Below are 72089 nucleotides of genomic sequence, written 5' to 3' on the forward strand. Positions count from 1 at the left end.
GAGTCTCCTTAGGCTGCCTCTCCCAGAGAATCTGCCCGCAGTCCTGGAAACTTCGCTCCGCCCCTACGCATGTCTCTGTGCGGCTCTTCCAGCAAGAAGCCACCTAGCTCCTGGGACCCTGCTCTGCACCAATCGCCTGGCTATGCAGCCCCTCCTCTGAGCCACCACCTGGAGCCCCGTACAATAGCTCCGATACCCAGAGACCCGCCACACACCTCCTCCTCTGGACAGCCACCCAGTTTCCGACGCAGTCACTAGGAGTCCAAACAACTCACTTCGGGTATCCTCCTCCCACCAACGACCCGTAGCCCTAGGCAATCACTCCAAGTCCAAGTGACCCGCCGTGTTCCTCCTCCTCCTCCTTGGGGTAGCCCCCCGGGTGTTCAGGAGCGGTGGCTCTGAGACCAAGTGACTCACCACGCTCCTCCTCCAGGCAGGCCACCGGTGTTCAGGAGCGGTCGCTTTTAGTCCAATCAACTCACTACTCGCCTCCTCCTCTGGCAACCACCTGTGGCTCTGATGCAGTCACTCCTAGACCAAGCGTCCCACCACTCTCCTCCTTCAGGCAGGCCACCAGTGTTCTGGAGCAGTTGTTCTGAGTTCAAACAGCTCACCACGCAGCTCCTCCTCTGGCAACTGCCTCCTAATGTTCAGCGAGTTCCAGCAGTCCTTCTGCTCTTCAACCATTCCCTGAAGTGTGATCAGACCCATCTGCAAATGCTATGGAAGCCCCAGGACAGGAACATGCCTGTGACAGTGCAGCCGCCAAGCAAAGTCCCGTTGCACTCCAAGCAAAGTCCTGTTGCACTCAGATTCTTTTGAGGAGGGTTATTTCTTCACCCAGCAAATTAACAGTGCCCTGAAAAGCTAACCCTTGCATTTAAAAAGCACGGGATGTTTCCCTGCTCTGTCTTTTCTCAACTCTTCCTACTGAGTAACAAAAGGCAAAAGAGCTGGAGAATTCTGCCTTCCTCATGAGAAAGATGTTATGCTGACTTCCTTGGTCATGTTAAAATCAGTGGGGGAAAAGGACAGGCACTGCAGCTTCAGTCTCCCTGAGTCTTTTCATGAATGCAGGCCATCCACTAGGGTCTCCTATTTCTCTTTTTTTTCCATAACAACACCACAACCATGGCAGAAGCAACCAATCAAAACAATCAGCATCATTAAAGTGGCAAAGGGCCAGTGGTAAGCAACAGAAGAAGGAAGTAGCTCTAATTCCACATCTGCTCTCTTGAACGAGTTGGCACATGTTGGTGCTTTTCTGGAGGTAGGTAGAGACTAGAGTGGCTGAATATTATTACATTGTGTATATATACCACAGTTTCTTTACCCATTCATCTGTTGAAGGACACCTAGTTTGGTTCCATAGTTTAGCTATTGTGAGTTGAGCTGCTATAAACATTAATGTGGCTGTGTTGCTGTAATATGCTGACTTTAAGTCCTTTGGGCATAAACCCAGGAGTGGGATAGCTGGGTCAAATGGTGGTTCCATTCCAAGTTTCCTGAGGATTCTCCATCCTGCTTTCATAATGGTTGCACCAATTTGCATTGCCACCAGCAGTGTATGAGTGTACATTTCCCCCCTCATCCTTGGCAACATTTATTGCTGGCAACATTCTTCAGAGTATTCTTTTATTGCTTTTACAGTAATTCTTTTTTTTAAAAGCTTTTTAAAAATTTTTCAGTTGTAGATGGACAAAATGCCTTTATTTTATTTACTTATTTGTGGTGCTGAGGATCAAACCCAGTGCCTCACAGATGCTAGGCAAGTGCTCTACCACTGAGCTACAACCCCAGACCCCACAATAATCCTTTGAACTCATGTAGAGTTAATTGTGATACATTGTTTCATTTCTGAGATTGGTAATTTATGTTTTGTTTTCCTGATCCATCTAGTTAAGAGTTCATCAATTTTGTTAATCTTTTCATAGGGCAAGTTTTGGTTTCATTGGTTTTTGTATTGTTTTGTCTTATGTTTCATTGGTTCTTGCTCTAATCTTCAGTATTTCTTATCTTTGTGTTTAATTTGCTCTAGTGACTGAAGGCAAAAGCTTAGATTATTTTTCTCCCCAGTACTAGGGAGTGAACCCAGGGGTGGTCCACCACTGGCCTACATTCCCAGCCCTTTTTATTTTTTATTTTGAGGCAGGGTCTTGCTAAATTGTCTAGACTGGCCTCAAACTTTGAATCCTCCTACTTCAGCCTCCCAAATCACTGAGATTACAAGACATGTGCTACCACACCCAGTGAAAAGCTTAGGTTATCGATTTGAAAACTTTCTTCTCATCTAATTTAAAGTTGATAAAGTCTCACAGAGGGTTTCAGTCTCTCTTTTTCTTTTGTTTTACAAACTGAATAATTCTGCTGGTATAACTTTAAGTTCACTCATTCTTCTATCATCTCAAATCTGTTGTTGATCCCATCTAGTGAATTTTTCATTTCAGTTCATATAATTTTCAAGTCTAGAATTTCCATTTGGTTTTTATTTTTAAAATCTGTCTTTACTGATATTCTCAACTTGCTGAGTCACTGTCATACTTCAAACATAATTCCTTTATTTCTTTGAATATATTTACAATAGTAACTTTGAAGTTTTTGTTAACTAAATACAATTCCTGTGCCCATTAATGGACTCAATTGACTGCTTGTTTTTCCTGATTATGAGTGACACTTTTGTCTGTGTCATATTTTTTTTGAAAATCAGATCATTTGATAGTGTATTGGAGGTTCTGACTCTCCCTCCTACTCCCTATACATATGAGGGGTTGTTACTGCTATTTTCTCTTTGGTAAATTTCTTGCTGAGTACTATTCTCTGCAGTCTGTCTTCCCTACTATGCACAGCTGCTGAAATCTAGGCTCAGGTGTTTCTGGAGTTTTCTCCCTTGTTTTAATTTTAAGGCTTACTTTCGAGATAACGTTCCTAGGTCAGCATAGATTGATGATTAACCAATCATTGGTCAGAGGCTGAGCTCAAACACCCTGGGCCAATAAGGTTTCTGCTTCTTTACTAACGGATATGTCTGTCAACTGGGGAATTCCTTCAGTCTTTAGGCATTTTATAAATCCTCCAAGTCTCACAGTTTCCACTGGACCCTCTTGTGTCTCTTCTACCTATGCTAAGTCAGGAATGTATGAGTAGCCAGAAAACTTAACACCAAAAAGATAAATAAGCCAATCCTTAAATGGGCAAAGGAAATGAAAAGGCACTTCACAGATGAAGAAATATGAATGGTCAACAAATATATGAAAAAATGTTCAACATCTCTAGCAATTAGAGAAATGCAAATTAAAACTACACTGAGATTCCATCTCCAGTCAGAATGGCAATTATCAAGAATACAAGTAACAATAAATGTTGGTGAGGATGTGGGGAAAAGGTACACTCATACATTGCTGGTGGGACTGCAAATTGGCACAACCACTATGGAACGTGCTATGGAGATTCTTCCAAAAATTTGGAATGGAATCACCATTTGACTCATTTATCCCACTCCTTGGATAAAATCCACTTAAAATCAGCATACTACAATGATGCTTCCACATCAAGGCTTATATCAGCTTAATTCACAGTAACAAAGCTATGGAACTAACCTAGGTGCCCTTCAACAGATGAATGGATAAAGAAAATGTGGTATATGTACATAATGGAATATTATTCAGTCATAAAAGAATGATTTTATGACTTTTAATGGTTAACGGGTGCATCTGGAGACTATTATACCAAGTGAAATAAGCCCATCCCCCCAAACCAAAGGCTGAATGTTCTCTCTGTTATGTGTATGCTAACACATCATAAGTAGAGAGGGTGGGGAGAATAGAATTTCAGAGGATTAGACAAAAGAGAATGAAGGGAAGGGAAGGGAGGATGGGACTAGGAAAGACAGTAGAATGAATCTGATGTAATTTTTCTATGTTCACATATGAATATATCACCAAACTCCACATCACATACAACCACAAGAATAGAATCCTAATTAGAGTAAGTTGCATTCCATGTATGTATAATATGTCAAAATATACTGTTGTATCTAAAAAGAACAAATTTTTTAAAAAGATGCTAAAAATATCAGTCTGTCATTAAGGAAATACAAGTTAAAAAACAATGGAATACCCCTGAGTCCATCAGAATGAGTAAAAAACAAAAATGAATTACAGTGCCTAAATTATAAAACCTGAGGTTGCACAGCATTAAGAACATTCTCATTCATTGCTAATGGGAAAGAAAATGATAGAGCCACACTGAAAGACATTTTGCTAGTGTCTTATCAAGGGAAAGAAGTCACCATTATCACACTCCCAGGTATTTGCCCCAATAATTGAGCTTTATATCTACACAAACCAGAACATGAAAATTTTCAGTTTTATTGATATCTTAAAAAAACTGAAGATGACAGAGATTTCCTTCAATAGGTGAACAGGGAAGTCAAATTTCATCCATACAATGGCATTAAAAATGTTAATGAAGTCTCAATCAAGAGGTCCAAAGACATACATATATTATAAATGTTTTGGTGATTGAAAAAAAACTAGTCTGTAAAAAGCTACATACTGCAAGATTCTATCTATAAGACAGTTTAGAAAAAAATAAATCTATAGAGATGGTTATACAGATTAGTGTTGCCAAGGATTTACTGACTGAATAGGTGAAACATGGAATATTTTTAGGGTGATTAATCTATTCTATGTAAATTCAAAGGTGGAAACATGACACTATATATTTGTCAAGGACATCAAGCATTACATCACAAAAGGGAACCTTAATGTATATGGTTAAAATATCACATAGGGAATTGAGGAAACTTCAGAAATAATTGAGAATATGACAAAAGTCTAATTATATTAAAACATGTGAAACAATGTTATGGAAGGCAATGGGAGAAAACTTTAAGTAATGTTGGACATGAATCTTTTTTTATTAAAATCTTTTTTAGTTTCACAGACTGCATTTTGATTCATTTTACACAAATGGGGTACAACTTTTCATTTCTATGGTTGTATACAATGTAGATTCACACCATTCATGTATACATAGGGTAATACTGTCTGTTTCATTCTATCTTTCTGTTCCCCCTCCCCCACCCACCCCATTTTCCTCTACACCATCCAAAGTTCCTTCATTCTTCTCTTCCACCTGCCACCCACCCTCATTATATATTGTCATGCACTTATCAGAGAAAACATTCGGCCTTTGGCTTTTTGGGCTTGGCCTATTTCACTTAGCATATTCTCCAATTTCATCTATTTACCAAAATCTAAAGGCAAAAACAACTATTCATAAGTACTGTGCTGTAGGGGGGTGTGCGGGCTAGCCATTCTGATAACCATCATATGTATGCTACCATGGGAAAAACAAGTAAATGGATGGCAAATGATGTGAACTGTTTCTTGTTGCTCATGTGGAAAGTTATAGCCCAGTAACATAGAACAATCCATATGATAATGGACTAGATTTGGCTATGTAAGTGTTAGCATATGTTCACCTTGATATACAGATGCTTATGTTATGGAAATTTTTATGGATGGGTATACACATGGGTTAGTACAAGCACATATGTTTCCTTGATGTGTCAACACAGAGGACTGAGAAGAAACAATTCCAACAGATATGAGCACACCTAGACTTCAGTTTATAATACATTTTCCAATAAAAGGAACTATAGCTTCTTGAAATGATGGAATCTAGGACTGTGTCAGAAAACGCACCTGAGCCTGGAACATCTTGTAGTGCCAGAAAGTAAAAATAAGGATTAAAAAAATTAAAATTTAAAAACAAATGAGCGAACAAAATCTCCCACAACAACTGAGGAATTTCAAACGGATGCAGGAGCCAATTGAGTTTCCAATGGTCAAAGATGAAACTATTTGAGCGAAAAAAATTAAGTAGTACTGAATCATAACTCGAAGTATTAAAAAAATCCACAGGTTAATGCTGCTATAGATAAATGACTGGATATATAAATAAACAGGGAGAATAGACAAAGTTCCCCTGCTAAACAATTCCAAATAATTTATGTAGATACTACACTGTGGATGGAGTATAATTGCTCATTCATTAAATTTGGGCTGTGCTTAGCAACTTCTTTCCAAAGAGTACACTATGAAAGGGTGGCAGGAGGGGCAAGTCACTTTACCATGAATTTTACACCAATAGCAATAAGCATAAATGCATATTAACTAAAAGAAGGCAGTTTAAAAATGACAAGTATGACTGCATTTACACAGCATTCTGGAAAAGATAAAACAAGAGAGACGATAAATAGATCAATGATTCCCTGGCACGATGATAATGCCACTTACCTCTGTGGTAAACAAAACAAAAAGCATAAATACAGTCTAATCGTGAGAAGAAAAAATATATATCAATTCAGGAACAGTTTACAAAATATATGACCAGTATCCTGCCAAATCGACATGGCCATGAAAATAAGGGAAATCTGAGAAATTCACTCTCTAGAGGAGTTAAAGGAGCCAGGACAACTAAATGTGATGTGTTATCAGAGATGGGATCTTGGGACTGGGGATGGAGCTTAGTGGTACAGTGCTTGCCTAGGATGTGCAAGGCCCTGGGGTTCAATACCCCCCTGTACAGGGGAAGGAAAAAAGATAGAATCTTGGATCAGAAAAAAAGATGTTATGCAAAAAGGGAAATTTGAAACATATGTAGAGATCAGTTAATATTAATTAATATTAAATTCTATAATTAGTATTAACTAACTCAGTTAATATTGTATTAACCCATGTCAATGCTGGTTCATTGTGACAAAGGAATTGGGCTAATGCAAGATGTTAATAATAGGGAAAACTGGGGGTGATATTTGGGAAAACTGACAATTTTGTGATTTTGAGGTAAAGCTAAGCCTAATGTAATATTTGAAAAATTACAATAAAATATTATTTTGCTGTATAACCTGTAGTAAAGGTCTGTGCAGGACATTAAAGAAATGAATAGAATGGAGTCACAGAATGTTTTACAAAGATGGTGACCCTTTCTTGAATTTAGTCTTGAAGAATATGTGGAATCTAATAACAGAGGGGACATCAAAAAGGAGAATTTATGCAAAGGTCCTGCAGCACATACCTGGACACACCTGAAGAAATGTAGTTAATTTGGCAAGGTGAGAACCATCAGGCTAGAGAAGGAGGAAGGACTCTGTCATCAAAGTCCTCTGAGGAGGATCCTTTGAACAGGTTTACCTTGGAAACTGATAAAACTATAATAGCTACATTCATTTGTTACTAATGTGTTCCAGATACCATTAGATACTTTAGCTGCTTTAGCTTTTGATCCTTACAACAAACACAATGTTAGAGTTTGTTCTTTAAAACATCATTCTCCAAATCTGGAAATCAGATTGGAACAAAGCGAGGCTGGAGGTTCTTTGGGGAGGTAACAGACATAAATTTTCATCTCTTCTTGTCTCTTGGCTTTATTCTGTGTGCTTGAAAAATACTCTAGCTCTTTACATTATTGACTAAGGCATGCTTTGATTGTGGTGTCTGTCCATCACCCAACTCACTGCTTAATGAGGGCTTGCAGGTCAGCTTTGACTGTTCCTCCATAGAGAGGCTGCTCCTCAGGACTCACCCTGCCTTTATAACATGAACTAGTTCTTTCAAACTGGATCATTTAGTGACACAGAGCACACTGGCATTCTCTTCTGAGCCTTTACTCTAGCATTCATATATGTCCAGAAAATCTTCCTTCTTGCTTATCTTGACTGGTTGAAATTTTGTCTAATCCCCTGGGTCTGCTCCAATATAGTCCTTCCTGATGAGACCTACTGGATACTACCAGGAGTGACCTCTCCCTCCAATGACACCCCAAGATCTGGTATCTTCCACTATAACTAGTTGGATGCTGGTAATAGTATTTCCTATGATTTTATAAAGACCTTGAAATGTGAGAACTCTGTGTAAACTCTTTGTTTCCCTGACAATGTCCTTTCCACCTGACAAATGTAGAAGAGAAAATAAGGTAATTGGAAAGTGATTTATTTTTAACATTAAAAGGAAACATTTACTTTAATGTTTCTTTGATACTTATAATAAATGCCCATTTTACTTTGATACAAGATTTATCTAGTTTGCTTTACTGGAGTTGATATATTACTTTTAATGGATGAATTAAAAGAATTAATGCCTTGATTCAAGGTGCTTATGTAATAGTTGGTCTGATAATAAATGAGGAAATATGTTGTTTCAATATAAGAATTCTAAATTTGATATATTGTACTTTAAAAAATATCACCCCATTTACTCTAAGAAATCTTGAACTTATTAAATTTCAAAACCAATGCAAGATAGAAGACTTCAAATGACATTCTCTGTTTTTCCAGAATTAATTTTTATTTGTTTTAAATTGACAGATAAAATTGGGTGTATTTCTTTTTTACAATAGAGTGTTTTGAAGTGTGTATACACTATGTATACATAGTGTGTATACAGACATTGTGAAATGTGTCAACCTAGTTAATTAACATATACATTATCTCTTACAGTTATTGTTTTTATGCTGAAAATACTTTTCATTCACTCAGCATTTTTAAGGAATACAACATATCATCAATAGCAACAATCACCATGTTTTATAGCCCATCTCTTGAACTTATTCTACCTAATGGTAATTTTGTATTCTTTGACCAAACTCTCTCCAATCCACTGCCCCAACTTCCTCACTCCTGGTAATCACCATTCCATTCTCTACTTTTAGAGGTCAGCTATTTCAGATTCTTCATAGGAGTGAGGTCATTATGGTATTTGTCTTTCTGGGCCTGGATTATTTCACTTAGCACAATGTCCTCCAGGTTCATCCATGTTGTTACAAATGAAAGGATTTTATTCTTTTATTTTTAAGACTAAATAGTATTCCTCTGTGTGTGTCCTATATTTTCTTTATACATTCTTCCATAGGTAGATATAAGATGATTTCACCTCTTGGCTATTGTAAACATGGGAGTGCAGAGTTCTCTCTAATATAAACTGATTTTATTTCCGTTAGATATGTACCCAATGGTAGGATTGCTGAATTGCTGAATTTAGTTTTAATTTTTTGAGGAATTTTATGAATTCTATAATGGCTACACTAAGTTACATCATCTCTTTTTATTAGAATTTAATGTGAGCACAAACATTATTTCAAACTGCCAGTTCATATTTTAAAATGCAAACACATGCTTAAATACATTTAATATCAAAAATGACTAAAAGATTAATTTTCTTCCAGAAGTCTTTCAATCCAGCTGTAAAAATCAAGTAAAGAAATTCAGTATACTAATGAAACTTGAGGTGAAACTCATGGAATTTGAAACTTGCCCTCCCCCCACCTTAGGTATCTGACATACCTTGTATCATCTGACATACCTATGAATAAGGTTATTCTTCCACAGAAAGAAATGCTAGCTCTCCTAATAGGAGCCTGAAAACAAAGTTTTAGAAGAAGATAACTGACATAAATTCAAGTGAGACAATTTATAAAAACAAAACTGCCTGATACCTAATTATGGTGATATGCATCTTTTTTCACATAAAATGTTATTAATGATATTCAGTCTAATTTACAAAGACATCTGGCTAAAATGATACACTAAGTGCAATCATGAGTAAAGAGATTAGATCTTGAATCTATTTTAATGCTTTGGCACTTTCAGAATTTGAATTTGTGTGTTAGGAAAGGTTTCAAAGTTGAGATAAGAAGACAAAAATTATGAATAGTAAATAATCAATTCCATATATTTTATTTAAATGATCAATAAGAACTAATTACTTGAATTATTTCATTTTTGTTGGCTAAAATAGTAAAAGTAATAATATTCTACAAAGTATTAAATATTAATACAGCCAATTTAAACAAAGAGAAGTTGCTGAAAAATTCTGGCAGTTAAAATACTACCCTTTCTTTTAGTTAAAGATTATGCAATGATAGGAAAATATATTATAACACAGAAATGAGTGTTTCACACTAACACTGTACTTCTATTTTTAATCTTCTATTATTTCCTTCTCTCTGTCAAATAATGCAATGTTGATAATGTTGGTGCCAGGTTACATGTATGGATAAAGAACATCATTTTATCAGTCTTACAATGAAAATAAGCTATTATGAACTGGGAGTTCACTTAAGTTTTAAGTGAGTTCTTTAGAAAGTTGCTATTAATATGCATATGTTTATTTTCACTTACTTCAAACAAAAACTGCTATCAAACTATTGAGATGACTAAATATATCTGAAAGAGACCAAGAATTTGTTAATAGGTCACCTATTTGCATACTCAGGCCAACTACAGATTTTTAGCATTCCACATGATATCTATCATGACAATATGCAATGGGGTATACCTATGGTTTGAATAGCATTTAACACTAAATTATCATCTTTCTGAGGTTAACAGTTTACAGGGGAAAGAACATTTTCAAGTTCACTAAAAGGCAGCAAGGTGTTCCAAACTCAGAAGTCTCTGTTTTGACCCTGAGGTTTCATTTTCTATTTTTGATTGATCAATATTTTTGTCCAGAACTTTTCACTTTATTCAAGTTCAGATATCAAGTTCATTGCTCCAAATCTGTGCTTGAAAAGATATAATCCATTTGACTTGAACTCCATCAACTTTTTTCTCACCCAAATCATGCATTATCCTTGCCCTATGTGCTCCATTTTTGCAAGAAGGGACATTTGCCTTCATAACAAGGGGACTCTATATGTGCTTTTAATTCATTTTTCTTTACTAATATGAGAGTTTTGCTCACTCAAAAATCTCAGAGACAGTGTTTCACCAAGTAAAATTTTCCTTCTTGCGAATCATCAAACTATTCCTACTAACTTGCTTTTTTCCCTCAACCCTAGAACGATAGACCAAACTTCCTTAATATTAAAATAGAAAGAGAAGAAGGACTGACAGAAAGAGAGATGCAGGGGGAAGAGGAAGGAGGTAGGAGAGAGAAAGACAGGAAAAAAGGAAAAAGGGAAGGAAGGAAGATGGAGAGAATAAGAAAGGAAGGAAGGAAAGAAAGAAGAAAGGGTTGGGTGCAGTGGTGCATGTCTGTAATCCCAGTGGCTCTGCAGGCTGAGGCAGGAGGATGACGAGTTCAAAGCCAGTCTCAGCAAAAGTGAGGCGCTAAACAACTCTGTGAGACCCTGTCGAGTGCCCCTGAGTTCAATCCCGGGTATCCCCCGCTTTCTCTCTCTCACACACACATACACACACACACACAAAGAAGAAAGAAGAAAAAAGGAATGAAAGGAGGAGAGAAAGAGGAAAGGAATTCTATTCTTGATTTTTCTAACTTTCACCCCCTTTGAAGACATGGTTCATGAAAGAATATTATTATGCATGTGTGTTCTTCATTCCAATTCCCATTATCTGTCTTAACTTACTGGACACTGACTTCCATCCCCAAAATCATTGAATTGGTTCACTCAAAGGTCACCAGTGGTTTCCTTAGTAGTAAAGTCCTAGAGATCCTCCCTCATAATCCTCTCTCAAGCTACAATTGAACTCCTTTCCCTAGAAAGCTCTAACTTCTACCACACTCTCTCCTGTCTGCTGTCTATCTCTGGTCCCAACCAAGTTGTCTTCCTTATATTTCTATTTTCACTTTCCATGGTGAAGAGTTTCTACGCTGGGATGGAATGAGAGGATGGAAAAGTTCGAGGAGGCAAGCTGTGTGTACACAGAGGAAATGTCACTGAGATATGGAGTTTGAATATTAGAAAGAAGTACCTCCTTTGTCTTCCATTTAATCTGAAATGTGATATTCTTGTATCAAAGATGATAGAGAACATAGCTTGAAAGTAGAGTTAAAGGACTGTATAGATGGAGGGAAGGGTGGGAGGGGAGGGGGGGAAGGGAAAAAATGGCAGAATGAATCAAACAACATTACCCTATGTAAATTTACAAATGGTATGCCTTTACGCCATGTACAAACAGAGAAACAACATGTATCCCATTTGTTTACAATAAAAAAAAAAAAAGAAAGTAGAGTTAAGGGAAGTGGAAAAAACTTTATCCTCCCCATGAATAGAAAAAAGTTAATCAAGAAAATATGATTGCTAAGAAGTCTTGAATGCCTGATTTAGGTTGGAAGGCATGACATCTTGGTAGTAATGACCTACAACACTGAGTAGTATTTTCAGTAGCAATGTGCACAATTTCAGATAGACACAGAAACATGGTTAGATTGATCTTTATGAGATATTCCTTCACTGAATGCATTAGAAGGACAAGACTGGAGGAAATTAAGAGTATTTGTGACCTAAAGTGTTTTGTGTCCTGCAATTCCCTCAGTGCTTGACTAGGATTCTGCTGAGTAATAAAGATGTTTGCAAAGTCTCATCTCATTGGGAATTTGGGTTGTAGGCTTTCCTTCCTTGCTTGCTTAATATGTGTAGGTTAACTATTAATATTTTATGTGTTTTCCCTAAAAACAGGGGGTCTTAACAGAACCAGGGTTAAAACATAAAAACCAGACTTTTAATGGAACAGTGACTTCAGATTTAGTCATTTGTAATGAAACTCTGAGTAACCAAGAATGATATGAGAAAATACAAAAACAGATTCTAGCTGCCAATCCCTGTTGACTGCTCTTAGATGACCTGAAGCACACAGGCAAATAACTCCAACCCCATCAGGAATGATTAACAGAAACAGAAGAAATAAAGAAAATAGAGTTCCTACAGTTAAAACACCTAAGGGCAATGCTTATTTAATTAATAAAAAGTCATGACATCCTGACCCAGAGGGATGCCTCTTAAGCCCCTGGATATAGACCCTCCTTTCCCTCCCATGGGATATTTAGATATAAAATCAGGACATGTTATAGTCTGGTTTGAAGGTAAACATACAAGAGTACAAGATATTCCATTTCTTAAAAGATTAGGATTTACTAAATGCTGTAAATACTATTGGCCACCTATCCCCTGGAGAGAAGTTCCTCAACGTTAAGTTCACACAGTATAAGATGATATCATATTATTGTTAGCTTAAAATATCTAGCACTTATTAACCACAGCAGTAGCCACACAACTGACATTTACTCAACCCTGCTGAACTTGCCTTAACCTTTATGATTAGTTAAGCAACATTAATACATTGTATTGTTTAGTTAGGTTATCGCAAGTAAGCAATTACTAAGAATAATTAGAATACTTCATTGTCTAGTCTAATAATGATTATACAAGATATCTTTTTTGTGATCTTTTCCTGTTCTGGAAAAATGTGTAACTGTCAACCTTTTAATGTATAAAAAGCTGGCTGGAAAAAATAAAATTTAGAACTTAGCATCCATTCCTTGAGTCTGTGTTGCTTTGTTCTCCACCACACCTACTGTTGCCTACTTCCTCACCTAAGACCGCCACGACCCCTGGTAGGGCTGGACCCCAGCACTAAAGCAACTGAATGTTTTACTGTTGATGTAATGACTCCTCCAATGCCTGTCCTGCCCATGAGAGGAACAGATATGGGTGTAATGATCAACATTGTCCCCCAAATGCAGGCAAGGATGGGCATGTTGTGTGTGTGCATTAATTAAAAGCATTTACAAAATGCAAGACTGGTCCTTTCTGCAAGTATGATCTCTCTACTATTTTATCACCATATCACATCAAGGGGAGAGCTTTGAGACTGTTTACTTTATGACTAAAAATGTTATTTTATCCTAACATAAGACAAAACATTTTGACTGTCAGAGATAAGGAGATATATTTGTTTCTACAGAGCTCCTTAAGAGAACATCTTTTTCTCTTTCCTGAAACCCCTTTGATTTTAATAATTTTCACTTTCAAACACTTACTTTGTTGTGTTGGTTAAGACTCCCATGTGTGTTTAAATCTGAATTCTGTCCTCTGTATACAATATCTTATTGGTCACCATCAGATAAAACTCTTCTAAGTTGAAAATATTATGACATTTAATTGTGCTCTTTACTATTGCATCTTATACAAAATTGTTTTTAGTTTTATTATTCTTATATGTTTGTTTCTTAACTCTTTGGACAGGGAGGGGGTGATGCTAGGAATAGAACCCAGGGCCTTGAGTGTGCTGGGCAAGTACTATACCACTGAGCTACATCTCTAACCCATTTCTTAACTCTTTAATGATTTCAATATCTTTCAGTCAGCTCTTTCCCAGGCTTCTAACATCATTATCATAGAAAATAATATTCCACAAAAGCTCTGTTTAAGATGCTGGGAGAATCTTCACATCATTTGCATATCATCTAAGCAATAGCTACATTTCTGTTTCATTCTTTACTTTGAAACCTTGCTGCCAATTTGCTTATATCTTTTTTCTCTTGATTTCACATGTCTAAAATAGATTCATTTGGTACAACTTCAGTGTCTAGTTACATCACATAGCATTATTTAACTTTTGGTGGTAACTCCTTGAAGCCAGGATTCTTTTTAGAGTTAATGAACACGTAAAGGGAGTGAACATTTGAGAGTCAGCAGAAAGTGCAGGTTGAGGGTACACAGTGGCATTAGACGTAGCTGCCATGGGTCCCTCCTTCCTAGCCACCGGGGTGCAAAGGGAACACCACTTCCTTTTCCATTGTCTGCTCCTACTTCTCCTCTAAAGGGCTTTGTGATATTGCAGGGGAGTGATATCATGAGTTCCAATTAAGGAAATATTAGTTGGTGTGCTCTAGGCTTGACAAAGCATAGGACAGAAAAATTTCTAAGCTTTCAATAATTTGTTCCTGTTTACAGTACCATATCAGTGACCGAGATTTGATTAGGCTGTTATTGGACATCTCTTAGTAAATCAGGCATACTTATCAAATTTGGGGGCCCAGTGGGAGCTGGAACACATTAATAAAACTTATCATGAATGTTCATAAAAAACAAGGCACAGGAAAGTTACCTATTTCAAAAGGACAGGATGTTCTCCTTCCTTAAAGGCTTCATGGCCCACTAGACTGAACAGAAATCTCAATGGAGCAATTCTGGGCTCTGTGTGATCCAACCACCCAAGGTCTTCATCTTACCTCCTGCTTTAACCAGCATAAATCTTTCATTCCAGAAAGGCCAACCTACTCCTTCTCTCTGAACTGCAGGGGGGAACAATATCTAGAACTTCTATTTTTTAAGCTAGAAGTAAGTGACTTGACATGAAATCATGTTTAAGGAAACAATATCTGTAGGAAATCACAATACTTTTTAATGACTTTAACTTTAAAAAACAATTCTCAGGGTTAAAATCAAAGCATGACCCAAAGTTGTTATTTCACTTGATGTGATATAATTTTAGGCTTAAAGATAAATTTTCAACTAAAGAATTTATTACTTTTATGATTTTTATGAGATTCTCATGATTACCTTGCTATACCTGGGTTTGTTTTTTTCAGAATGTGATGACATTTCCACCAACACATCATGTTTTATTCTAACAGGAGCCACTATTTGCTCATTATTTTACATGGAATAAAAGCAACTTTCTTAGGCTATTTTAGAATATTTAGAACATTTTTCTGCATTTGGCTAACATCTCTTTCTTCTTTTACTTAAGGAAAAATGGATTATTTGGAACCTATGGGTGATAACCCTGGGAAGTTTCATTTTCTATTCTACAACTACTTTTTATATCAGGGAGATCTAAGGGAATCTAGGACTTTTCACTTTGAGGAAACTTTCAATAAGAGTTTGTACTGTAAACATGGAAATGATCTTCCTATGTTGTTAAGGGAAATAAAAAAGATAAAAACAACATTTTTGATCTTCATATACTTATTGTTAAGCATATTCAGTTCAAATTTATTTATTGTGCACCTAATATGTGCTGGACACTAATTAGGACACAGAAACAGAGTAGGAACAAAATAAAGCCCTTCTACTAACAAAGTGCATGTTCTAGTGAATGTGTTCCAGACTTTGGGAAATGCTAGAAGTCAAACCATTCTGTGCCAATGGGGGCACTACCCATGCTTTGACCAACAGTGGTGATGTTCATCATGTCAAGATGTTCTTGGAAGAGTCAATCTTAAAATGTCCTTGGAAAAGATCAGTCTGAGAATCACATATGAGAATTTAGAAACTGTGACTAAAAGTTCTCTTTTCTCTTTGACTATAATTCACTTTAGACCAGATTGTAAATCTGAATATGTCTAGAGAAATTTTTTGTGTTAGGGATGGTGGCCACCTTCCCTAGTGAAAACCAAAGTAGTTTTCTAAGACTTAAGTACAAAGTACAGCTGGGCGTGGTAGTGCATACAGGTAATCCCAGTGGTTCAGGAGGCTGAGGCAAGAGTGTTATGAGTTCAAAGCCAGCTTCAGCAAAAGCAGAGCACTAAGCAACTCAGTGCTAAGTGTCTCAGTGTCTCGAAATAAAATACAAGGCTGGAGATGTGGCTCACTGGCTGAAATGCCCCTGAATTCAATCCCCATTACCCACCATCCCCCAAATAGATAGGCTGATCTGGGCTACAAAGGAGTCATACTTGCTCTGTCCTTGCTACTGCTGTTACTAAGAATCAAGTAAATCTTGAGAAAAGCACAAGTTCAAGAGATCACAGGGGGAACTTATGAGGTGGCATAGGCTTTATAATACCTGGTAGGAGTGGTGACCTCCATTAGGTCAGAACAATGGTATTTGAAAGTCATCATGCCAAGAAGCAGTGATATTCAAAAGGGCAATGGAGGACATGGTAAGGATGTGGGCCTCACGAGCAGGTAGGGAGAAAGGGACTTTAGATACTGGTTCATGATTAGCCCATGAATACTACCAGATCCAAGGAGGTGGGAAGACACTGAACAGTTCCAATAATAAAGCAAGACGGGTCACAGGCCTTCAAAGACTAGAAAGATGTACCATCATTTTAACAATGTCTACCTCAGAGAGCTTTTTATGAGTGCCTTTTCTTTTTCTGTATTTCCCAAATTACTTAGGGAGGACTTCTAATGCTTTCTTAGAATGCAGATTATTTTAAGAAAAATGTCTGCACTACAAAGTCCTACATATGACATCTGACATCTATCCCTAAGCAAGGGCTGCTGAACCTCTTGACAAGCACTTACTAAGAGGCATTTGAAGAAATACCTAGCAAGTCATTCAGTGAAAGCCAAGGGTATACCAGTGAAGCAGGCAGAAACAGAAATGACCCATCAATTCTCACACAGAAGCCCACGGCTACTCATGTTATAGTTTAAATATTAGGTGTTCTCCAAAAAGTAGTGTGTGAGATGATGTAAGAAAGTTTAGAGGTGAAATGATTGGGTTACAAGAGCCTTAACCTAATCAGTGTTAATCCCTGAATAGGGATTAATAACTGGTTGGTAACTGTAGGCAGGTAGGGTGTGGCTGCAGGAGATGGGTAACTTGAGAGTGTGCCTTTGTGGTATATATTTTGTGAGCTGAGCTTTAGTCCCTCTCTATCTGCTTTCTGGTGGCCATGTCCTGAACCACTTTCCTCCAGCACATGCTTCTGTCATGATGTTCTGCCACACTTGGGCCCAGAGCTATGGAGCCAGTCATCTATGGACTTAGATCTCTGAAACCAAGAACCTCCAAATAAACATTTAATTCTCCAAAATTATTGTTATAGGGTCTTTCTGTCACAGTGGTGAAAAATGTTTTCATAGATGATGCTCAGCGAAGGAAGTATCATATGTCAGGTCTGTGGAAATAGGTGAGTGACCCTGGCAGTCTGAAAACCTGACACTTCCTCTACCCAGGGCCATTCAGTAGAATCAATGACACTTGGCAGATCCTCCTCCAAAAATCTGGTTTAAATCAAAAGAACAGTTATTGACAGAAAATGACACTAAATAAAGGTTTATAAGGAAGAAAAAAGCAAATAGACCAACCAGCCATTATAAGACTTAGGTGATACCATAAAATGATTTTACAAATGAGTTGTGGATTTCAAATGTATTTAAGCATGTGCTTGCATTTTAAAATATGGACTGGCAGTTAAGAATAGTTCAGCTAATTAAAAGTTCTCTGGTCTCAGTAGGAGTGTTCAAGTTCCACAAGAGAAAAGGCAGAAAGTATAATTAGGTTTCCAACTACTCTCTGTATTTTCCTTAACTGTTGGTAACTCAAATAAAAAATAATTTTAAAATAACCCCCATCAGGTAAGAATGAAAGAGGGTGCAAAATTCTGGGATTTGCTTTTATAGGTGCACTTTCTGGCCAGAACAAACCAAAAGGAGAATCAGAGTACCTGCTGCAACTCTAGTAGATATACTGTGTTGACCTCACATCAGGAACATCAGGTATGAATCTCAGATCTACTCCCCATCTCTGCTCAGAATCTTGGCCTACAATTTTCACTGTAAAGTAGATATTTGCTGGAACTGAATGTGTTTATGTTTTGAAATCAGATGTGTCTGGGTTTTAATACTGGATCTTATTAACTTTATGATCTGAGATTCAGCTTTTTTTATCTACTACTTCATGCAATTTCCTTTTTTAAGATTGAATGACATAAAAAGGGGAATGAAGATAAGGGGGAACGGGAAGAGGAAAGGCAGACTTTCCTATGTTCATATACGAACACACAAGCAGTGTAACTCCACATCATGTACAACCACAAGAATGGTAGCCTAATTAGAAAAAGGTATATTCAATGTATGTATAATATGCAAAATATACTGTACTGTCATGTATATCTAAAAAGAACAAATAAAAAAAGATTGAACATAAATATGGTGCTTGGCACATAGTTGATATTCAGTAAATGTGAGCTTTCTTGTTCCCTTTCCACATAAATAAATGAAGTAGGAGAAATACAATTCAGCATGGTACCTGGGGGCACCCCACTAATTAATGTTCATGCATGATAGTTCTTTTCACTGCAACTGTATCAACATGAGTAATGGAGGTAGGAAGAAAAGATAGTCAAGTTCAAACCAGAAAGAATCCTCTATCAACAGTAAAGAGGACCAGAAACATTGGCAGTTTGGGGGTAATATCCCCTATTTTCATAACAGAAACCTCAATGTATGAACTTCAGAAAGACCTTTCCATACATTCCGGGTTTGGAGTTTTAGGTGTATACAGCACCTGCATAATTACCCTAATCCATGAAAATAATAGTTACTTGCTCCATGATGGAAATATGGTATTTAAATGCAAATGCAAACCAATAAATAAATAAGAGAGGGAGAGAAAGAAAATAGTATGACTAGTTAATGTATTAAGACAGTTGTTCCCTATGTCTGGATGTGACTGGATAGCACTCACTGGTATCGATTACTTTGAATGTCAGACTTCACAGACCAACATTTGTAGACTTTTCACTTTGTGCCTTGCATTCCCAAGGATCAGGGACCACCAAGAGAGAGATTTCTGGTGATATTAAATGTACAAGAGATAGTAAGTAGTATCTATTATCTTAAAACTAGTTTAAATTAATTGCTCTTGTTAGAAGTGAACTTAAAGTCTCTTGTCCATGATTTATTGTATATTATCATCAGTGTTAAATGATGCTGTAAAAACTCAGAATGTTTTAATATAATGCTTTGTTAGAACTAGAACAATAATAATGAAGTCACTTTTATTTCTTTCCTATTGACATGATAGACCATAGAATAAAAAACAAATGTAAGTTTTTATAGGCCCCTAAGTTATTGGTAATATTTGCAAGAATATTTTTTCAAATTTATTTTTTCTTATATACAACACCAGGATACACCCTGACATTATCACAAAGGTGTGGAACTCAACCCACTCCAATTCAATCCCTAGCACTCCCCCACCATTCCCCTCCCTTCTCTCCACTGAGCTTTCTTCAAAACACTTACAGTTTACTCACCGGGCTACATTCATGCAGGCACGTATGAAAGTTTATTCTGATTCATTCCACCATTTTTCCCTTTCTGCAAAGGTATTTTAAATGCTTCTATATTCTTTCTGTCGAAGTAAGATTGTTGTTTGAAACAATTTGAAGAACACACAGAAAATAATTTTAAAACTTTACTATAATACATATGATGAAGTTTGCAGGAAATGACTCCAAATGCCTTTAAATGTTCCCAGAATGCAGTAGATAAATGTTACATTAATTCCAAGAAAATTAACTGCATTTTTCCAAAACATTGCAGTGGTCACATGGAGCCTTGTCTATCTCATGATAGCCAATCATCTATGAAAAAGAAGACCTGAAATAACTGTTCAAAAGGGAGCAGGTATACAGGGTAGAGACTTGCATACCAAGGTTCTACTTCAAGAATTTTGTGTGAATTTGGATGATCCCAAGTTTCTGTTGATTTTCCAATTGTAAAGTGACTAAACATTTGTCTGGCTACTGCATGATATTGATATGAATACAAAAAAAAAGTTTATTTGAAATGGTTTAGCAAAGCATAAAATGCTTAGCAAGTTCAAAACATTGTCAAGAAGAACACAAACATTCTATTCTTTCTCAGTGCTGATGCACCAATGTTCTTAGGACCATGACCTCACCAACTGTCTAACCACATCTGTAATATACAGAGACCATTTATAGTGGAGTTTTATTAAATTAACTAACAGAATTTAGGTTGTTTTCTTTAGAAGATTTGTGGCAGTTTTGAAAGGCAAATAATAGAATCTCTCTATAATGATGGAAACATGGATTGATTTAATTCTTTCAGTGACAATTAAGTTACTCAATTCAGTTGCTAATGCTCCAGTGAAACACTGAGTTGAGTTGCTTGAATCTTGAATTTCACTGCTATTTTTATGACAGATATTGCTTCTAGAGGAAGACATTTTGCAATTATTTGAAATTAAGATTTTATCCTGGATAAATCCACATTAATACTTTTTGTTACTTTTCTACTTGCACATCTTTTAACACTGGATTTAGTTAGATAATGAATGATCCACTTAAAAATTCTTTCTTCTTACTTTTTCCTTTTTACTTAGGGGAGTGCAAACAGAATGGTTGGTTATGATGACCTTGATATATCACTTCAGCAAATTCCCATTAGTAAAAAATAAAGTGATTATTAAAAATTTATTGACTTTTTCATGTCACTCAATGACTGGAGAGAATGGCTATTTTCTGTCCTTATGTTTCTTAGACCAAACTAATGTGATGAGAAATATGTGAAATAAAAAATAAAATATAATTAAATGAAGTAGTAAGCATGTTGTTAAGGATAGCACAAACATCCTATCCTATAAGAATATTCTTACAATTTATGTCAAAGAAAAGCCAATGGGAGATGAAGCTTCATGGAATAGGTGTTTGAAGGGTAGTAAAAAATTACGTGTACTTTTAAAAGAGTACAATTCAGCTACCTGTAAAAAGTTAAAAAGAATCTGGTCAATTTGAAATCAAAGCAAGATTCCAGTCTTCTTGCATGTAACCTTATAAAACATACTATTAACATTTTTTTCAGATGAAGGGGGAAAAAAGACAGAGGACCTAGGGCCCATAGTCAGGATATACCTGAATAAGGATTCAAGTTCAAGTGTGTCTGTGAAGTCCATGAGTATCTTCAATGCCAGGATGCTTCTCAAGGAAGGCTAGAAACTTAAGAAGCATGGGGTGAATGATGGAGAGAAACAAGTAGAAACACAGAAATATGTAATGTTCAATCATCACTGGGGTCCTAGTGAGACTCATTTCCAATCCTGGTACTCATATGCCTCAATTTGGTCAGCACTACTTCCAGAGCTTGGCAAAGATGGCCCGTTAAGTGAGTGGCAGTCAGGATCACAAATGAGTCAGGTGACATTAAGAAGTTACTGATTTTTGTTGATAATTTTGTGCAAGTTGTGGAAGACAAATACTGCAAACAATTTAGAAGATAGTAGGACTTATCATGAGAAGGCAAGTTTAAAAGACAAGTGAATTCAGTAAAGTACCAGGTTACAAGATCAATGCTCATAAATCCAATGCATTTTTATACATAAGTGATGAATCTTCAGAAAGAGAAATTAGGAAAACTACCCCATTCACAATAGCATCGAAAAAAATAAAATACTTGGGAATCAATCTCACAAAAGAGGTGAAAGACCTCTACAATGAGAACTACAGAACACTAAAGAAAGAAATTAAAGAAAACCTTAGAAGATGGAAAGATCTCCCATGTTCCTGGATAGGCAGAATTAATATCGTCAAAATGGCTATACTACCTAAAGTGCTATACAGATTCAATGCAATTCCAATTAAAATCCCAATGATGTACCTTGCAGAAATAGAGCAAGCAATTATGAAATTCATCTGGAAGAATAAAAAACCTAGAATAGCTAAAGCAATCCTCAGTAGCAAGAGCGAAGCAGGGGGTATTGCAATACCAGATCTTCAACTCTACTACAAAGCAATAGTAACAAAAACGGCATGGTATTGGTACCAAAATAGACAGGTAGATCAATGGTACAGAATAGAGGACATGGACACAAACCCAAATAAATACAATTTTCTCATACTAGACAAAGGTTCCAACAATATGCAATGGAGAAAAGATAGCCTCTTCAACAAATGGTGCTGGGAAAACTGGAAAACCATATGCAATAGAATGAAATTAAACCCCTATCTCTCACCCTACACAAAACTCAACTCAAAATGGATCAAGGACCTTGGAATCAGACCAGAGACCCTGCATCTTATAGAAGAAAAAGTAGGTCCAAATCTTCAACTTGTTGGCTCAGGATCAGATTTCCTTAACAGGACACCCATAGCACAAGAAATAAAAGCAAGAATCAACAACTGGGATAGATTCAAACTTAAAAGCTTTCTCTCAGCAAAGGAAACTATCAGAAATGTGAAGAGAGAGCCTACAGAGTGGGAGAATATCTTTGCCAACCATACCTCAGATAGAGCGCTAATTTCCAGAATCTATAAAGAACTCAAAAAACTCTACACGAAGAATACAAATAACCCAATCAACAAATGGGCTAAGAAAATGAACAGACACTTCACAGAAGAAGATGTACAAGTAATCAACAGATATATGAAAAAATGTTCAACATCCCTAGTAATAAGGGAAATGCAAATCAAAACTACCCTAAGATTTCATCTCACCCCAATTAGAATGGCGATTATCAAGAATACAAGCAACAATAGGTGTTGGCGAGGATGTGGTGAAAAAGGAACACTCATACATTGCTGGTGGGGTTGCAAATTAGTGCAGCCACTCTGGAAAGCAGTGTGGAGATTCCTCAGAAAGCTTGGAATGGAAACACCATTTGACCCAGCTATCCCACTCCTTGGCCTATACCCAAAGGACTTAAAATCAGCATACTACAGAGATACAGCCACATCAATGTTCATTGCTCTCAATTCACCATAGCCAGATTGTGGAACCAACCTAGATGCCCTTCAGTTGATGAATGGATAAAGAAACTGTGGCATATTTATACAATGGAATATTACTCCGCAATGAAGAATGATAAAATGATGGCATTTGTAGGCAAATGGTCGAAATTGGAGAATATCATGCTAAGTGAGATAAGCCAATCTCAAAAAACTAAAGGTCGAATGATCTCGCTGATAAGCGGATGAGGACATATAATGGGGGGTGGGAGGGGCTAGCATTAGGTTTAGGGTTAGGTTTAGAGTTAGGCTAAGGACAGCGGCAAGAATGAAGGAAAGAAGGACTGTGTAGAGGGAAAAGAGGGGTGGGAGGGGTGGGGGGAGGGGAAAAATAAACATCATTACCCCATGTAAATGTAAAAAAAAAAAAAAAAAAAGGAACTCTTAAAAAAAAAAATAAATAAATAAATAAAAAAAAAAAGACAAGGAAATACAGATACAGGAGATTTTTGCATTAATGACCCCAATTTTCTCACACATACACCTGCATCTATACCCTTATATAATACTTCCCTACATAAGCTTTGGACTTTTTCAGATATGAGACAACAGTGAAAGCAGCACAAACAAAAATTCATGAAAACATGAAATTTTGGAGTCCTGAAAATATTGTGATAACAGCTAGTGCTAGAAGACCGTAAAAAAAATGAGAAATAACTACCTGAAAGCCTACCATACAGATATGCCAAAAATATGGATCATCCACTCACAGTTGGCTATAGTATATCAGAGAGCAAAGTAGGCAACAGCCAAACAGACCCACGCCAGCAAAGAATACCCATGGATCCACAGAATAGCATGTCAAATGAATTTTTTTTTTACTTTTTAAGTTAAAATGACTATTTGAGCTTTTGGGGTAGCTTACTGTACAGCAGAATCTGTTTGATATGACAGAATAATTTTTCAGGCAATTAGTAAACTAAGCAAAAATTTTTGCACCCAAGAGAAAAAGTTATCTGTTCTTTGTTGCCCACTTAGTACTAAGGGACCCAGTAGGATCGAAATGTATAAGGGACTGTGGGGTGTCCAGGTACAAAAGGTGTGACAGTCTCACAAAATCTCATACCTCAGAAGAGCGGAGTTTCTAATGAAGAAAATTAGTGAATGCTATAATGCAAAAAATATTTATCTATACTACAGAAATTTGGGGAAAATTAAGAAAATAATGAAAAAATTATAATTGAGGTGTATTATAAAACACATAAGTAAATGTTTCCAAAAAGTAAAGCAAGACAAATAAGCAGGCAAATAATGCTACAAAACTACAAACATAAATACTGTTTTTCAGCATTGAACTTAAAGAACTGTCAATATTTTTAGTTTATTTTTTTCTTCTGTATTTACTTCTTATAAATTTTTTTGGTATCTTGTAAGTTATCTTTGGGGTATTATAAAAGAAGAACACTACCAGCATAATTTTAGAAAAAAGGTAAGATTAATTTCAAGAAAAATGTATTAATATTTTTCTCTCTGAATTTCTGTGATGCATTCTTATGACGCTTGGAAAAAGTCTCAGAGCTAGTTATCAGCTTCTGAAAGAAGCATCTTAGACTTAGAAGCATCTTAAAATTTGCTAGGCATACAGAAATAGCACACATTATTTCTTCCTTGCATTTTCAAATTGACCTAAGATAACAGGGTTAAGTCATCTAAGGCATCTTAAAAGTTGCTATTCAAAATATATGCAGCCAGGTACACTAATTCCAGTGACCTGGGGGGCTGAGGCAGGAGGATCCCAAGTTCAAGGCCAGTCTCAGCAATTCTGCAAGACCCTCAGCAACTTAGCATGACCCTGTCTCAGAATAGAAAAGGAAAAGGGGGGGCAGATGGGCTCAGTGGTAGAGTGTATTACGGTTTGGATGTACGGCATTCCCCAAGAACTCATGGGTGAGACAATGCAAGGTTTAGAGAAAAAATGATTGGGCTATGAGTGCTTTAATTCAATCAGTGAATTAATCCCCTCCACAGCAGTGGAAATAATACTTCTGAGTTTTGAATTTAGCAGACAGGGTTTAAATTCCAGTTCACTCATCCACTGAAAGACCTTATGATTGTGATAGATGGTTAATTATCTAATCGCTTCAGTCCTTAGTTGCATGATATGACAGTAAATTTAATGAAATGTCAGGGAACAAATCACCTTTAGTAAGCTATGGTTTTCACAAGCTGGTTGGGTCAGAAAACCAAGTGATCAGTAACAAAAGAGGAGGCATGACATTTTTTTTTTCCCCCAATATGAATAAACATCAAAAAATTTAGAATAACCAATGACTTTAGTTTTCTTCTAATGAAGTCTCATACTAGCAAAATCATTCCAAGTAATGGAGGTTCAACATTAATAGTATGAAAAGTCCAAAGATTTCTGAAAAAAGTTTATTTGAATTAAGTTCATATACTTTCTATGAGGACAGGGTGAAGGGAAATACTTGCAACTCAATTTTGAAAAAAAAAATATTACACATGAAAATACTGATTCCAAAGGTTACGAAAGAAATGTGAACATCTCAAACTAAGACATTATAATAACATATGTACTAATCTGACTTGAAGTAAATTATGGAAGGATACATTTTAATAAGAGGCACTTACATATTACCTATAGAAAAATTCTAAATAGCTACTTTCTATCACTTTACTGGCCCTAAAATTAGAAACAATTGTATGTATATAGTGCTACATGCTTTTAATCACTGTTACTAGGGAGGCTGAGACAGGAGGATCACAAGTTGGAGGCCAGTATCAATAATTTCTCAAGATTCTGTCTCTTAAAAAAAAGGGGGGTGGGTGGCTGTGTATGTAACTCAGTGGTAGACCACTTGTCTAGCATGTGTGAGGCCCAGTTGTAGAGCCTTCATGGTCAGAAAACATCCTCTTATCTCATGCTTACTGTGTTCCAAGAATGCTAAGGCACATGGATATTTTTCTCTGCCTGAAATGCTATCTCCTCTTCCTTTTCCTTCCCATATCCCCTCCCCGCCACACACACACTTTACCTATTTAGAGACTCCCACCCTGTCTGAAATTTCATAATCTGGACCCTAAATATCTCTATGGCTTCATGCCTTTATATTTCCCTGTACTCCTGCACTTCAGTATATGTAGAACAGTATATGTCAGTATATGTAGAACTGCATGAAATGACAAGAAGTCATTAAGTTCATTTCATTGCACTTATTGATTCATCTATTCAAATTTCTTATCCAAAATTTTTCTATCTGGTATTCATAAATCATAATTCATTCTTGTTGCTTGCTGCCGCTTTCGCTTGCCACTGACCAGCGGGACAAACGATACGTACTCTTCAGAGGTTCATGAAGCAGCTTCTCCTTTATTCAGATAACGCCCTCAATATATAAGCAGTCTCATGCATATGCAATTGTAACCAGATATGTCCATCCAAACCTATTAAAGGTCAAGCAATCACGAGTTCAAGCATACATGTAAGATATATCTGTCCATGTGCTAGGCGGCTGAATTATCATACAGCCAATGGTAAACGCTTCCTGTTTTTCTCAAGGCACATTCAACACGCCCTTTGGCTCTCTGCCAGTTGCCATCTTTGGATGCATGTGGCATAACCCTGGGCCCTGGGTCTCGCCCGCCACACATTTTTTTTTTTTTTTTTTTTTGGTGGGGGACAGAGTGGGGGACAGAAGATCAAACCAAAGGGCACTTTACCACTGAGCCACTTCCCCAGTCTTTTAAATATCTTATTTAGAGACAAGGTCTCTCTAAGTTGTGTGAGGCCTTCCTAAGTTGCTGAGGTTGGTTTTGAACTCACAATCCTCCTGCCTCATTCTCCTAAGACGCTGTTATTACAGGTATGTGCCACTGTGACTCAATTCTGATGGCATATATAACTCAAGTCTTCCCTAACCAATTAGGGAGAATCAGATTCACCTTCCACTCTGCTTTTTGTTCCTATTTTGTAAATGTTGTAACTATACTACAGTACAATTATGTTTGCATGTTTGGTTTCTCAACTATGTATGTGGTGAATGCTTTAAATACAAGCCTATTTATCATTTATCTTTTCCCTCTAGGTATCAAGGAAAATATCTTGGCAATAAATTCAATAAATATTGGTTCTGAGTTCAATTGCCTTTAAGGAGAATATATCTGGGATAAACTTTGTTGACTTAAGCAGAACCAGGCTCACTACTTTATAGGCATGCTTGATACATACTTGATAATTTCAACAAAGAATATTGCATGCAGTGAAAATACAGTTCCATTTTATTAAATAAGAATATACAAATAATGGAATTTAAATATGTATATATACATTTTTTCAACCAAAGGTGGAGTCATATAGAAATGTCATATAAAAAAGAAAGAATAAAACTCAACAACTAATGTATGATTCTGTTAGTATCCCTTCTACTCTATTATAGCCATATCTGAAAAACATGGTAACTTCAAAGATTCTGGTTCCTACCTATATTCTAGTTAAAGTGTTTCTTAAAATAGGAACTTTTTTACATTATATATTTCTTATTCTAAGGATGCTCCTGATTTTTGTAGGAAACATTCTAGACCTGAAAAAAGGACCACAGAACTCACCATAAATAGGTGAGGCATGCTTAATCAAAACATGAGTGTATGAAGGCTTGCTGAAATGCTTGTGTGAAGAAAAGTCTAAGCCTGACCCAGCTTGAAGGTTTGACCTTAATCATGTCATAAAATGATTGTGGGCTTATCACTCCTCATGCCCAATTTTTACTTCATTTTTGAAAATTTCCTCTGTTCTGAAGGACCATCTAAGCTTGTCTAAAATCAAAGCTACTGAATATTGGTTGCTTTATATCTTCACTCCTTCCTGTAAGGGTTTTAGCACACCTACAAATAGCCAAGCTAAAATGAGAGTCATCTTGTACCCATCCTTCCCCACCCTGTATATCAGTGTAATTAACAAATCCAGACTCAATGTATTTCCAAACACCCACAAATTACTTCCTGTTCTTCATTCTACCATAAGGACCTAACTTACACTCTCAACATCTCTGACTGGCTAGGTATCCTCTCCAAACCATTATTCACAGGCTCCTTAGGAAGGCCCTTCAAAAATACATGTCTCAGTATGTAGCATCATTGAGAAAATAAATATTCCTATGGATAAATATTAGAATCAAGTCTAAAGACCCTTTGTAAGGATAACTGGACATCCTCCCATTCCATTTTGCTGAGAGCCCTGTGTTCCAGTTATGTCAGACTTTAATATCCATTTGTCGTCACTTTGTTAATTCACTTACTGAGTCAAGAACACATCAGTCGGGCTGGGGAGATAGCTCAGTTGGTAGAGTGCTTGCCTTGCAAGCACAAGGCCCTGGGTTCGATCCCCAGCACCGCAAAACACACACACACACACACACACACACACACACACACACATTAGGCAGGTGCTAAGAACTAAGAACACTCAACCTTGAACCTTCCCTGAAGAGTTCCATGCCATTAAACCCAAAAGGAAGTGATGTTAGTGTTAAAGAGTGAACTCCACATCTGATTCCCTAGGTCTAAATCCAGTCCCCACTCCAAACTCCACATCTGATTCCCCATTCCAAATCTATAATATGTATCCTTTGTAGGGTATTTATTATCTTTTCACTTGGAGTTGCCTGATTACTAAAGAGATGATTAATGAAAATACCTATGTCACATGGATTAAATGAGTTAATGCATGTAAAACAGTGACACAGGGTAGGCATAGCAAGCAAATTTGAAAGACACATCAGAATTACTGGCTAGAGGGGTACTTTTCAAACCATATACATGTGGAATTCTGATCATAGTGCTGATTCTGTTGCAATGACCCAACATGCATGTATGAATATTTTATATCTCTCAGATATATGCACAATATAAATTGTGAACAGAAATAGCCACAAGATAGGTTTCTTTGTTCATGCTTTTCCCCTCTTGGAAGAATTTTACTTATCTTTCAAAGTCCAATTTTAATATAATTTTCCAAGTACCTCTGTTGTGTTTCTATCTTATTAAAATAATTTTTTTAAATACTGGCTATATTGTATGATGGTTATTTGTATCACCACTGATTCTTTTGTTACTCTATGAACTATGATCAGAAGGCTCAAATACTTTGATTTCTCATTTTCTATTAACTTAATAAACATCATAGAGTGATAGTGAAGGTATTAGACTATAAGGACTCAAATTTCTTGCTGCTCTAAATATCATAAATTTTATTAAGAAACAATCTATGTATTAAAATTAATTGTTGCCTTTCTACAATAATTTTGGTAATACTAATAACCTGAAAAAAATGTTCATTCCCTCTGATAAAAAGAGAAAATCTAAGAATCTACATTAAGGAAATAAACAGAGCTATAATTTTTAAAAGATTATGAATAAGGATATTCAACAGAACATATTTAAGACTAATGAAACCTGGGAAGAGTCTAATTTACTATAAGAATCAAAATACTCTCACTAAATTAAGGCACAATCATGAGATGGATTATTATGAAACCAACCTAAAAGTTTTTTAGAATATATTAAGTGGCATGGGAAAGGTTTCCACTACAATTTTCAGTGAAGAAAAAAAAATAAAAGATATAAAAATGAATACAGATGTCCAGTAAATGGAATGAGGAATTCATAGACTGAGTTTTCCCCATTTTGAAAACACAGAGCAATGAAAGGTAACATAAAAAGAGGAAGCTAAACAGACATGTTATGTTTTAAAAAATGTAAACATTTCCTTGGATCAAAAATAGAGAAGCCTAAGTTAATAAATAGGACTGAAGTAAGATGATTTTGGACTATGAATGTGGAAGGGAAGGTGAAGAGCTGAGTTTGCCAGGAGTCTGGGGTAGGGAGAATGCACCCAGGAGGCAATGGAACCAGCCTAACTACTGGAAACCCTGCTCTGTGCCTGGGCTCCCCAGCACATGAAAGGAAGATGAAAATAGTTACAATTCTGTGCTACAAACCATGAGCAGCTATATGCCTGAGGCACCAAGAGTAGGTTGACAATTTTCCAGATCTGAGCTCGGCCTAGTCATTCGCTAGCTTGGAGACTGGATCTGCAATACAGTGTGCCCATAGGGTAGAAACCCATATCAGGGCAGGTGCTGCTGATGAAAGCTTTGGTTCTCACCTGAGTATCAAAGGAAGTTGAAAAAAAATCAAAAGACAGTGAAGAATTTAAGACATCAAGGAAAGAGTGAAGGGCATCACAGTTCCATAATTCTACCGATGTAACACAGAAGCAGTCATACGCAATACACAAACAATTAGTTGTAGCTGTGTTGCAATTGAAATTTATCTATAAAAAAGAGGCTGAATTTAGCAAATAGGCCATAACTTTCTGATACCTTAAAAATCAACACAACATCACCACGAAAGGAACTTATGAGTGAGCACACAATTTATAAAAATGAGTAAATAAATTAATTAAGGAATTATGCAGCAGAGCAGTGGCCTGTACTCATTCATCAGTACCTGATTCTGTTGACTGAGTGTTGGTCAACTCACCTGGGACACACTGAGTGCTTTATCAAATTTGAGTGCTTTATTATAGTCTAGATACCAGCCTCTAAAAGTCGAGCACAGTATTTACCAGGAAGATAATAAATGGAAGAGGAGAGAGACCTCCCCAAGTAACCTGAACCCCTGCGGTGGGAGGTGCCTTTCAAGTCTAGCTTCTCAGACCAGACCACCCAGTGAGAGGTTTTCCACATAGAACCAGCCACAAGTCCCAGAACCAACGGAGAGCTTCGATCTGCAAGCAGCCTCTGGGATCAGGGCAGGGCAGCCAGAGACCTCTTCAGGCGGCTCTGCCCACTCCGGTTGCAGGCTCTCATCAAGGGGTGATCCAAGATGGCGGCCTAGAGGGTGACTGCACCCCCAGTCGCTCCAGAACCCAGGAGTTAAGAAGGGGAGGCATTGAGAGACTCGGACTGAAATAGAGCCACAGGTGAGTCTGCCCACTGGGTAAAGCTCGGCCCGGGTGGCAGGCCCAGATAGAGGGGGCTTATCGGAGCCGGGCAGGGCAGCTAGAGTCTTCCCAAGGTAGCCTTCCACACTCCGGCAGTGGGCTCCTCCCACATGGCCAGCTGCACGGTGCAGGCCCACAGTGAGAGCATTTCCACACAGAGCCAGTTCCAAACCGTGGAACCAGTAGGGGGCTAGGGGCAGTTTTCTTCGGATGTGCTGCTTTATCAGATTCCTCCAAGACATCAGGCTACTGAAGGCTGGGAGGTGATACACTGGAAATCTACCGGGACACTATAAGCCAATAGCGGAAAACTGCAATATCTCAGGGTCCCACTGACAGCTGACCAATATGAGAAAACAAGGGAAGAAAATGTCCCAAACAAACCTAGATACTACATCAATCAAACCCAATGACAGCACAGCAGAAGAAATGTCAGAAAGGGAGTTCAGAATGTATGTAATTAAAACGATCAGGGAAGCTAATGAGGAGATGAAAGAGCAAATGCAGGCATTGAAGGAGGAGATTAAAGAGCAAATGCAGGCATTAAATGATCACACCAATCAAAAGACCAAATACGGGAAGCAAGAGATCATTTAAATAAAGAGTTACAGATACTGAAAAAAAAAAAAAACTGAAATACTTGAAATGAAGGAAACAATAAACCAAGTTAAAAACTCCATAGAAAGCATAACCAATAGGATAGAACACCTGGAAGACAGAACCTCAGACATTGAAGACAAATTATTTAATCTTGAAAGCAAAGTTGGCCAAACAGAAAAGATGGTAAGAAATCATGAACAGAATCTACAAGAATTATGGGATATCATGAAAAGGCCAAATTTAAGAATTATTGGGATTGAGGAAGGGTTAGAGAAACAAACCAAAGGAATGAACAATCTATTCAATGAAATAATAACAGAAAATTTCCCAAATCTGAAGAATGAAATGGAAACCCAAGTACAACAGGCTTACAGAACTCCAAACATACAAAATTACAACAGACCCACACCAAGGCATATTATTATGAAAATACCTAACATACAAAATAAAGACAGAATTTTAAAGGCCGCGAGAGAAAAGAATCAAATTACATTCAGAGGGAAACCAATAAGAATATCAGCAGATTTTTCAATCCAGACCCTAAAAGCTAGAAGGGCCTGGAACAACATATACCAAGCCCTGAAAGAAAACAGATGCCAACCAAGAATCTTATACCCAGCAAAACTTACCTTCAAATTTGATGATGAAATAAGATCCTTCCATGATAAACAAAAGCTAAAGGAATTTACAAAAAGAAAGCCAGCATTACAGAACATTCTCAGCATAATATTCCATGAGCAACAGATAAAAAACAATGATGCAAATCAGCAACAGGAGGCGCTAGCCTAAAGGAATAGCCAAATAAAGGAGAAACCAAATCATGTCAAAAACAAATATGAGTCAATTGACTGGGAATACAAATCATATCACAATAATAACCCTGAATGTCAATGGCCTGAATTCATCAACCAAAAGACACAGACTGGCAGATTGGATTAAAAAGAAAAATCCAACAATATGCTGCCTGCAAGAGACTCATCTCATAGAAAGAGACACCCATAGACTAAAGGTGAAAGGATGGGGAAAAACATACCATGCACATGGACACAGCAAAAAAGCTGGAGTATCCATCCTCATTTCAGATAATGTGGACTTCAAACCAAAACTAGTCAGAAGGGATAAAGAAGGACATTACATGCTGCTTAAGGGAAGCATAAATCAGCAAGACATAACAATCATAAATATCTATGCCCCGAACATTGGCTCATCCACGTATGTAAAACAAATCCTTCTCAATACCGGAAATCAAATAATCCACAACACAATAATACTAGGAGATTTTAACACACCTCTCTCACCACTGGATAGATCTTCCAAACAAAAATTGAATAAAGAAACCATAGATCTCAATAACACAATCAACAATTTAAACTTAACCAACATATATAGAATATACCATCCAACAAAGAAGAAATACACTTTCTTCTCAGCAGCATATGGATTATTCTCTAAAATAGACCATATTTTATGCCACAAAGCTACTGTTAGCAAATACAAGAAGACAGAGATACTACCTTGTACTCTATCAGATCATAATGGATTGAAATGAGAAATAAATGACAGAATAAAAAACAGAAACCTCTCCAATACCTGGAGATTAAATAATACACTATTATATGATGAATGGATAACAGAAGACATCAGGAGGGAAATAAAAAAATTCTTAGAAGTAAACGAGAACAAAGACACATCATATCAAAATCTCTGGGACACTATGAAAGCAGTACTTAGAGGAAGATTTATTTCATGGGGTGCATTCAAAAAAAGAAGTAGAAATCAACAAATAAACGACTTAACACTACAGCACAAAGCGCTAGAAAAAGAAGAGCAGACCAATACCAAAAGTAGTAGAAGACAGGAAATAGTTAAAATCAGAGCCGAAATCATCGAAATCGAAACAAAAGAAACAATTGGAAAAATTAACAAATTAAATAGTTGGTTCTTTGAAAAAATAAATAAAATTGATAAACCCTTAGCCACACTAACAAAGAGAAAGAGGGAGAAAACTCAAATTACTAAAATTCGGAATGAACAAGGAAACATCACAACAGACACGAGTGAAATACAAAACATAATTAGAAGCTATTTCGAAAATCTATACTCCAACAAAACAGAAAACCTCGAAGACATCAACAAATTTCTAGAGACATATGAATTACCTAAACTGAATGAGGAGGACATACACAACTTAAATGAACCAATTTCAAGCAATGAAATAGAAGAGGTCATCAAAAGCCTACCAACAAAGAAAAGTCCAGGACCAGATGGGTTCTCAGCCGAGTTCTAAAAAACCTTTAAAGAAGAGCTCATTCCAATACTCCTCAAACTATTCCATGAAATAGAAGAGGAGGGAACCCTCCCAAACTCGTTCTATGAAGCCAATATCACCCTGATACCTAAACCAGACAGAGACACATCGAGAAAAGAAAATTTCAGACCAATATCCTTAATGAACATCGACGCAAAAATTCTCAACAAAATTTTAGCAAATCGCATACAAATATATATTAAAAAGATAGTGCACCACAATCAAGTGGGTTTTATCCCAGGGATGCAAGGTTGGTTCAACATTCGGAAATCAATAAATGTCATTCACCATATCAACATACTTAAAGTTAAGAATCACATGATTATTTCAATAGATGCAGAAAAAGCATTCGATAAAATACAGCATCCCTTCATGCTCAAAACACTAGAAAAAATTGGGGTAGTGGGAACATTCCTTAACATTATAAAGGCAATCTATGCTAAGCTCATGGCTAATATCATTCTAAATGGTGAAAAACTGAAAACGTTCCCCCTAAAAACTGGAACAAGGCAGGGATGCCCTCTTTCACCGCTTCTATTCAACATCGTCCTTGAGACTCTAGCCAGAGCAATTAGACAAACCAAAGAAATTAAAGGGATACGAATAGGAAAAGAAGAACTCAAACTATCCCTGTTCGCTGATGACATAATTATATATTTAGAGGAACCTGGAAATTCCACCAGAAAACTTTTAGAACTCATAAGTGAATTCAGTAAAGTAGCAGGTTACAAGATCAATGCTCATAAATCCAATGCATTTTTATACATAAGTGATGAATCTTCAGAAAGAGAAATTAGGAAAACTACCCCATTCACAATAGCATCGAAAAAAATAAAATACTTGGGAATCAATCTCACAAAAGAGGTGAAAGACCTCTACAATGAGAACTACAGAACACTAAAGAAAGAAATTAAAGAAAACCTTAGAAGATGGAAAGATCTCCCATGTTCCTGGATAGGCAGAATTAATATTGTCAAAATGACTATACTACCTAAAGTGCTATACAGATTCAATGCAATTCCAATTAAAATCCCAATGATGTACCTTGCAGAAATAGAGCAAGCAATTATGAAATTCATCTGGAAGAATAAAAAACCTAGAATAGCTAAAGCAATCCTCAGTAGAAAGAGCGAAGCAGGGGGTATTGCAATACCAGATCTTCAACTCTACTACAAAGCAATAGTAACAAAAACGGCATGGTATTGGTACCAAAATAGACAGGTAGATCAATGGTACAGAATAGAGGACATGGACACAAACCCAAATAAATACAATTTTCTCATACTAGACAAAGGTTCCAAAAATATGCAATGGAGGAAAGATAGCCTCTTCAACAAATGGTGCTGAGAAAACTGGAAAACCATATGCAATAGAATTAAATTAAACCCCTATCTCTCACCCTACACAAAACTCAACTCAAAATGGATCAAGGACCTCGGAATCAGACCAGAGACCCTGCATCTTATAGAAGAAAAAGTAGGTCCAAATCTTCAACTTGTTGGCTTAGGATCAGACTTCCTTAACAGGACTCCCATAGCACAAGAAATAAAAGCAAGAATCAACAACTGGGATAGATTCAAACTAAAAAGCTTTCTCTCAGCAAAGGAAACTATCAGAAATGTGAAGAGAGAGCCTACGAAGTGGGAGAATATCTTTGCCAACCATACCTCAGATAGAGCGCTAATTTCCAGAATCTATAAAGAACTCAAAAAACTCTACACGAAGAATACAAATAATCCAATCAAAAATGGGCTAAGGAAATGAACAGACACTTCACAGAAGAAGATGTACAAGTAATCAACAGATATATGAAAAAATGTTCAACATCCCTAGTAATAAGGGAAATGCAAATCAAAACTACCCTAAGATTTCATCTCACCCCAATTAGAATGGCGATTATCAAGAATAAATGCAACAATAGGTGTTGGCGAGGATGTGGTGAAAAAGGAACACTCATACATTGCTGGTGGGGTTGCAAATTAGTGCAGCCACTCTGGAAAGCAGTGTGGAGATTCCTCAGAAAGCTTGGAATGGAAACACCATTTGACCCAGCTATCCCACTCCTTGGCCTATACCCAAAGGACTTAAAATTAGCATACTACAGAGATATAGCCACATCAATGTTCATTGCTGCTCAATTCACCATAGCCAGATTGTGGAACCAACCTAGATGCCCTTCAGTTGATGAATGGATAAAGAAACTGTGGCATATTTATACAATGGAATATTACTCCGCAATGAAGAATGATAAAATGATGGCATTTGTAGGCAAATGGACGAAATTGGAGAATATCATGCTAAGTGAGATAAGCCAATCCCAAAAACCAAAGGACGAATGATCTCGCTGATAAGCGGATGAGGACATATAATGGGGGGTGGGAGGGGTTAGCATTAGGTTAGGGTTAGGTTTAGGGTTAGGGATAAGGAGTGTGGTAAGAATGAAAGAAAGAAGGACTGTATAGAGGGAAAAGAGGGGTGGGAGGGGTGGGGGGGAAGGGAAAAAAAATAAACATCATTGCCCTATGTAAACGTATGATTACACAAATGGTATGCCTTGACTCTGAAAAAAAAAAAAAATGGAAGAGGAATTCATTTCAGATAAAACAAAAACTAAAGGGGACGTATTCATGAGATAAAGAAAAAATAATATTAAAATAAAAATGAGAAATTGGGAGGCATAATAAATATAATAAAATATATTAGAAATTTTGGAAACAAAAATGATAATGATTTTAAAAACTACACTGATATTAACTGTAAGGAAAAATGCAGTTCAGCTTGGGACCCGAGGCAGTTCCAGCCCTTCCGGCAGCTGGCACTCCATATGCCCATCTCAGTTACGGCTCAACAATAGCTCCCAGAAAATCCACAACAGACACGGGGCCTCACCCAAGAGACTTTATTACGTGGAGGACTAGCTCGTCCACAACGAGGTTGAAAAGAAGGGAAAGGAGAAAGATGGCATGGACGCTTCTCCCAGATATTGGAAATCTCCCGGGCTGGAAGGAACCAATGGTGGAGGAGAATACTTGTAAGCTGACTGATGAACCAATAGCTAGCTAGCATGTTCAGACTGGCAAGCAAGGACTTAAGTTGGGAAGCAGGAAATGGCTGTAGCATAGGCCGGAAATTCCTGAAACGTAAGAGGCGGGTGGAGCACAGATTGACAAGTGGTTGGGAGGCGGGGAAAATTGCTGCACCTGAAAGTGCAGGGTATCGGCTTTGTATTACAGTAACATAACACCAAATTGGACAGAAATTAAAGAAAATTAAAAAGTGGAAAAATGGAAGACAATGTTGAAGAATGCATGAAGATTATAGTAGAAAGGAGGATTTTCAAAATCTGAAAGAGAAGAGATGAGAAATTAGACCAAGCAGCTCCAATTTATATCTAAAAAGGAGTTGCAGGAAAAGAGAAATGTGATGAGAGTTTAGTAGATAATGGCTGAGAAATTTTAAAACATTAAGGAAACCAATCTTAAAATTTAAAAGAGCAAAGTAAGTTCAAAGCAAGATAAAAAAATTTAAAAATGTCTTTATATTATATATGTCCATAGAAAGCCAAAGATGAATAAGAATAATGAAAAAACCTATATTAATTATCAGAAGACAAATTATCTACACAAGAATGACAATTAGGTAAGGTATCTTCAAAACTCTGATGAAAAGTATGTTAATATAGAAGTCTATGTCCAGCAAAACTATCATTCAAGACAAAGGAAGAAATTTAATTTTTAGCTACTGAGAACAAATATTTTAACATCCACTGGATGTTTCTGTTTAGAAAGTATACTATTTGAGAAGGGGAAAAATTATATGTAACAATGGAAATATAATAATGGATTAAATATACTCATAAGTGTGATCAACTATTGATTATAATATAGTAGCAGTTTCTAAAGGAAATGACAGTACTAAAAGTCTGGAAAAACATGAAAAGGAAAATGGAAGGAGCTCAATTATTAGCTGAGTGTTCTAAAGCTCTTATTTGGGAGGATAAATACATGATATAATAGCATGTTATAAAATTGTGTACTTAAGAAAATGTTAGTATGTATAATGAACCAACAATTTAAATAGAATACACGTATACAGTAATACACAGCTTCCAAAATTTTATTGGTGGAGTCAAGGGGGAAATAGTAAAAAAATGTATCAAGACAACAGACAACTCCTAAAGAAAATAGAATGCAAATATAAATAAATTAAATTCTCCTGCTATAAAGTAGAGAACATAAAATTGAACAAAAGTTACAAAAATTACATGTAGCATGGCCCCAACTGTATAATTTATAACATTGCAATACATATACCAGACAAAAATATACCAAAATAAAAATATTTTTTATATTGGACTGTAGGATGAAGATAAACACTTCTGTATTGTCTAAGTTCCTATTTTAAACTAATACAAATTTTAAAATCATAATAAAAATTCATTTTTAAGGGAGTATAACATAATAGTAAGGTGTGTGCTTAGCATGTGCAAGACCCTGTATTTAATCCCTAGGACTCAAACAAAAAGTTATTTTCTAAAATACTTATTTTTTTTCCTCTCTCAAAAATAAGGGAAAAAGTAAATATCAGCAATTTGCCATTTTGAAATAAGTAGAAAAACCAAACACAGTAGATGTTCTATAAAATGCCAAAAGGAGATTCGGTTGTCTTATTAAAGTATCTAAGCCACAACATATTATTTATAAGCCATTCCTGAGAAAGAAAAAGCAAGTCTCCAAACAGAAACAGAAGTGATAGTGCCAGTAGATGGGTGACCTCACTGATCACACCTTATGATAAATAGTTGATATTTATTAGATATTTATTGTATAATAATTTTAGAATAAATGCCTTTCAAATTATCCTCCTTTTAAATTTAATTTAAGCGTCTGTGTGTGTGTGCGTGTGTGTTCTGGGGATTGAACCCAGGGACTATGTATCACCCAGGCCTTTTTATTTTATTTTTTTATAACTTATGCTAAGTTGCTCAGGCTGACCATGAACTCATGAACCTCCTTCTCAGCCTCCTGAGTTGCTGGAATTACAGGTGTACCACTGTGCCCAGCCATTACTCCATTTTCTAAACCTATTTAAAAACAAATTGCCTCTAAAAAATATGGTCAGGGGTTTAAGTATTCTTGAACTTTCTAATTTGATCATGTAAATAACTTCTGATAAGCTACATTGGTCAAATGATGTAAATGGTTATATTCCTGATACTTGTTTTTTTTTTTTTTTCAGATGCAAACTTTTTTTAATTGTAAACAAATGGGATACATGATGTTTCTCTGTTTGTACATGGCGTAAAGGCATACCATTTCTGTAATCATAAATTTACATAGGGTAATGTTCCTTGATTCATTCTGTTATTTTTTTCCCTCCCCCCCACCCCTCCCACCCCTCTTTTCCCTCTATACAGTCCTTCCTTCCTCCATTCTTGCTCCCCTCCCTAGCCCTAACTCTAAGCCTAACACTAATCCCTCCCACCCCCCATTATGTGTCATCATCCACTTATTAGCGATAACATTCGTCCACTGGTTTTTTGAGATTGGCTTATCTCACTTACCATGATATTCTCCAGTTTCATCCATTTGCCTGCAAATGCCATAATTTTATCATTCTTCATTGTGGAGTAATATTCCATTGTATATATATACCACAGTTCCTTTATCCATTCATCAATCGAAGGACATCTAGGTTGGTTCCACAATCTGGCTATTGTGAACTGAGCAGCTATGAACATTGATGTGGCTGTGTCTCTGTAATATGCTGATTTTAAGTCCTTTGGGTATAGGCCAAGGAGTGGGATAGCTGGGTCAAATGGTGGTTCCATTCCAAGTTTTCTAAGGAGTCTCCACACTGCTTTCCAGAGTTGCTGTACTAATTTGCAGCCCCAAGAGCAATTTATGAGTGTACCTTTGTCCCCACATCCTCGCCAACACCTGTTGTTGCTGGTATTCTTGATAATCACCATTCTAATTGGGGTGAGATGGAATCTTAGGGTGGTTTTGATTTGCATTTCTCTTATTACTAGAGATGTTGAACATTTTCCCATATGTTTGTTGATTGCTTGTAGATCTTCTTCTGTGAAGTGTCTATTCTTTTCCTTAGCCCATTTGTCAATTGGATTATTTGCATTCTTGGTGTAGAGTTTTTTGAGTTCTTTATAGATTCTGGAGATTAGCGCTCTATCTGAAGTATGATTGGCAAAGATTTTCTCCCACTCTGTAGGCTCTTTCTTTGCATTGCTGATAGTTTCCTTTGCTGAGAGAAAGCTTTTTAGTTTGAATCTATCCCAGTTATTAATTCTTGCTTTTATTTCTTGTGATATGGGAGTCCTGTTGAGGAAGTGTGGTCCTAAGCCGACATGTTGAAGCTCTGGACCTACTTTTTCTTCTATATGATGCAAGGTCTCTGGTCTGATTCTGAGATCCTTAATCCATTTTGAGTTTAGTTTCATGCATGGTGAGAGATATGGGTTTAGTTTCATTCTGTTGCATATGGATTTCCAATTCTCCCAGCACCATTTGTTGAAGAGGCTATCTTTTCTCCATTGCATATTTTTGGCCCCTTTGTCTAGTATGAGAAAATTGTATTTATTTGGGTTTGTGTCCGTGTCCTCTATTCTGTACCATTGATCCACCTTTCTATTTTGGTACCAATACCATGCCGTTTTTGTTACTATTGCTTTGTAGTAGAGTTGAAGATCTGGTATTGCGATACCCACTGCTTCACTCTTTCTGCCAAGGATTGCTTTAGCTATTCTGGGTTTTTTATTCTTCCAGATGAATTTCATAATTGCTTGCTCTATTTCTGTAAGGTACATCATTGGGATTTTAATTGGAATTGCATTGAATCTGTATAGCACTTTTGGTAGTATGGCCATTTTGACAATATTAATTCTTCCTATCCAAGAACATGGGAGATCTTTCCATCTTCTAAGGTTTTCTTGAATTTCTTTCTTTAGTGTTCTGTAGTTCTCATTGTAGAGGTCTTTCACCTCTTTTGTGAGATTGATTCCCAAGTATTTTATTTTTTTCGAAGCTATTGTGAATGGGTTAGTTTTCCTGATTTCTCTTTCTGAAGATTCATCGCTTATGTATAAAAATGCCTTAGATTTATGTGCATTGATCTTATATCTCGCTACTTTACTGAATTCACTTATGAGACCTAAAAGTTTTCTGGTGGAATTTCCTGGTTCCTCTAAGTATACAATCATATCATCAGCAAATAGGGATAGTTTGAGTTCTTCTTTTCCTATTCTTATCCCTTTAATTTCTTTGGTCTGTCTAATTGCTCTGGCTAGAGTTTCAAGGACGATATTGAAAATGAAGTGGTAAAAGAGGGCATCCCTGCCTTGTTCCAGTTTTTAGAGGGAATGCTTTCAGTTTTTCACCATTTAGAATGATATTAGCCATGGGCTTAGCGTAGATGGCCTTTACAATGTTAAGGAATGTTCCCACTATCCCTATTTTTTCTAGTGTTTTGAGCATGAAGGGGTGCTGTATTTTATCAAATGCTTTTTCTGCATCTATTGAAATAATCATGTGATTCTTGACTTTAAGTCTATTGATATGGTGAATGACATTTATTGATTTCCTGATGTTGAACCAACATTGCATCCCTGGGATGAAACCCACTTGATCATGGTGCACTATCTTTTTAATATGTTTTTGTATGCGATTTGCTAAAATTTTGTTGAGAATTTTTGCGTCGATGTTCATTAAGGATATTGGTCTGAAATTTTCTTTCCTAGATGTGTCTCTGTCTGGTTTAGGTATCAGGGTAATATTGGCTTCATAGAATGAGTTTGGGAGGGTTCCCTCCTCTTCTATTTTATGGAATACTTTGAGAAGTATTGGAATGAGCTCTTCTTTAAAGGTTTTGTAGAACTCGTCTGAGAGCCCATCTGGTCCTGGACTTTTCTTTGTTGGTAGGCTATTGATGACTTCTTCTATTTCATTACTTGAAATTGGTCTATTTAAATTGTATATGTCCTCCTCGTTCAGTTTAGGCAATTCATATGTCTCTAGAAATCTGTTGATGTCTTCCAAATTTTCTATGTTGTTGGAGTATAGATGTTCAAAATAGCTTCTAATTATGTTTTGTATTTCACTCGTGTCTGTTTTGATATTTCCTTGTTCATTCCGAATTTTAGTGATTTGGGTTTTCTCTCGTATTTTCTTTGTTAGTGTGGCTAAAGGTTTATCAATTTTGTTTATTTTTTCAAAGAACCAACTGTTTATTTTGTCAATTTTTTGTATTGTTTCTTTTGTTTCAATTTCATTGATTTCAGCTCTGAGTTGAACTATTTCCTGTCTTCTACTACTTTTGGTGTTGGTCTGTTCTTCTTTTTCTAGGGCTTTGAGTTGTAGTGTTAGGTCATTTATTTTTTGAGTTTTACTTCTTTTATTAAATGTGCTCCATGAAATAAATCTTCCTCTAAGTACTGCTTTCATAGTGTCCCAGAGATTTTGATATGATGTTTCTTTGTTCTCGTTTACCTCTAAGAATTTTTTAATTTCCTTCCTAATATCTTCTGTTATCCATTCATCATATAATAGCATATTGTTTATTCTCCAGGTGTTGGAGTAGTTTCTGTTTCTTACTCTTTCATTTATTTCTAACTTCAATCCATTATGATCTGATAGAATACAAGGTAGTGTCTCTATCTTCTTGTATTTGCTGACATTAGCTTTGTGGCATAATATATGGTCTATTTTAGAGAAGAATCCATGTGCTGCTGAGAAGAAAGTGTATTCGCTCTTGGTTGGATGGTATATTCTATAAATGTCTGTTAAGTCTAAATTATTGATTGTGTTATTGAGATCTATGGTTTCTGTGTTCAATTTTTGTTTGGAAGATCTGTCCAGTGGTGAGAGAGGCGTGTTAAAATCACCTAGTATTATTGTGTTATAGTCTATTTGGTTTCTAAAATTGAGAAGGATTTGTTTAACATACATGGATGAGCCACTGTTTGGGGCATAGATGTTTATGTTTGTTATATCTTGCTGATTTATGGTTCCCTTAAGCAGTATAAATGTCCTTCTTTTTCCCTTCTGACTAACTTTGGCTTGAAGTCCACATTATCTGAAATGAGGATGGATACTCCAGCTTTTTGCTGAGTCCATGTGCATGGTATGTTTTTCCCCATCCTTTCACCTTTAGTCTATGGGTATCTCTTTCTTTGAGGTGAGTCTCTTGCAGGCAACATATTGTTGGATCTTTCTTTTTAATCCATTCTGCCAGTCTATGTCTTTTGATTGATGAATTCAGGACATTAACATTCAGGGTTATTATTGAGATATGATTTGTATTCCCGGTCATTTGGTTCATATTTAAAATTTTATTTATTTTTTTATTTCTTTTTTGACACATCTTGGTTCCTCCTTTATTTGGCAGTTCCTTTAGGGTAATTCCTCCCTTTGCTGATATGCTTCTTTGTTTTTTATCTCTTCCTCATGGAATATTTTGCTGAGAATGTTCTGTAATGCTGTCTTTCTTTTTGTAAATTCTTTTAGCTTTTGTTTATCATGGAATGATTTTATTTCATCGTCAAATTTGAAGGTAAGTTTTGCTGGGTATAAGATTCTTGGTTGGCATCCATTTTCTTTCATAGATTGAAAAATGTTGTTCCAGGCCCTTCTAGCTTTTAGGGTCTGGATTGAAAAATCTGCTGATATCCGTATTGGCTTCCCCCTGAATGTAATTTGGTTCTTTTCTCTCACAGCCTTTAAAATTCTGTCTTTATTTTGTGTGTTAGGTATTTTCATTATAATGTGCCTTGGTGTGGGTCTGTTGTAATTTTGTGTATTTGGAGTCCTATAAGCCTCTTGATCTTGATTTTCCATTTCATTCTTCAGATTTGGGAAATTTTCTGATATTATTTCATTGAATAGATTATTCATTCCTTTGGTTTGTTTCTCTAAGACTTCCTCAATCCCAATAATTCTCAAATTTGGCCTTTTAATGATATCCCATAGTTCTTGGAGATTCTGTTCATGATTTCTTACCATCTTCTCTGTTTGTTCAACTTTGCTTTCAAGATTAAATATTTTGTCTTCAATATCTGAAGTTCTGTCTTCCAGCTGTTCTATCCTATTGGTTATGCTTTCTATGGAGTTCTTAATTTGGTTTATTGTTTCCTTCATTTCAAGGATTTCTGTTTGGTTTTTTGTCAATATCTCTAACTCTTTATTGAAATGATCTTTTGCTTCCTGTAATTTGCTCTTTTAACTGTCGATTTGTGCTATCATTCAATGCCCTGCATTTGCTCTTTCATCTCATCATTCAATGCCTGCATTTGCTCTTTCATCTCATTGTTTTCTTCCCTAATCATTTTAATTATGTACATTCTGAACTCCCTTTCTGTCATTTCTTCTGCCATGCTGTCGTTGGATTTTATTGATGTAACATCTAGATTTGTTTGGGGCATTTTCTTCCCTTGTTTTCTCATATTGTTCAGGAATCAGTGGGTCATTAAGTTATTGAAGATTTCCTCTATCGACTTATAATGTCCCTGAAGATTGCTAGTATATCCCCTCTTATTCTTCAGTAGCCTGCAGTCTTGGAGGAAGTTGATAATGCGGAGCTCCACGAAGAAGCTGCCTCTCTAGGGGTGGTGACCCTCAGGTGGGTTATATTCCCTGCTAGTGGGCAGAGGTGCCTCCACTTGTTGACCAATGGTCATCCAACGGGGAACTAGGCTGCGGGCTGAGGCAAGTCCTGTTTGTGCCTGTGTCTCTGGTCTTACCGTCCCTGTGGGAAAACCTCACCCGGCAGGGAAGCCTCACCCAGTGGGGACGTCTCGCTGGTCAGTTCCCCTCCTAGAGGTTCCCCTCAATCTACACTACCTACCTGCCTGGGCTGGGCTGTCTTCCTCTGCAACGTTCCCAGGGGCCCGGACCTACGTCCTGGGCCTGGGAGCCTCACCCTTCGCAGGCGAGCCTCCTTAAGCTGTCTCTCCCAGAGAATCTGCCCGCAGTCCTGGAAACTTCGCTCCGCCCCTAGGCATGTCTCTGTGCAGCTCTTCCAGCAAGAAGCCACCTAGCTCCTGGGACCCTGCTCTGCACCCTATCACCTGGCTATGCGCCCCTCCTCTGAGCCGCCACCTGGAGCCCAGTACAATAGCTCCGATACCCAGAGACCCGCCACCGGACAGCGGTCGGGTTTCCGACGCAGTCAGTAGGAGCCCAAGCAATTCACTTCGTGTCTCCTCCTCCCGCCAACCGCCTATAGCCCTAGGCAGACACTCCAAGTCCAAGTGATCCGCCCTGTTCCTCCTCCTCCTCCTCGGGGTAGCTCCCCGGGTGTTCAGGAGCGGTGGCTCCGAGACCAAGTGACCCACCATGCTCCTCCTCCAGGCAGGCCACCGGTGTTCAGGAGCGGTCGCTTTTAGTCCAATCAACTCACCACTCACCTCCTCCTCTGGCAACCGCCTGTGGCTCTGATGCAGTCACTCCTAGGTCAAGCGACCCTCCGCACTTCTCCTCTTCCTCCAGGCAGCCCCCCGGTATTCAGAAGCACTCGCTCTGAGTTCATACAGCTCGCCACGCAGCTCCTCCTCTGGCAACCGCCTGTAGCTCTGATGCAATCACTCCTAGACCAAGCAACCCACCGCACTCCTCCTCCAGGCAGCCCACCAGTGTTCTGGAGCGGTCGTTGTGAGTTCAAACAGCTCACCACGCAGCTCCTCCTTTGGCAACTGCCTGTGGCTCTGATGCAGTCACTCCTAGGTCAAGCGACCCGCCGCGCTCCTCCTCTTCCTCTGGGCAACCTCCCGGTATTCAGGAGCACTCACTCTGAGTTCAAACAGCTTGCCACGCAGCTCCTCCTCTGGCAACCGCCTGTGGCTCTGATGCAGTCACTCCTAGACCAAGCGACCCGCCACGCTTCTTCTCTTCCTTCGGGCAACCCCCCGTTGTTCAGAAGCGGTCGTTCTGAGTCCAAACAGCTCGCCATGTAGCTCCTCCTCAGGCAGCCGCCCGGAGCCCCAGTGGTTGCTCCGAGTCCAAGCACTGTGCTGAGCCGCCTCCTCTTCGATGATCCTAGTTATCCGTGTTTACCGCTCCAGTGGGGGGAGGGGCGTCTCGCTGGGCAACTCTACTTCACAAAGTTTCCCTGCATTCCGGGGGCTACCCGCCCCATCCGGGACGCCTCCCCAAAGGGAGAGACTCACCCGGCGGCTTTGAGTTGGTCCCAAGTCTCTCACTATCTCCTCTTTTGAATCTTGCGTCCTGGAGCAACATGAAATGCAGTCGCCCCCCTAGTCCGCCATCTTGAAACCCTCCTGATACTTCTTTATTTCTCAGAAATTAGATTTAAATTTTGTTTCACAAGATTTCCTTCCTCATGTCCTAAGACACCTTATTTTTCTGTTAAAATACTTGAATTTTTGAAAAGCAAAACATGAAGTAAATTATTTGTCATTTTTAATTCTGAGTTTGACAGCCTGATAAATAGCTCTTCAAGCTAATCTCATTTTATAAGAACAGTAACATATAATTACATTACTTCACAAACTGTAGTTTCATTACCCCACCTTCACTGCAAGCTCCTCAGAGGCAAGTGCATGCTTCTGTTATTAACATAGCACCAGGACCACATTCCTCAAAATGTGTTCAAATGTGTTCTACCAACCATAGAATCCACCACACATTCTGTGAAGAAAGTGCTCTGTGGTCAAATAAATTGGAGAACTATTGCAAATGCTCTTTTGGAGAATACTGTGGATTCCTTAAAATTTAACTTAACCCCAGCAGTTTTTATATTCATTTGGTCATGAACTTTCTCATTTCTGTGGATCAAATTTCTACAACCTGTGGGAGAGATACTGAGCTATCAAATGTTAGAAGTTGGTAATGGAGCATATGGGAGTTTCAATTTCCTCTTTCCTCTATATGAAGTGTAACCCTCATGGTTAAAGTCATCTCCTTAACCTTCTGAGGCAATTAAAAACTGTTAAGATGGTCCTTCAATATTTAGTCTTCTGTAGCTACCACATTACTCAAGAAAACACAAGAGGAAATAGTATTCAGTGGCACTAGGCTGCTTATCCTTCTGAAGTCAAATATCTATGGTTGCTTAACACTTTCAGTTAGTTCCAGGTCCTGTGAGAACTTGCCATTTTCACAATTACAGGTGAAATTTAATACCTGTAGAAAGAAGACATGTAGGTACTAAAAGAAAATGGGGTATTCCAAAGTGATGCACCAACCACAGCAAATATAATGCCCCTGTTAATAAAGTCATTATTCCTCTCAACTGTTAAATCACTGTAAACAGTTGCACTCTAGTCTACAAGACTGAATTGTTGATCAGACTATGAGGTATTTTCTGTATCCCCATAAATGTCCTATCACCACATCAATGTGTTTAAAAATTCATAAGGGAGTCTAAATATCTGGCATAATTTTGAAGCATGATAAATATGATAAATACTATAACAAGAAAGGTTTTATTTTCTACTGCTTTAAGACTTCACTCTTTTTCTGGGGGGTGGGTGGGTACTGGGGATTGAATGCTGAGTTACATACCTGGTCCTTTTTATTTATTTATTTATTTTTGAGACAGGGTCTCACTAAATTGATTAGGGCCTCTCGAAGTTGCTGAGCCTTGCTTAGAAACTGAGATCCTCTTGCCTCAGCCTCCTACATCACTGGGATTACAGGCCTGTGCCACCACTCCTGGCTTAAGAATTCATTCCTCAATACACACTACCATATTATACAAGTATAACAAGTTTGAAAATTGTTATCATAAAAATAAGGGAAGTCAAGGTAATCTTTCTTGGTTTCAATCAACGGTACCTATCTGAAAGACTCCAAGGGGTCTGATCTAAATGAGAGAATTTTAGCCCTCTTCAACAACAGCTGAATCTCTGTGTACCCATAGCACTTAGCAATTGCCCAGTACGAATCATACTGCATACAAAAGAACTATAAGCAAACTATATAATTTTGTTATTTTAATTGAAATCATATAAAAATGTTTTTGACTAGAACACAATTACAGATTGGTATCTTTGAATAAACACATCTCAAAATTAGGACTAAGTCTCTTCAAAATTTATGTCTCTATTTTTGGCTCTGGACAGGGGTAACCAGACCTCCTATTTGCATATTGTGATACAATACAAAATGAAAATGTTACATACATTTACATACACTCCCTTTCTATATTAAATAGAGCTAGAAACAGTTTAAATAGATACTGGGGCATTCTCAACTCTATAACAAAAGTAAACCTCACAAAAAGCAGAAAAAAGGGATTATATTCAGAAAAAAAATTACAAACTATTTGCTTCAGTGTAAATCTTTATATTTAGAAATTTGAGGAATTTCAGACTCTCTTCAAAATGACAACCTTAAGGTTAATATCATTCTTGATTAGAAGTAAAGTAATAAGCCCATGTGTTTTGTGACCATACTATATAATAAGATACTCTGTTTCCAGGAAAGTTCACAAGCCACAAAATCTTCTGTAAGCATACTTAGAGAGTGTGGTACGGATTATTTAGCCTTTTTTTTTTGCAGTGCTGGGGATTGAACCCAGGGTGTTGTGCATGTGAGGCAGGCACTCTACCAAGTGAACTATATCCCCAGCCCCCACTTACCTTTTAACAATGACATAATCTGGGTCCAATGGTGACACGATAAGTATCATGGAGCACAAGCTCTTGGCTATAAAATAAAAGCAAGATGCAAACCTGATCCTGATTGTTATTTAAATAATGAAGATCCTGTTAAATAACTAAATTTTCTATACAGATTTTTTTAAACAAAAACAAAATTGACAAAACTTTTCTTTTGCAACATATCCCCAAAATTGAGTTCTACGAGGCTATAAAACATTAATTTACTTCCCTGAAAAAACATTGAGAACACTACCTTTTCTCATTAAGAAAAGCAGAAATAAAACATGTAAGTTCAAGATTATGTTACCTTTTTAAGTCTTTCTTCAGTTTTCTGAGATCTTTTTGAAAATCTTCAAACTTCATCTGTGAGGCCTGAAAAAGGTCCTGCAGTTCTGGCATTGGAAAGACACACTGTTCTTTTCCAGCATCCTAAAGGACAAACATTACTTTTAAACAAATAGGCATCAATATAAAAAAAAATATATATGCAATAGCAGCAAAGGAAAAAACAATATCAGAAAAACAACAAAATATTACCAAATAACCCAAAGAAAGAACAACAAAACTATATATCTAAAAATGATCTTACCTCATCAAAATTTCAAAGATAATATGAAACAATATATGACAGAAGGCTTCTGCTATTGTCCTAGGTAGAAAGATCAAATAAGTAACGATATATTTTACAAATTATTAAATACATAGCATTAAATAAAATAAACTGCAGTGAACCTACAAATATACAAGATTGAAATTTTACATTCTTAATTGCCTCACTTATTTTATCTAAAGAGTTATGCCTTAAGTGAAAGCAGAGTTGTTTAAGGGCAGTTATAACTATAAATACTTTCCTAGGTTTTACCCTCCTCGATCATAAATTGAGTTCAACTTTTGTGTTATTTATTTAATGTTTTATTAAGAATTTTTGTTCATTATTTTTATAACTACTACCATAATGAAATAATTAAATATTGCTAGCTTCTCTATATAGCTGGACTAGCAGGTACTACTGCAACTCTAAGTGTGACTTAGAATCATTAGCATGTAGAAAAGTATCATTTCAAGTAAATGGGAGCTTTTAAAATGTGAATGATATTATAATTTGTCATATCAGTGACTGAGATTGAGGAATTAATAATCATGCAGCTAAATAAGATAATGTGTGTAGTACTATATTTTTAAAAAATGTAAAGTTGTTTCATATCTAACAGTATTCAAAAATAGCTTTTCACTTCCTTTCTAGAGGTATTGAATTTAATTAACTTTTTGCTTTGCTACAAGTTAGCAGTAGATAATTTGACTTCAAGAGACCAAATGTGTGTACGTGTATGTATTTATGTACATGTGTGTATATACATATATTTTTAAGCAAAAGTCTATGATATAAACTAATTTCTCTGAAATATTCAATCTGGTAAACTGAAATAACTTTGGCCTAAATCCTATCTCCATACTTGAGTGACACAGTTGGCCCAAAGTGGCCTTACTACATAGTAATCTGAAACCTAATTTGATGCGTAAATTTTCACCTAGCCTGAGTATACACTATATAACCAAGCAACTGAGTATCAATGCTGAACTTCTACTCAATCAGAGGCTAAAAGCTGCCCAAAAAAGGCCACATAATGCAAATGACAATTCTTGTCAATCAGGCTGTTTTTGTATGTCACCTATTTTCTGTAATTATAAATACAACCTGCACATTTGGAGGTATGGTGCCTTCTGAACCATCTTTGATATGGAATGCTGCCTTGTTCTAGAACTTTTAATTGCTCAAGTAATCTCTGTAAATTTTAACTGGTCGGTACTCAGATCAAGTCATGATTTTTCCTCTGATTATAAAAGAACAACTGTCCTTCATAGTTGAGTTTGACATGAGATAGTAATATATCTATTAAAGGTTTCCCTCATTAGACAAGATTTGCTTGTAAAATGATTTAAGCAACCTTTCTTTTAACTTGTGAATCAATTGAACAGCAGTACATGAATCAATTACTGAAATATTTGTTAAAAACCTGCTGGTAGTCATACTGAACAAAATTCTGAGTGATCTAAGTAATGGTTCTGTCCATTAGGTTTACACATAAAACTGAGGAGTAAAGTCAGTTACATTCATTTTAAAGAGAAAGAACCAATTCAGGAAGACCTTGCATAGCTTTTCTGTGAGAGCATGTGAAATTATTTAAAAGCACTTGCTTCCTGATTCAGTATTTTATTTTTATTCTAGATTACTCCATAATTACTTAAATTAATAAAATTGAACTTAACAGAGAGTTGAATCAAAGATGCAAACCAATACAAAAAAACTCACAAATAATCACTGTTCATCTATAAATAGGATTACCACAATATATTTTGGATCCATTTTGATAAATTGAATATTATGTTGATGTATTTATATTTCAATGTTATTTGAGAAAGTTGTTTCAATAATATGAAGTTACTAAGAAATATCTGAAAACTAACATACTTAGAAAACTGTATTTTACAAATGTGATTTATTAAGTCTATACATTCCTAGAAAATGTTTCTTATACATATATAATAGCATTTGAAATATATATTTGTGATTATTGAAATAACCACAAAAATCACAAAAAATTATGCCAAGAAAGAACTATGGCTATTTAATTTTAGAAAAGCACACTGTCTGGCATTTCATAGACACTCAATGAAAGATGGTGGATAAATACATACATACATGTATGTGAATGAAAGAATAAACAAAAACCTCACTGGCAAAAGAGACGAAAAAAGTCTATCTTATGAGAAAGATAACTGTATTATCTAGGAAGGACAATCCATATATTTTCACTTCTAGAAGCCAATTGTTTACTTAAACTCAGTATTTTAGAAATGTGTTCATAATTTCCTTCAGAATGTTCTGTGTAGTGATTCTTTTATCAAAGAAACATAACTCTTTATTGTCTAAGTTTACCAAATCAAGACTTTAGTCTGTGACTCTGCCCAACAGCTCTAACCTTATATTTCTACTGGCAGGTTTACAATCACTTAGATAATAATTTTAAACAAATATCTGTAGAAGCAGATTAAAAAAATAACTAGATCTGCAGAGTGGCTTAGACCTTCTCATGCACACCAGTATGAGGAAGGAAATGTTATGCAGAAAAGCAAGGTCATCTTTCATATTTTATTAATAAATTACTTCCCTCATCTTTGTCTTAGTTTTCAAAATACATTAGCTGTTGGCCTCTATAGACTAACATGGAGAAGATAACAGGTAGATATCTAATTCATAGAAAATGATTCATCCTCACATTCCCAAAAGAGAAATAGTAGCAGACTTGGTAATGATAGACTGAAAAGAATAATTACTTTTATTTAGAAATACTATAGTTATTCATTAGATATAAAACTCAAAATTACTCACTTCAGGAGACATCATTATTCACAAATATGCTGTAGTTTACTTTTATCTAGCTCAGAACATAAAGAAACATTTGATCTTGGAACATAAAGAAATATTTACTACAACTGATTTATAGTCAAATCTATTACCAAACAAAACATCAAACAAAATATTTTCAATTTGCCTATATCCATTAATAAAAATACTTCCACTGCTTTTGACATCTTTCAGCTTTGGGAGAATGTCTAATCCAAAGCCATCTGCCTGTCCTGAGTTTTATTTCTACCTTTCATGTAGCTGCCAAAGGCAAGAACCAAACCTAGAACTTGCATAACCCCTGGGCCATTTTTTAATGTCTGTAAGACAGGATAAAGAACAAATCTTTTCTTATACAAAGTTTTACTTGAATCATCCAAAATTGATGCCAACTATTCATATTATAGCAATAATTTTGGGTCACAACCAAACTTGGTCCTTCTTCAGTACTATGTATACTTTAAGAGCAGTGTTCTCCAAAGTTAACTTTAAAAAGATGTACCAACAAGCATTCAGGTAAGCTTTTGTAAGTTGAAAGATGCCAACCTAGGCCTTTTCTGTGATGTAATCGCAAGGGAAATAAATATGGCTATAACACTGAGAACTACTACAAAACATCAGCAGCAGCATTATCCTAATTGTGCCTACATTGACAATATAAATTTTTTGGCATAAATTATAGAAAAACCAAAACGAAGTTATAAAGATTCATTTCTAAATGAATACACACTCACTTCTTCCAGAACATACTTAACTTCAATTTTCATGTCATTTCCTCTGAAGATGTCTTTGATAACATCTCTCCACTTTTCAAAAGGATTTACCACAACTAGAACAAATGGTACTACTGATTTTTGACAATTTATAAAAAAAAGTTAATATTGGTCATTTTTGCCAAACATTTATTCTTCATTTTCAAAGGAATTTTTATCTTCTGTTGAACCAAATGGCTTCTCTTAAATCATTTGGTTGGAATGATTATTAATAATTTGTTGAGGGGCCATTCCAAAGAAATGAAGGGAAGTAAATAATATGCCTTGAGTCACATTCATTTGGAAGTCTGCTATCCAAGGGGACCATAAAAAGTAAAGATTTGGTTTTGGCAAAAGCAGTGGTAAAAGAGCTCTTCAGAGGCCAGCACACACTGGTCACACTCTCTCAATGTAGTCCTACAGCCCTGTTTGCCAATCTGAGCATGTGCTTTGATCTTGAAGCTCAATCATAAATGTTCCTGCCTGTGGGACTGCTATCCCTCAAATTTAATGAGTACTTAGAGTAAATAAAAATTTTGTAATATGAACATGACTGAACAAAATTAAATACCAGAACTCAACCTTTGTTCACTTTGGATCAGAACCCTCCGCACATAATTTCTGTAGTAATTCCAGTGTGCAATGAATTGAGCAAATACTTTCTGAAAATGTTAACTGGAACAGGATGCAAAAGACTCGTTCTGAAAAGTGGGGGGATTAATGACAGTTCACAAAGGCACCTAAGGAAATAAAGCCAAGTTAAGAGAAAAAATATAATTTGTATAAACAGATGTTAATCCTCATCTCATTCATAACAATTACACACTCAAGACACTGTTTTTCCAAATGGCAAGAGCCCACTGTAGCCTTGATGCCCTCTATGGGGCCTGAAGGCATTGCTTACTGTTCAGGTTTGTCCAGAGACTTGGCATTTTCCTTGTCTTTGGAGGATCGGCCATGCTTTTCAATTTTTTCCAGTTCATCTGACTGCGCTCTCTGGAAAAACAAAAGTCAAATCTGTTTCTCAAAATCTGGTCAATTGTATCCCTTAGATAATGATGATCTTCATAAAGCAAAACTCTCCATATTTTCATATTTCTTAGCATCTGTTTGTAGTAAAACTTGAATTAATTCACAAGGCATTTTAAAGTATAAATATGTGTAATACAAACCAGATCATCCCCTGAACTCCCGAATGTTACTGAGTATTAGTGATCTGCAAAACATTTATTCATTCAAACATACTTTAAAACAATAGTTTTCCTTTCTTGTTATTGTGGTTGTTTATAATACTCTCTAGAAAGAATGTCATTTCTAAATTCATATTTCTTATTCAGAAATCAATCAAATTAAATTTAGAAGCAATTTGATCCTTAAGTTTTTGTAACATTTTTCCTATTGCAATCATTGTGTACTCCTTTTTGTATTTTAGGGAAAGGAAAGTACAATTAAATTACTATGACATAAAAAATAAATAAATAAATGGTTTTGATCCCTTTGCTGAATTTGTTTGTGAAACAAAAAATAGCTCCAGGCTAATTTTCTTCCTAAGTGTCTTCTTTCACCTTTTATAATGGCGACCTAAAAATTTGTTTGTTTATAGAGGAGGATCCTCTGCATTTTAAGTGTAAGATAGAAGACCTTATAGTATATTAAGAAGCACAAATATATATATATATATATTTTTTTTTTTTTTTTGTGCTGGGGATCGAACCCAGGGCCTTGTGCTTACAAGGCAAGCACTCTACTGACTGAGCTATCTCCCCAGCCCCTACAAATTTATTTCTTTTACAGAGCATTTAGATTATTTTTATTTGTATTCTTGTCTTTATTTTACAATTCATAAAGATGTTTCAAAAGAGCCCAAATTGTACATTTTCTAAATGCATTAAGGAGTAATAAGTATACTACTATTGTGAGTTTTAATCTACTCCTCAGAACTTAAAATTCCTTTTTTGTTTGTTTGTTTAAACAGAAGAGCAACTCAGACAAGAACTGCTGCAGAAGATGAAGTCTTAATAGATTTCTAAGGAATAGGTAGGCATCATCAAAACAAAGCTGCATTCTGCTCTGTCCCTTGCCCCCAGTTTACTAGAACTTCTCTCAGGAATATTAGGGGAGTAAATATTTACTTCTCAGTTACCTGGAGTCAGCCCCATGGCACACTGAGAATGTCACTTAGAGCCACATTACAAAATGACCTTTTGAAAATGACAATATCCATTTTACTTGCAAACTAAAGACCAGGTAAAATTATAAAAGAATATTAAAGCTAAGTATACTGACAAGGCAAGATGTACTGCAGGATTCACAAGTCCACACTTAAATCGGGTACAGAAAGATTTTCACAATTTCAATAATTCTATAGAAAGAAATGGGTTTTGCATTGTCTCACATGTGAGCTTTTGGGAAACAACTCACATCTAAACCATAACAGGGAGAAATGTGCTTGTAAAACTAGGGCCAAGGAAAATGTGCTTGTTGAAGAGATTACAACCCCCCAAAAAGGGAATCATAGCAAAAATTCTCCTTATGTCTCAAATGAGATATTGGACTTGAATTTTTGAGTAATACTAAAACTTTTAAGACAACGGAACTCTTGAAGATGAACTAAATTAATTTTGCATTGTGAGATGAACACGATCTTTGGACCAGTAGCAGAATGTTAAGGAATATGGCAGAGAAATCCTAATGATATCCCTAATTCATGTGGTTTATAACATAGTAAGAATATATAATAGATGGGATGACTAATGGAATGTTTGTAGTGAAATTAAAGATATTCATTAACTGAATCATGGAAAGATACCACTATCGGTAGACATAAAACCTGAATTGTATCACATCAAAAGTCAAGAAAAAGGAAGATCCCATAAAGAATATTAAAACGACATTGTTAAATGCTGTAAACAATTTTGACAAAAGCTGAAAATAATGACAATTTTTCCCAATTAAATTATGGTATCTTAAATATGTCTTCCAGTGGTAACTTGAGTGAAATTTCTATAAATACCATAATTCAAGACTGTTATGCTAGTGATCTTCAACAACCTGGTATTATTGGTAGAGTTCTAAACACTGTATTAAATGTTAAGCAATAAATATATGTTGAATTGCTAAATAAACAAATTTTGAATGATTGAAAAAAAAAAAAGAAATGGGAGTTTTTATGAGAGTAGTTGTTCATCTGCTTTTTCTAAGCCTTATGTCATTCTATACCTAAAATTTCATCCAACTTGATACAATCTGGTGAAATATTTCTACTTTTGGTTTGATTTTGTTTCTTGAACTTAAGACACCTTGACATAGACTAACCTAGCTGAGCTGGTACATGGAGCTGAATGACTAGAAATCCACTCCACAGGTCCAGTAACTTCCTGTATCTTAAAAACCAGACCAACCAACAAAAACCCCATGGGCAGCTACCAGAGAGAACAAATGGCCAGGATAAATCAGAATAATTGAAGGTACAAAAGAAAGAATAAAATTCCTCAATATCTTCTGAACAAAATGGCTTTCTCCTAGTACTATAGTCACTTCCCAAACTATTGAGCACATATGAATTACTAAGTGCACATTCCTTTATACTTTGTACTCTACTAAGAACTAGACCTTTTCCAGACTGTAACAAAACAAACCATTTTTGTTCACTTCAGGATGAAACAAAGCTGCTCTGGACTGACAGTATATTCTAGGGCTAGCAGAGGGAACTGCCATTTATCCATGTTCCATAAACTCCTTTCTTCTTATCCACAACTGTATGAACATGATGCAGTACCTTCTAATCTATTTGTTTTTCTTTCTGGAGCTTAGATAAGGTAATCAATCTCTCTCTCTCTCTCTCTCAGAAACACAAATTCTCATTCATGGTACTATCACTTATATTAGTCCATTTTCATTGCTATAATGAAATACCTGAAGAAGGCTAACTATAAAGAAAAGAGGTTTATTTACAGTTTTGAAGTCTGAAAGTCCAAACAGCACATGCTTTGAAGAGGGACCTGCAGTGAGCAAGGGATGCATGTGTGAGAGTGAGAGATCACATCTCTAAATAGAAGCAAAAAAGTGATTCAGGGATCAGCCTCATTCTTATTACTTGCTCTGAAGAGAGCTCAGGGGTGCCATGAGAGCCCAGAATTTCCAGAAGAGCTATCCCAATCCCTTCTGAGGGCAGCTCCCTCAACAATCTAAGGACCTCTCACCAGGCTCCACCTTTTAAGTTCCATTACCTCCCATACCACCACAAGCTTCTGACAAAATGAAGCTCTGGGAGACACACACCAACCATGTCCAAACCATAGCAAAGATGAATGAGCTAACACTGAACCAGCACTCCTGGGGAAAACGCAGGGTTCCCCTCAGTCTCTGGAGTTCCATTTTCATCAACTGATCAACTGAATGTAACCTTTTATAGGTTCAAAAAAGCTTTTTAGAAACAAATAATTTTGAATCATTAATGCTGAACTTAACAGCCAACAACACCACAAACTCACGCCTGAATAAATTTGTTTAACATACAGATTTTTCCCGAGGCACATCACAGCATTCTTATCTTAAGAGCACTAGACAGCTCTTCAACACTACTTTTAGGGGCCATTTTAGCCAGCAAAATCACTAACCAAATGCACAAAAATGCAAAAAAATGTGGCACTAAATAGACTGCAAAAAGGACACTTGTTTACTCTGTGAGAGCTGAAAAGAGAAGGCAGAATGTTGCTTTGTTCCACCTAAGCTGGGAACATGCACTTTAGGAGACTCAAACATTTCAGGGCATGTCCTCAAATAACCATAAAATCTTCACGGATATTGATTTTGAGGTTACAAATATATTTTGTATGGGATTTTGTTTTGTTTTTATTTATTTTTTTTTTTTGTACTTGGATTGAACCCGGAGACAGTTTACCATTGAGTTACATCTTTTATTTTTAGACAGGTTCTCACTAATTTGCTCAGAGCTTCTCTAAGTTACTGAGGCTGGTCTCGAACTTGTGACCCTCCTGCCTGAGTCTTAGGAGTTGCTGGAAATATAGGCATGTGCCACTGTACCTGGCTTACAAACATATTTTGGTGTGTAGATGAGTTTACCAATATGAAATAGACAAATGATGAGGATCAAATCTGTATGAATCATCACTTCACAAATACACACTGAGGAAGAGAGCATCATTGCATCATGACATGTACATACCCTTGATTTTCTTCTAGAAATTACTTCAGAAAAATGTATTTATCTTCATACTAAAACCACAGCAATGATTAATATGCAGAAAGATGGTAGTAACACACCTGAATGTACACATTTTGAAATATTAATCATCTTAAAGAAAAAGGGATACCAAGCTTTAAGGCCTTGGCATATCTCAGGTAGAGCCTGTATACCCCTACTATGGCTTAACTGTATTCCCAGAGTTCGTGTGTTGGAAAATTCATCCTCAAATTCTTGTTTATAGAATTTGGAGGCAGGGTCATTAGGGGGCAATTAGGATTAGATTATGTCAGAGGGTGGGACCTCCATAATGACTTTAGTGGCTTGTTTGCTTTATGTATGTATGTATGTATGTATGTATGTATGCATGTGTGTAAGTATATATGTATATACTGGGAGTTACACCCCGGCCCTTTTTATTTCAAGACAGGGTCTTGCTAAGTCATTTAGTGTCTTATTAAGTGCTAAGGCTGGCCTTGGACTAGCGATCCTCCTCCCTCAGCCTCTTGAGCCAGTGGGATTACAGGTATTAGAGTCTTACAAGAAGAAAAAAGACCCAAGTTAGCTTGTTTGCCGTCTTACCATGTGTTATTGCCCTCTGCCATGTTATGATGTGGCATGATACTGGTGCCATGCTCTTGGATTTCTAGAATTTTGAGAAATAATTTTTTGGTTTTTATGAAGTACCTAGTTCTTAGATATTTTGTTACAGCAATTGAAAATGAGCTAAAGTACATTCAAACAAAGTTCAGACATATAATGAATATTCATTGTTTAAATGAAGACTTTCCACAGTGGGAGAATGGTATAGCTGTAATTTTGTTGATGACATATTTTGATGCAAGATTTAAAGTAGCTATTTGTGAGCTACCTCCACTGTGAACCAAACCACTACTTACAGTATAATATGGTTGTATTTTTTTTAAAATCATGATTGTCAAATGTCTCCTTGAAAACGACTCCCTATTTGTCTGAAAATGTTTCAGAAAAGAATATTGTTATAATGTCATAGGAGTCAATGTTAGAAAAGAAAAATGATCCAGTTGATATGTCAAGGATATATATTAGGTAGTAGGAACATGAGACAGGCTTCAAGTTTGTACCTTCCACAAATTACTATTGCTCTCCTGCTATCATGTCTTACTATTATGGTATAGAAGAAAACAAAAGCTAGAAAATTCCCGCTTCTGCATTCAGAAAGTTCATATGAGTGGCAGACAAATGAATATATATCATAAAATAGTGTGATGGGTGTTCCTCTAGTGGTACAAAGTAATGGCTGCAGGGCAGTGGTATTTTAGAGAACATGAAGCATTTAGAATCTATAAATAGTTCTGGAGAACTGCTAAGGCAAAAGATAAACAATCAGAAATCAGCTACCTTTGAGTCACAGAAGAAGAGATCCCTGGAGATCCAAAAAAAAGTCAGCCAAGGACAGGTCCTACAGAGGAATCACAAGTCAAAGAGGAGGAGGGAGGTAGAAGAGAAGCCAGAGGAAAAGAAGTCAGAGATAGATGATGTCATGATGCACCAGGAAGGCCCTCCCCAGATGCCAGTGCATCTGGAGGACTTCTCAGCCTCCAGAAACAAATTTATTTTTAAAAAATAAATTTAAATACCAAAATAAAAATAAATATCAGTCTCGTATTTTGAGAAAAAGGGACACTTTCAATTCTCAAGGGTAAAAGGGAAGAACAAAGAGAATTTTGATACAGAAAAAAATTAGAAATTTCATGTTTATGACCTTGATTTTGTGAATAAATTTGGAGATGAGATCATCTCCCCAAAGTGAGGAGGTTTAGAGCAGATGATGAAAAAGGAAGAATGGAAAAGCTTTTGAAGAACCATGTGAGGAATGCAACAATCACCCAGAAGAAAAGGGACTATAATTAAACAGGAATGAGCCAGGCAAGGAAAATAAAGTGGGGAGGGGTCCTGCAGTGGGGAAAGATGGGGGAAGGATCAAGTTATGAAAATAAGGTACAATGAAGACAGACAGCAAGTTTAGAGAAGCTGCAGTGAAGACAAGGAGGAAAAACAATACATCTCCTAAATATCTTAAAAAGGATTGCCACCAGCATACTAGACCCGGTTCACCAAAGTCCCCATGACCCAGCTTGCCTCTTTGCCAGGACCATGGTCACATGACATGGCAGCTCCCTCCCTCCTCTACAATGCCCTTCCACAGGTGGCTTCCTCAGTGCCAAAGACTTTTTTATTTATCACATGCTCAATCTTGCTTCATTGGCAAATCATTTTCTGACCCAAAGACCATTTTCCAACCACATTTCCTCAGTAGCAGCTACCACTTGCCATTGTGATTTTACATTTACTTTTGTGAATCTCTGATTAATGTCTTCTCCACAGACAGACTGAAAGTTCTATGGGGGCAGAGGGATTATCTAAATCCTATCATCTTAACCTAGTGATGGCACACCTAAGAAGGACCAGAGAAATTTCTGCACCTGAACTCATTCAGCAAGCACTAGATTAATACAGTATCAGAGAAACACAAAAATCTCAGTTGCAGGTCGGGGGGGAGTAGATTAACAGAATGAATAAAAAACTATTACCCCCGGTAAATGTATGATTACAAAAACGGTATGCCTCTACTTCATGTACAGAGAAACAAGATGTATCCCATTTGTTTACAATAAAAGTGAATAAAGAAAATAAATGTGAAATGCCCCACCTGTTTCAATCTTTTTCCGAGAAGATTAAACATAAAGCACTGTGATTAATTTTTTATATTTTATTGCTTCAAATGCTTCAAACTATGGGAAATCTTTGGCAAAAATAAAGACAATAAAGTTTTCACAATAACTTTACACAAAGCATTGCACAACAATGTTCTTCAGTACATGTGAAATAACATAGGAATGTTCAGAATCCTCAGTGAGGAAATTAACTGTACAATATTCATAGTTCATTGTAAAACAAAACCATTTCATAAATATTTAAAATATTTCCTAGGGTCTCATCACATATTAACATTTGTATTTCAATCAGTATTGAACTTTTGAAAGTATTTTTATTACTTAAAAATTAATAAACAGGTTTTTAAAAATTTCTGTTGTCTACCACAGCATCAAGACCCCTCCCCACAATTCTGCTTATTTCACATAAAACTAGAGGGAAGTAACTAAAATAAAAATCAATATGGTTCTCAGTCAAGCCCTCTGTGGAAAAGAGGAAAATGTTTCATGTCTATTATTACAGACATTTCTCTGGTGGTTTATTCGTGCAGTCTCAAACTTGACCAGCTTTAAGTTGATCTAAATGAGTTCTCAGCTCAGGACACAGTTCAATTAGCAGCAGCTCCATCAGCACCTTAAAAAAAAAAAAAAAAAACTCAGTTGCAAAGAAACACAAGGCCGTTTTCTGTAGCAGTTCTCAATTTTTTGGAGTCAGGATGCTTTCACTTCTAAAAACTATATAAGATCCCAAGGAATTTTGGGGACTTGTGGATTGTATTTTTCATTATTTACCATGTTAGGTATTAAAACTGAGAAAAGTGTAAAATATCTAATTCATTCAAATAATCATAAAAACCTATTACATATTACTATAAATAACATACATAATTTTTAAAAATTTTACTTTAAGGGAATAGCAATGTTTTATAATTGTTTAGTATCTGGTCTAATAGCTGGGACTTGTATCTGATTTTGCATTCCATTTCTTGTGACTTGTCATTTGAAAGAAGCTTGGAAAGAAAATCCAGCTTCACACAGGCAGGTAGTTAAAAGGGTGAATGTTACTTTAAAAGTTTTGTTTGCTACATTAAGTTCCTTGAAATGTGGAATATAAAACTGTTGTCAATTAATATTTTATACTGTTACATGAAAATTTATTCTCTCCTACAACTGGAATGATCATTTGCAAAATGTTGGTTTGCTGAGAAACACAGAGGCTCCAAAGTTTTAAAATATAATAAACAAAATCAGTTCTTTTCAAATATCATCTCTAATATCATCAAGGCTTACATAATAAACTGTCAATCTCACGGAGGGAGACATAAGATTTCAAAATATCTAATTTTTGCTTTAGAACTTGAATTTTATCATTGGCAACAAATACTGTTTTTTGTTTGTTTGTTTTCCCTCTTGAAGTAACAGAATTACTTTGTTCAAGAAAATGTCTGGCAAACATCAAGGCATGCATAACCACTGTTTAATAGTCATGTTTTCAAATAGAAATGGTATTTATTGAAAACAATGTAAGTTTGAATAACAACTTTAACACGTGCTTTTATATAAAAACAGCTGTGGTATTTTGCTATTTGTAAAAACACTTCATACGTACTGTCCACGTTGTTACAGAGAATATTACAAAGATGCACTCAAGTGTGGAGTTTTCATAAAATGAGTAATTCTGAAGGGCCCTTCACAGAAACTGGCTTTTTCCCTGTGAATGAACAGCAGTGAAGAATTACAATGACAACTTGATTTGGAGCTATCACTTTGATTTATGTTGAGGTGCCAGGCGTTTAACCCACCATTGCCATGTTAGTCAGTTTTCCATTACTATCACCAAAACCTGAGATAATCAATTTACAAAGAAAAAAGGTTTATTTTGGATAACTGTTTTAGAGGTTATCCATGACTCATTGGCTCCATTATTTGAGGCCTGTGGTGGCACATGATGGCACAGTACATAGTCAAGCAAAACCACTCACTTCATGGATAAGAAACAAAGCAGAGTGAGGAAGGAGTCAGTCTGACAATCCCCCTCAAGGGCATGCCCCCATGACCTTAGGACCTTCCACTAGGTCCCATTTTTCAAGGCCCCATCACCATTTTCCAAAAGTACAACTTTGGGAACCAAACCATTTGCTCATAAGCCTTGGGGAGATAGTTAAGACTCATGGCTTTTCTACAATCAGTGCAAATGTCTTTACCACTTAAGAGTCAAATAAGATCTCAATGTTGTTATAAGAATGGATTTGACCTTGCTGCTCTCATGGAAAAGACTACAGTAATCCCTGGGCATCCATGGAGCAGACTTTGAAAAAGTAGGGTCTGTCTACGGCCATACCACCCTGAACGCGCCCGATCTCGTCTGAAAAAGTAAGGGCTGGCATAATTTTCCTATCTAGCTTACCATTCAATTCTCCTCCACCACCCCCACCCTTAAGTGCTTTGGGTGACAAGTTTCATACTGTTTACTGCATCTTTAAAGAACACTGTCCAAAAGCAAAATCAAAATTAACTTTAAAAAATATTAAACAAAAAGCCAAGTGTGGGAGCACATACCTATAATCCCAGCACTTGGGAAGCTGAGCTAAGAGGATTGCAAGTTCAAAGTCAGCCTCATCAACTTAGCAAGGCTCTGAAGCAATACAGTGAGACCCTGTCTCAAAGTAAAATATAAAAGAAGGGCTGGGGAATCTACATGCTGCTTTCCAGAGTGGCTGCACCCATTTGCAACACCACCAGTAATGTAAAAGTGTGCCCTTTTCCCCACATTCATGCCAACATCTGTTATTGTTTGTGTTCTTGATAACAGTCATTCTAATTGGAGTAAGATGAAATCTTAGAGTTGTTTTAATTTAATATCTTTAATTACTAGATGTTGAACACTTTTTCATACATTTATTAATTGCCTGTATATCTTCTTCTGTAAAGTATCTGTGCAGTTCCTTGGTCCGTTTATTGACTGGGTCCTTTGTATTTTTGGTGTAAAGTTTTGTAACTTCTTTATAAATTTTGGAGATTAGTGCTGTATCCGAAGTGCATGTGGAAAAGATTTTCTCCCACTCTGTAGGTTCTCTTTTCACATTATTGATTGTATCCTTTGCTGAGAAAAAGCATTTTAGTTTGAATCCATTCCATTTATTGGTTCTTGCTTTGATATAAAAATAAATAAATAAATAGCTGGGAATTATCAAGAATACAGCAACAATAAATGTTGGTGAGGATGTGAGGGAAAAGGAATACTCACACTTTGCTGGTGGGGCTGCAAATTGGTGCAACCACTATGGAAAGCACTACAGAGACTCCTCAGAAAACTTGGAATGGAACCACCATTTGACCCAGCTATCCCACTCCTCAGTATTTATCCAAAGGACTTAAAATCAGCATACTACAGTGACTCAGTCACATCAATGTTTATAGCAGCTCAATTCACAGTAGTTAAACTATGGAACCAACCTAGGTGTCCTTCAACAGATGAATGGATGGATAAAGAAAATGTGGTACATATACACAATGGAATATAACTCAGCTATAAAGAATTATGGCAAAGGCCATAATTTCATAAATAAATGAGTTGGAGAATATCATGCTAAGTGAAATAAGCCAATCAATAAACCAAAAGTCAAATCTTTGCTATGGAGACGCTAATTCACAATGGAGGGCAGTGCTAGGAAAGAAGAGAGTTACTTTATATTAGGCAGAGGGGAGTGATGGGAGGGGAGGGGATATGGGGATAGGAAGGATAGTAGAATGAAACAGACATTATCACCTTATGTACATATGTGACTGCATGACTGATGTGACACTACAATGAGAAAAAGAAGAAATTGTAACCCATTTATGTATCAATGTGCATAAATCACTCTGTCAAGTATAACTAATTAGAAAAACTTTTAAAAATTAAAAACAAAGAAACAAAAAAAGGTTGATGTATAGCTCAGTGGTAGAACTTGTGTATAGCATGAGTTCAGGTTACAGCAAGATGACTGGTTATGAAACAGAAAGTGCACCATTACCAGACATCATATAGCCCAGTGCCTTGATACTAAACTTCTGAGGCTATCAAACTGTGAAATATAAATATCTATTGTTTATAAATCACCTAGTTTGTGGTATTCTGTTATACTACTCCAAACAAAGAGTACATGTTCTACTTTCATGGAGTATGATTATAAGAAGGTAGACAGTAGTGACAGCAACACGGCAAAAATAGGAGGTAGCTATCTTCACTAACCATAGCAAATTCAATCAGCAACCATATATAAACAAGAACACCTTGATGAAAACACTCAAAATTGGGAATAAGTATGAGTCACTAGTGTGGCCCACAGAATAAGTAAGAAAAAATATAAAAAAGATAAGAAAAATGGTCTCACTTTGACCCTGTTATCTCTCCCTCTCTCCCAGGTCAGCATAGTATCATATAAGGATGATTCCCTTGGGACTAGTTTCTACAGAGGGAAAACAACAAGAGGTGAACATCCAGTTTCCCCAGCATTCCAAGATGCTTCCTAGGAATTCTACTCTGGTCTCATCACATGGGGAATGCAGGGGGAAAATGGCACAAACTAGATGAGATCAGGTATAAACAAAGCAAGGAAGCAGACATCACAGCAACTAGCAGGCAGATCTTGGCAGTAACTCTGTGTACCTGACAGGGGAAGCACTCAAACAGAGGTATCTAACAATACAGTTCTGCAAAGCTGTGCTGGTTGCTCCCAAAGTGGTAGAAGTTCACCTGGCTTGTCTCCAAAAGTAGCCTTGAACCCTAAATCTAGGTCTAAGAGAGAAAGACAACCACTGTAGTGAATTATAGCAAAGAGCAGTGGCTAGCTCTGCAGCACATGGGAGTTTAAAATGGGCTCAGTCAAGCCTCAGAATGTGCACCGAGGCCCAACTGAGGCATGGAAGCAAACCTCAACTATGTATTTCTACTAAACATAGCAGCTGGTCCCACTTATCCTAATCAGCCATTCCACCTGACACCAGGGCCCCTCATATAACCCTTTCCAATTGCTAAACAAAAGTAGTGGTGTCATCTGCCCAGGGAACATACCCTGTGGCCTGGTTCATCTGAAGTGATTGCAATGCACATCCAACAACCCACTTTGATTGGAAAGTCTAAACAGCTGCCTGAGCTGATCTGTGAGCAAAGGCAGCAACAGAGCCATCTAGAAAGCTGAAAGCAAGCTCTGCCTGCCCAAGATCACTACCAGCTAGCCCATGAGAATCACAAGCTAGACTAAACAGTGAGGGTTTACCCCTGCTAAAGAACACTGTAAAAGTTGAAAACATGGCTGTCTACTCAAATGCACAAACACCAATGCAAGGACACATATTGCAAAGACTCAGAAAAGTGTGACACCTTCAAGGAAAAAAAAAAAAGAAAAGAAAGAAAACAGACTAACAAATCTCTAACAATGCATCCTAAAGAAAGAAAAATCTATGAAATGATAGGCAAAATTTTCAGAATTATTTTCTTCCAGTTCAGTGAACTATAATAGACAGATAAAAATTTAAATAAGATTCAGAAAATACACAAACAAGACAGTATGAAAAAGAAATAGAAATTTATAAAGCAAATCCAAGAGGTGAACAATACAATGACTAAATTCTAAAATGCAATACAGACCTACACAGCAGGCTAAATTGAACCGAAGAATCAGTGAACTTGACATTTTCAATCATCCAATCAGAGAAACATAAAGAAAGAAGAAATCCCACAGGAGTTGTGGAACTCAATCAAGAGACTTAACCAATGAATAATAGGAATCCAAAAACATGAGAAAAGGGGAGAAAAAGTATACTTAAAGAAATAATTGGGAGGTGGGGCTAAGACAGTAAAGCAGCAGTAGGCTTTATTTTACAGTTTCTCTATAGATATTGAGGTAGTTGGAGAACAGCTACTCAGGGAACAGTACAGACTGCAGCAAATACTGTGATGTAGTCCTGGCCGGCACCTACTATGAGGCTCAGAGCAGCCCATGTAAAATGTCAGTGAAAAAGGCACAGAGAAGACTATACAGAATGGAATCTGGGTCAGAGATGGGAGTACAGCTGCTTTCCCCTTGAGTCTGGTAACTCTGTGACCACCTGGAAAGGGTCAGGAAACTAAAACAATACATGATTGCATGTAGTAATTGAGCCCAAGAAGGCCATAGTCATATGTGTGTGTGTGGTAGAGTAGATAGGAACCCCTCCACCCAGGGCAGTTGGTTACTCCATGCTATAAGTAGGATTCTCAGGAGGCACCAAACATCCAGATGGGCAGAAGAGACAGGTACTGGTCAGTTCCTACAGGTCAATATAATCTGGAGTATATTCTACCCAAGAACATTTCCATCAGACTTGGCATCAGTTGCTCGAACATCCTGTTTAGAATTCCACCTTTACCCTGGGAGTGCATTGATATAATTTGTTCAAAATAAACTCCAATAGATGGTACATCTCATTCTGAGCTACTGTGCAGTAGTGAGCAAGGAATCTAAGAGTCATTTCAATCAACTTTGATTCCAGGCCACTCCAGCTGGCAGCCTGGTGAGCAAAATAAAAGAAAAAGGGTTTAACTACCCTAAGGGGTGCATAACCCAAGAACAAATGGAAAGAACTTGTTATAGATTGGATATGAGGTGTCTCCAAAAACTTCCTCTGTTAATGGAGAAATATCCAGAGGTAAAATGATCAGATTATGAAGGCTACAACCTAATCAGTCCATTGCAGCTTGGTAACTATGAGCAGGTGGATCATGGCTGGAGGAGGTGGATAACTGGGGGTGTACCCTAAGAAGGGTTGCTCTTCCATGCAGTCCTTTCTCCTTTCTCTTTGTTTCTTGGCTGCCATATCTTCTACTGCATGCTTCCGCCATGATGTTCTCTCTCCCTTCAGTCCCAGAGCAAAGGAGTCAACCAACTCTGGACTGAACCTCCAAAATCATGAACCGAAATAAACTTTTCCTCCTCCAAGTTGTTCTTGTCAGGTATTTTGGTCACAGAGATATAAAAACCAAACACAGAAGTGTAGAATGTCATAGGTAGTAAACATTCATTCAATAGTTCACAGTTTTGACCACATCAGTGAAGACAATTCTTTCATTAAGTTTTTTTTTTTTTTTTCTGATTGGTTCCTGCATACATATACACACATATATTTTTTTTTTTTCCTTTTTCCTTTTCCTTTTGGTGATTACTTTTCTTTTTATTAGCCTTTTTATTTGGGGAGGTTCATGTATTTTGGAGGATTTTCCGTTTTTTTGTGGTGTTTATTTGTTATTCTTTGTTTTCTTCTTCTAATAGGCAAATTTTCTTGCTCTCTCTGTATGTATATATATGAAAATTTTATCTTATTCATTTTTCTTTCTACTTCTCTTCTGCTTTCTATTTTCACTTTTTAACTCCTCTAAACCTTCTTGTGCCTTCCCTTCCTATTTATTTCTCTTTTAATTAACTGGATATTTAATGTGCTTTAAAACTGTTTATACAATTTTGCTCCATATTTTCCTGTTGTGGTGGTTGCCAGTGCTTTGTCTGTTACTGTTGGTACCTGGTGTTTACTCCGGGTATCTGGTTCAGTGCAGTTTGTTGTTGATGCTGTTGTTCATTTGCCCTTTCCATGTGAGGTGCTAGGGATCCAGCATGGCTTTTCAAGTTCCTGGGGTCAAGGATCTGTGGCTGAACTACACACCCAACCAAGTTAAGATACAGCACACACTGTACCACACACAACCAACCCCACTTAAATTTCACCAATGCTTTTAATACAAAGAATAAAGGAATCTGCTAGGCACAGTGGTGTATATTTGCAATTCCAGTGACTTGGGAGACTAAGGCAGGAGGATTGCAAATTCAAGGTCAGTCTCAGTAACTAAATGGAATCCTCAGCAACTTAAAAAGAATGTGTCTCAAAATTAAAAAAAAAAAAATTAAAAGAAATGGGAATGTATATTAGTGGTAAAGTGCCCCTGTATTCAATCTCCAGGACCAAACAAATCAAAACAGAATAAAGGAAATAAAAACTCCTTGCTGATAGGCAGGCCCCAACAAGGCATGGCTAACAGAGACCTAGAAGACTCACTCCTAGTCATCTGCTCCTACAGCAACAGCAGAGAGAAACAACACAAAAACTGTGGACACCACACATTCAAAGGGTCTTAAAATATGTCTCTTTATTTATTTATTTTTATTTTTTTTAGTGGTGCTGGGGATTGCCTTGCTTACAAGGCAAGCACGCTACCAACTGAGCCATATCCCCAGCCGCACATACTTTAAAAATGCACTTGGACAAGGTATATTTCACCACATAATAATCTCAAATTTTACATGAATTTTTTTGCAAAAAAAAATTAGGTGCAAGGGCTGGGGAGATAGCTCAGTTAGTAGAGTGCTTGCCTTGCAAGCACAAGGCCCTGGGTTCAATCCCCAGCACCACAAAAAAAAAAAAAAAAAAAAAATAGGTACAACAATTATGTGATGCTTTTTAAAATTATATCAGTATTACTCAAAGCCAATTTATTTCTAAACTGTGGCATGAAATTAGGATGAACAGAATACGTGTGAATATATGTTAATACAGTGGTGACAATTATGTGGTGAAATATGGTATACTATGAAACCCACTAATATAGTATACAATTCACAGCAATCTGTTATTCCAGCATACACCATCAAAAGAATATGTGCTCTAAAATGCCCTCCTTACCTAAAAGTGGAAGAGAAATCCAACAGAATATATACACAAATCCTAACAGAAATAGAAGAAATATCAAAAAAATAACACAACACAACACACCTCCTAAGGTCTCTAATCTGCCAGTAACTGATTCCAAAGATATTGAAGTTTATGAAATGTCAGATAAAAGAATCAAAAGAATGATTAGTTTAAAAATCTATGAATTTAAAAATCTATGAAATTTAAAAATCTATGAATGACTTAAGGAAGACCATACAGGATATGAATAAGCAATTCAACAAAGAGAGACACTGAAAAAGAACCAAATGGAAATGCTTGGAAATGACTCAATAAGTCAAATAAAATACATAGTGGAAAGCATAATTATAGGCTACATCAAGCAGAAAATGGTTTAAGGTCTTAAGGTCAAAATGCACGAACTAAAACATTCAGACATTGATCAAAGAAAAAGTAAGAACATAGAAACTGAATATTCAACATCTCTACCAAAATATTAGACTCATAGAAACAGAATGGTAAAGAAAACTTATTTCATAAGATAATAGCAAAAAAAATTCCCAAATTTTGAGAATAAGATGGATACGTAGGTACTGGAGACATTTCGGTCACCAAGGAGATATGAAAAGAAATGAACCCCTCCACAAAATATTACAGTTAAAATGCCAAGAATTCAGAATACAGAAATCATATTAAAAACTTCAAGAGAGAAATGCCATGTCACTTGTAAGGGCAAACCCATCAAAAAATCAGTAGATTTCTGAACATAAACTCTGAAGGCCAAGAAGGCACGGAATGATATATTTCAAGCAATGGAAAAAAAAAAAAAAAAAAACCCACATACCAACTTCGATTACTACATCCAGTAAAACTATCTTTCAAAATTGAAGAAAAAACGAAAACCTTTCAGGATAAGCATCAACTAAAGGAATTCATAATCACTAAGCCACCACTGCAGAAGATACTTAAAGGAATCATACACACAGAAAAGAAAAAGAAAAAAAAAAAAAATCAAGAGAACATGGGAAAGAATTTTGTTATAAGAATAGACAAATAAATGAAATTAAGGAATGAATCAAGCATTAGAAATAAAGCATGAAATAATAACTGTCACTCTATAGTAACACTCAATGTAAATGTTCTCAATTCTGCAATTAAAAGACAGACTTTCAAAGACTTAACAACAAGAATCACAGGATTATCTCAATAGATACAGAAAAAGCATTTGACAAAAATTCAATATCCATTCATACTGGAAACACTAGAAAAACTAGGAATAGTAGGAATATACCTCAACATTGTAAAAGCCATCTATGCTTAGTCCAAGACCAACATCATTCTAAATGGAGAAAAATTGAAAGCACTCCCTCTAAAAACTGGAACAAGACAACGATGCCCTCTTTAACCACTTCTATTCAACACAACCCTTGAAACCCTAGCCAGAATAATTAGAAAAAAGAAATTGAAGGAATATGGATACGAAAAGAAGAGCTCAAACTATCCCTATTTGCCAACAACATGATTCTATATTTAAAAGATCCAAAATCTCCACCAAAAAGCTGCTTGAACGCATAAACAAATTCAGCAAAGTAGCAGGGAATGAAAACAAACACCCATAAGCCAACTGTGTTCCTATAATGACAAATCAGCTGAAAGAGAAATCAGAAAAATCATTCAATTCACAATAGCCTCAAAATCAAAACAAAAACAAAAACAAACAAAAAACCTTGGAAATCAATCTAAAAAAAAAAAGGAGATGAAAGAAATCTACAATGAAAACTACAGAACATTAAAGAAAGAAATTAAGACTTTAGAAAATGGAAAGGCCTCTCATGTTCTTTGATAGGGAGAATTAATATTGTTAAAATGGCCATACTATCAAAAGCACCATGCAGAATTAATTCAATTCCCATTAAAATTTCAATGATGTTATTCACAAAAATAGAAAAAGCAGTCATGAAATTCATTTGGAAAAATAAGTTCATAGTAGCCAAAGCAATCCTTAGTAATAAAAGTAATGCAAGAGGCATCACAATACCAGACCTTAAATTATATTACAGAGCTAGAGTAACAAAAATATCATGGTATTGGCATAAAAACAGAATTGAAGACCAATGGAACATAATAGAAGACACAGAGACATACCCACATTAATACAGTTATCTCATACTAGACAAAGGTGCCATAAAAAATACGTTGAAGAAAAGACAGCCTCTTAATGGTGCAAGGAAAACTGGAAATCCATATGTAGTAGATTAAAATTGAACCCCTATATCTCAGCCTGCACAAAACTCAACTCAAAGTGGATACTAGAAGGACCCTGGCATTAGGCCAGAGACTGGCTATTGTGAATTGAGCTGCTATAAACATTGATGTTGCTAAGTCACTGTCATACGCTGATTTTAAGTTTTTTGGGTATAAACCAAGGAGTGGGATAGCTCAGTCAAACTACTAGAAGAAAAGGTAGGCCAACTCTCCATCATATCAGCTCAGGAACAGACTTCCTCAATGAGACTCCTAAAGCAAAAGAAGTAAAATCGATAATCAATAAATGGGATGGCATCAAACCCAAAAGCTTCTTCACAGCAAAGGAAACAATCAAGA

General features: G+C 36.5%; 1 long non-coding RNA gene across 2 annotated transcripts; it reads right to left on the reverse strand.

Moving 5' to 3' along the window:
• Window positions 1-21374: 21374 nt before the first annotated feature.
• LOC124962280 (uncharacterized) lies at window positions 21375-54529 on the reverse strand. Of its 2 annotated transcripts, none has more exons than XR_007104449.1 (5): window positions 53806-54529; window positions 49333-49392; window positions 49051-49172; window positions 48723-48789; window positions 21375-21458 (listed from the first exon to the last, which is right to left on the reverse strand). It is a non-coding gene; the product is annotated as an uncharacterized LOC124962280 (long non-coding RNA). The 2 variants fall into 2 exon arrangements; XR_007104448.1 differs by lacking the exon at window positions 21375-21458 and adding an exon at window positions 46368-47262.
• Window positions 54530-72089: the final 17560 nt, after the last annotated feature.

Source organism: Sciurus carolinensis, chromosome 12 (genome assembly GCF_902686445.1).
Source record: "Sciurus carolinensis chromosome 12, mSciCar1.2, whole genome shotgun sequence".
Classification (NCBI taxonomy): domain Eukaryota; kingdom Metazoa; phylum Chordata; class Mammalia; order Rodentia; family Sciuridae; genus Sciurus; species Sciurus carolinensis.